A 72,089-nucleotide genomic window follows, 5' to 3' on the forward strand; every position below is an offset into this window, starting at 1 on the left:
TCATTTACGAAAAACAAGGTAAAATTTAAAATTGGAAAATTTCAATCATGAGTACTTCAGGAAAGAAAAATGAAAGGTAGTTACACACACACACACACACACACACACACACAAATGTGCTTCAATTAAAAATTAACTGGATATAACAGGAGAGGGGAAGCTGAGGGCTTGTTTTAATTCCACAAGGTGCTGAGAATAAAATGAGTCAAAAATGTTAGTCTGGGTGCTGTAATCTATTGTGGAACCATTAACTTTCTTTCTGAAAAGGTATAAGATTCTGTAAAAGCCAGAGAGTCAAGTATTCAGGTCATAGTACTGATAAAACAGGATGTAGCTTTATTATGATGCTGTATTTGATAATTCTGATGTACTTTCTAGAAGTGCCCTGACCAGTAAAAGGATGAGTGTTATTTATGTTATCACTGGACAGTATGTATCTAACCAAGGTGCATTCATATGGCTTTATATCTCTATGTCACTAGTTCCTTCTGCCCTTTGAAAGCATATTCCCACAGATACAATATGAGTTGTCAATGTATTATGTTCGCATCCATGCCCTTCCACTTCAGTTCCGCAAAGCTGCTATTACTTGGCTCCAGTCTACATATACATTTCTCTTGTCAATATCCTCCTTGATGCAGGTACTCTCAAGATGCAACATCTCCTATCCTTTCAGTTACTAAACTTCACATATGCTTTACATTCAAGCGTATTAAGAAAATAAACAAAGAATAATCTATGATCCTTAACTGCAGGAGAACCAATCCTTGTTGCTTCATAAAACTCTTTTCTGAGATCCTAGTTATTTACATATATTACAGTAAAATTTCAGTCTGCACTTTATTTCTCTCCAAACTCAAAATGTTTTAAGCAGTTGGAGACTTTCTTTTAATTGAGCAATTTGTCAAATACTATTGGTCATCTTGCTTAGTCTATTGTTAGGAATCCAGAAAACTTCGTGGAATTGAATCTAAAAAATAGTACAATGTTTAGTAGTCTAATATTAACCAGGATGGAAATAACTAAATTATCTTGTTTTGCTGCTATAAATATAGACAAAATCTTGCCTATGGAATAGTGTTTTTCCTGACACAAGAAATGTTGTGCCCATATGAGACATAGGCTATGATTATATTGAAAACTGGTGCCCTGTCAGAAAACAGATTTCACCATTTAAAGGAGCACTATTTAAATAATATTACAGCTCTCCTACAAAATAAATCCTTAGCAACAAAAGATGTTACTAATGTGGATTTGAATAGCAGAACTTCAAAACAGTGAACAGTATGAATGAGAACATCTGTTTGTATCATTTAGTCCATGAACTGAAACACAACACAGCAGTCTTCCTTATTAGAACAAATTGTGCAAAGCAAAAGATCACACTGTAGTTGATTGTCAAAACTTCTATACCCCAGATATCTTTTTACCTTCAAACAATATACTATCACAATTCTGAGGAACACCAAGCAAAATCAAGGAAAATAAATATACTTTGAAACTGGAGGAGATGAGTCTAAATTTAGGACATGAAAACACACAATTCCACTGATTGATTTTTGTGTGAAATCGTACAAAGACAAAGCTACAGCTGGCTGTACCTTCACTGTATAAAACATTCTGAAACTTAATAGTAATATCTACACAGACATTTCCTGCAACTCAGTTTTATTGATTCTTCTTTGTTTAGAGTGGTTGCTATTGAATTGTGTGTGGTTTGGCTGAAAATGGGCTAAAAGTGATTTTTCAAGATCCGTATATTATTGCCAGCCGCAGTCCCTACATAGCCAGACTCTAGATCTAATTTAGGAAGCATAAAATTGACTTCTGAGAGGATAGTTAATGATCTTGTGCCTCTGTGAATGTCCAATTTATAAGCTGTTCACTGAGCAAATGAGATATATGTATTTTTTCTCAAATGTTTGTAACCTGAAAGCTTGACCAATTCTGTTTGGACCATTTCATATTAGTTTTTGGTACCAGTATAGCTAGGGATACAGAAATGATGAAATTGATTCTCATTCATATTCATAGTTTTAAATTCACTTAACTTTAATAGTTCAGATAGCCCTTTCTGAAATCTCATACACTGGCATTTGCTCTTGCAAAACATGGGAAAATCAGGCTATTATTCTAAGATAGAAGTTGTAAAGACGTTTACAAAAGATTTTTAATACTAACTATTGGTATAATTTTATTGAAGATTTATAACAATTATTGTCAGAGAATTTTGGAAAATGGAAGACATAATTTTCATTCAAATTTTGTTCAAGGGATTCTTAAGATTTTAAAACACACAACTCTTTTAACTGAAACATCTTATCCAATTTTATAAGTATTAATTAATTGATACTTGATTCTGTGGCCATATCACTATAATAGTACATGTATTATTTGTTGCCATTTGTGTAACATATATATGGCCACAAAGAGCTCTTTATCATTTGTCTATGTCAGAGGTCACCACTCTCCCAGGATATGAGACAGTGCTAAGAGACTTTTACATTATTACATGAGGGGATGGGAATTATGCAAATGGAATAAGTGGATATTTGATAGATACTGATGAACATTTCACAAAACAAAGAACAGTTTCTCATATTGAAGAAGTTTCTATTTTAAATGGACTTCTGGGCTCACAGTGAGAAATCCTGCTATACACCATTCTTTACTCAATCCCAACAGTTTCCTCCTACTCTAGTACTTCTGATTTCTTTTATGAGACCGCTATCCTGCTCACACTGCTCTTCCCCACTGCTTTCAAGATTGCATAGCTTTCCAGGTCAAAGGAATGCCAGTGGGTAGCCTAGAGTCCCTTCTCCACTACAGTGACGAAGTGTTTACGGTTGACATGGGGTGATTGTCCAGCTATCTGAAATGTCTTAGAAGTCATTCTTAGGAATAGACATAAGAATGACTTTTTATCTTCCTTATAACTTCCAATTTTGAAACTTTTGGGAAAATTTTTGAATTGGATGCACACAATTACTACATGATGAATATGATGTAATAAGTCAGAAGGGTTTTATATAATACTAAAATTTTATTTTCATTACGTTTCAATACTAGTTGTAATTAAGTCACGACCATGGAACTGATAAAGCGTTACAACACATAGCTCTTACATTTAATGTAAAAATACATTTAAGTGTCAAGTAAATTCATTTTCAAGCCTGGTAGTTAAACCTATATACCTAATAATTTAACAAAAAAACCAAATTACCTAACATCAACAATCCCCATTCAATGCATTAAGATTTAAAGTATGAATAATCACCATTACTATCACTTTTGCAATTAATTACGTAAACATTACTGTTAGCTAGCATTGTATTTGTACTTTAAAACATTGCTATGCGTTTCTATTATTATAACTACATCTACCATTCTATAAGGAACAAGGGATGTATATTTTGTGTAATTTTTTCTTACCAATAGCTTGCAGAATATTAAAATGCTTACTCTTTTTTAAATTTTTCTCTTCAAGTTAGATATTTCTGTATCCTATTTATAAACCCAAGCTATCATTGTCTTTTCTCAAATATTGCTCTTAGACAAGTCTTATTCAGTTTTTCGCTCTTGTTTCTCTCCTATCTCACTATCAGCTATCACTATCCCTTGAGCATCCAAAGCGATACTGCATCTTAACTTTTAGGAAAACATTCCCCAACTTTCCCCATTACTAAAACCCCTTTATGTTCTTTCACAGAGTCAAATACTACTGTGGTCAAATTTATGAATTATCTCTTCTAAATGTTGTCATTTCCACACAGACATTGTCTTTATGATCTTACTGTTCTGCAAGCACTTTTGACTGAAAGCCTACTCATAATCAATAGCATAATCTTTGCATGGATATCAATTACATCTTGGAATTTTTAACCTTATCTGCTCCCTGAGATATTCTACTCTTGTTTAAGAGCTAATGATCAATTACCTATCATTTTAATTACAATTAATTTATAAAAATACACTAATATTGCTCTTTATATGACATGTAGCAACAGCGCACTGTTGAATTAAGATAAACTATCACTCTGTATATAAACAATTGGACTTGGCTGAAAATGATCCATTGTTTAGTCTAGCTATATTTAAATTTTTTCAAACATCAAGTGCCCCTTTGCTATGTTATAATAATATTTAGTAGCACATCTTTCCCTAATAATGAATCTCATTATGCTTTGGGTGGTATATTTCAGTTTTTTTAACAGCCATTTCCCTCTATTATTGTCTCAAAATCTCACTAGCCCAATACTTCCACTATTAGTATACTTTCTTCTTTCCTCTGGATTTTATTCAGGGAAATAGAGAGGCCTAAAAATATATATACTCAATCTTGTCATTACACTAAAACAATAGAAGATTTGATTGTGATTGTGTTATCCAGGTCAATTGAAGAAAAAAATAAATATCAATGATCTTGTGCAGTTTTGAGTTCTGTGTACTGCAACACCAACCTGTCAAGTAAAACATTACAACTGGAATCAAAATTAAATAACTGTTATTGAGGTAAATAACTGCCTTCTGAATGAATTTGTGGTTTGCTTTATGGCTGAGAATTCAGGCCTTAAATGTTAAACCAGGACAAAAGTCATGTCTTTGGATGCCATACTTTCTTCAACAGAAGCTGCAATGATTGTGTAGTTAATTGACATATCTGCAAATTGCTTTGTAAATATTTATAAATACCCCTTGAGTACTTCTATTAACAGTCTTGGTAATAGAAACTTCTTTTTGTCCTAGATGGTGATTGATAAAGTGATTAATAACAGGTCAGGATTATGAAAATATGTGATTGCTAAATGATACATCTGTATTATCCCTTTAAGGTTTAGGGAACTTTGTGAAAGAATGTCCAGCAATATTATAGGGACAAATAGTTAGAGAAATTGTCTATGAATTTCTATCTCCTGGACACTGTGCTGGCAGTTAATGGAGGCTGAGTAAAGGCAATAATTTTCTTAGAAAGGGGTTCAAAAATGCATAGGTGGCAAAGCACCATGAAAAAGACAATCTATAAAGCAGAGGTGGAACTCAAAAAAATAGAAGACTAATATCCTTTGAGAACTGAGATTTTAAGGGTACTTGAGAGGGTTTCTCCTCTAAATTAGGTTTCTTTTTTGATTAAGAAAATACAGAGTACACTTGGTCTACAAGTCTTGAATTAACACATGCTTTTCTGGTGTTGAATTTGTTTAACAGGTCACAGTCAGGATAAAAGGCAGCCAGGTCTTTGTCTGGAAGGGTCAGAAAGAAGCCAGCCATCATGGAAGTTCACCACTTTTATTATCTTGTCAAGTTCCCACTCCCTAGGTGACTTTTTTTTTTTTTTGGTTTTACGAGACAGGGTTTCTCTGTATTGTTTTAGAGGCTGTCGGTCCATGCCGGCCTCGAAATCAGAGATCTGCCTGCCTCTGCCTCCCGAGTGCTGGGATTAAAGGCATGCGCCACCACCGCCTGGCCCTAGGTGATTTTCTACTAGGTAATTTATCTAACTACTAGCCTCATTTCTTTCACTTGTGGTCACCCTAACTGTTGTAAGGGATTTGGAGGCACATATCTGTTTGATGCAGAAGGGTCATCACTTAAAAGGCATCTGAGGAAGGTATAAAATAAAACTCAACAGATGGAAAAGATGATCAAATGTCCATCGTTTTCTTTAGAGTTCTAATTGATGGTAAATTGCCTGCACAAAAACAACAATCTCATGCAGACAAATCATTGTGTATAACACACAAACGTTAGACATGAAAGTCAGAATGAGACCTATTGGGGAAAAGGTTTTCAACAGAAATAGGAGAAACTATGAAATGGTAATTTGGATGGGTGTAACAAGCATTCTTCCCATCAATCTAGTCCCAGAGCTGCATCAATGCCAGATAACACATGGAGACTCTGTTAATTACAATGCTGTCAGCCAATGTCCAGGGATTCTTATTGGGTAGTTGTGCCTTAAGTATTAACACATAACTACACACACACACACACACACACACACACACACACACACACACACACACATATATATACATATATATATATATATATATTAACAGGGCGACTCTCCACCCTTGCCTACATTTCCCAGAATCCTCCTTTGCGGTGCCCATGATACAAACAAGTCCAAGGTATTAGGAAAAGAAAAAAACAAGACTTCCAGCTGTTTGTACTAAGAAAATGCACATGTGCTGCCTTTATTGCCAGGAGTGTGTGTGTGTGTATGTGTGTGTGTGTGTCTTTATTTCAAGTGCTAAGAGGTCACTCTCTTGCAGGTGGAAGCAGTCTTATATATAGGCTTACAGCACAGTGGAAAATCCCCAGGTGGAAGAGAGCCTGTTTTCCTCCTTCTAGATGTTAATGTCAGTGGGACAATGCGGAGGCAGTAAGCCAGGACTAGAAAACAGGATGCACCTGTGGCTATCGGCTGAAAAACAACTCAGAGATCCTGTGGGGGCTAGGGACCTACATCTCCCCCTTCTTTATATATAAATTAGCACCTGTCTCAGGTGACTAGGACGCTAATGCCAACCTTGCCTGTCAATGGTGAAATCACCCAGATGGCATGACCCTCCTGTCTTAGGTTGGCTGGCATCCCCTTAGTCTCACCTGTCATTGGCTGCCTAATATTTCTGTAGGCTCAACTGCAGTTCAGCTGAGGGATTCTCTGGGCTAGTCTAGTGCTGAGGCACCTTAACCAAATGAAGCATATGATAATAAGTCCTATGGAACAGAGATGGGGACCCGGCCCATTCTTTGATTAAATGACCTGCCATCTGGCATTCCGTAAGGATGATCTCTCCAGAGGATGGAGTAACCTGGGTCTCATTCATCCTAATAATTTCATTGGCCAATTGATGAGTATAAACTTTGGCTTGGGTAATACAAATGTGTGCCAGGATAAGCAAACAGGTTTAAAGATGTAAAATTCCTACCTGGACTAAGTTATTTTAGGAGCTCTGAGTGCTGAGAGCCTCTGTTGCTTGCCATGTCAGTTTATCCACAGTGCTGCCTTGTTGCAGACTGTGAGATGGCAGTCCCAGATACATTGGCTGTTGTAGCAGCAACAGCAATAGTTACAATCACCCCAGCAGTGATGCCAAAGTCTTTTTTGCTGCATTAGGGCAAGTTGCATTTCTCCAGAAGAATACACTGGCATAGGTGCAATTCCAGGAACACGAACTACCAAGGCTGATATTTCAAGTGGTCATGTCCTGTTCAAATACTGAAAAGGGGCTTTTGCCACTCATCATGGTCCATACCAGTGTACAATTATTTTAAATGGGTCCTTGTTTCCTCAATGGGGAAAACTGTCAAAATGAATTCTGTTGTTGCAAGTTGTGTCAAGGGTAAACTGCTAATCTTCCAGTTCTTTGTTGGCTTCAGGATTAAAACTCACAGGTCTGGAAAGTTGATGTAGCAGGCCTGTTGAGAAACATGAAATCTCGAACCGACTGTTTCCTTTCTTTCTCAGGCTGTAGATTCAACGACATCAAGGGTAAGAAACAATGGCTCAGGGGATCTTGCTAGAACTGGCTTGGGCAGGATCCCACAGTCTCAGGTCCTATTTTTCTCTGCTCCATGCATCCTGTGAGAAAACACAAACATGCCCTCGACCCCAAATTAGGGTAGAATTGGGTCTTCTCCACTATCTATGCATGGATGCCTCCATTTGACCTTATCAAAAAGTGGCTCAAGTTCCACCATGGCAAAATCTGTCTGCAACAGATTGCTAACTGGCATCCACATTTAAAAATTTAAAAATGAGCCGGGCGGTGGTGGCACACGCCTTTAATCCCAGCACTCAGGAGGCAGAGGCAGGCAGATCTCTGTGAGTTCCAGGCCTGGCTGGACCGACAGCCTCTAAAACAATACAGAGAAACCCTGTCTCGTAAAACCAAAAAAAAAATTAAAAATGAGGAGTGCATGATTTAATGAATCATGAGGGGACTGGGGACCTTACTCCCCCTTTTTTATTTTTTGAAATTTTGCTTGAACTGTTTGCTAATCTATAGAATCTTCCATACAGATTTCTTTGTCTCTCAGGCCATGGTGTAGGCTTTTGCTATTTTTCCACTGACTGGCTCTGAGGACTCAAATGGTCAACCTTTCCTGTAAAGACATTGACTGGCTTGATGATCTTTTTGGCTATATCTAAAGCAATTTAGGTAATTTCTTAACTATATATGAAGCAAACAAAATATCCTTTTAATCATATTCAAGGCAATTTAAGCAGTTCACCCTCACGCATTCACAATCACATTTCATACATACCAGTGTGGCTACAACATACATTCAGAACATACATAGATCTTTCAGTCATCCTTTTTTCCTAGGTCTTGATTATTTTGATGAAATGAAATTTTCTTACCTGAAATCTCTTGTGACAGAAGGGCTCCAGCCAATCCTTGAATTAAAACAAAAGGTTGAAAAGTCCTGTGTGACCCTCATCATCCCTCCATTTGAGAAGTTCTGAGCTACACTCAGGGGCTATAGCTGTACCCACTCCTTTTAATTCTGTAGATGCAGGGTGTAGAAGCCAGGCTTTTTGTCAAAAGTTTTTGAGAGATGATTCACAAAATGTATCAATAGCCAACCCTGTATAAATGAAAAAAAATTATAAACAATATTCGGGAATGTGGGCATCATTGTTTACAAACTACTTCCTGCTATTAAGGGGCACTGAAAAACCATGGGGATCATGACAAAAAAAAGAAAAAGAAACCTGTTGAGGTCCTCATTTTTGTGGTCCTCAAGGCTGCATTATCTCAGCTGTTTTAGATGTTGGATCACCTGGGCCACTGCTTCAGGTGGTTTTGCTCCATCAAACCATACTAGTCTGGAAGGAACCCACAACTTTTTATTTTCTGTGGAAACAAAAGCAGAAATTCTTTTCCCAAGTAACCTGTCCTTATATTTAAATTTAGAAATCAAAGCATTTTCAATATATATAAGTTGGATTAATTCAGCACCATTGATAATCAAATGTCTTTTAGCAGTTACTGTTCCTTCCTTAGCAATTAAACAATTCAAAGACAACACAACAGAACACAGTATCCAGACTCTCCACTTACTTTCCATTCCATATAAATTTATCTTCTCCTTTTCTTTCACTTAATACCGGCACCTCATTTCCTAACTTACCAATTTTCAGTTCACCCAATTTCAAACCATCCTACAACCGAGGATGATGCCTCAGGCTAAAGCTTGAAGATTTACTCAATCCACCCTCCAACTGAGGGCGGTCTCTCAGATTCCCTTTTCGTTCCTGACCTTGATGTTGGGAGAAGGCCTAGAGATTTAACCTGGTACCCCTAACTTGGTACCCATCTCTAATATACCCTCATAGCCTTACTTGTTGGCCAGCCTTCGAGGGTCATCTCTCAGTTCCCCTTTACTTTCCTGACCTCAGTGGAACAGCCAAAAGGTTGGAGATTAAGTCAATACACCCTTCAACTGAAGGTGATCTCTCAGTTTCCCCTTACTTTGTCAAATTCAGTGGATCAGATGAGGCTGGAGACTAGTTCAATACACCATCTCCTTAGAAGGTAGTCTCTCAGGCAAAAGCCTAGAGATTTGACCATTCAATTTTACTGTTAGAAATTGAGGTACCTGTTTTTAAATCTTTTCTTTCTGGAGTCTCTCCTCTCCTAGTCTTCTTTCTGGCTGATCTTTCCCAGTCTTTCCAAGTCCCTCTGGATCTCGGTGGGACCTCAGATTGTGGCACCTGTGTGCCACAAGCAAGTCCAAGGAAAAGAAAGACAAGACGTCCAGCTGTTTGTAATAACAGAATTCACGTGCTGCCTTTATTGCCAGGAGAGTGTGTGTGTGTTGTGTGTGTGTGTGTGTGTGTGTGTGTGTGTGTGTGTGTGTGTCTATTGAAAGTGCTAAGAGGTCTCTCTTGTAGGGAGGAGGCAGTTTTTTTATTTTATTACTTTAATTTTTAAATAGCTTGCTTCACATGTCAATCTCAGTTCCTCTCCCTCCCCTCCTCCTGCACACTGCCCACAATCTCCCCCCAGCCTCCCACCATATCCCCACTTCCTTCCACATAGGATATATCCAGAGGCTGTCCTTTCTATCAGGGAAAGGTCCAGGCATTACCCTAAGAGTCCAGGCTGAGAGAGCATCCTGCTTTGTGCTATGGACACATGAGTCTGTTTGTATGCCAGGGATAAATAGATTATCCCATAGATTACCCAGGGTCCTATAGATTACCCAGGACTTCTACTGACTCTCACACTCAGGGGTTCTGGATCAGTCCCATGCTGGCCTCCCAGCTGTCGGTCTGGGGTCCAACAGCTCCCCGTTGTGCAAATCAGCAGTGTCTACTGGTTTTGCCTGCCCATTCTTTGCCAATTTGCTCATTGTTCCTCTTCTCTCTCTGTCAATGGGTTCTGTGGGTTCAGTTCAGTATTTAATTGTGGATGTTTGCCTCTGCTTCCATAAGTCACTGGATGAAGGTCCTAGGATGGCATATAAGGTAGATTTCAAGTTCATTATCACAAACGGGCATTTAAGGTAGTATCTCCACTATTGCTTAGCTTTCCAGTTGGTGTTATTCTTTCAGATCGCTAGAGGTCTCACTAGTGCCAGATCTCTCTTAAAACCTATGACTCCCTCTATTATAGTATTTCTCATCCTGTTCTCCCCCTATTCTAACCACACTCAACCTTCCTGTTCCCACATGACCTACTCTCTCTTCCTATTCAACCCCTCTCTTCTTCCCAGCTCCCACTCCCCCACAGCCCTTGCTGTGTTCTCAATCTGTTCAGGAGATCTTGCTTCATTCCTCTCTCTGGGGTACCATGCATATCTCTCTTAGGTTCTTTCCTGTTTTCCAGACTCTCTGTCAGTGGCATAGTAGACTGGCACTCCCCTGATCCATGTCTAAAATCCATATATGAGTGAATACATACCATGTTTGTCTTTTTGTGACTGGGTTACCTCACTCAGGATGGTTTCTTCTAGTGCCATCCATTTACCTGCGAATTTCAAGGTTCCATTGTTTTTTTTTTCTGCTGAGTAATACTCCATTGTGTAAATGTACCACATTTTCTCTATCCACTCTTCAGTTGAAGGGCATCTAGGTTGCCTCCAGGATCTGGCTGTTACAAACAATGCTGCAATGAACATAGTGGAACAAATGTCCTTGTTGTTTGAATTTGCATCTTTTGGATATATGCCTAAGAGGGGAATTGCTGGGCCCTGTGGTAGACTGATTCCCATTTTTTCTGAGGAATCTCCATACTGATTTCCAAAGTTGGCACTCCCACCAGCAATGGAGGAGTGTTGCCCTCTCTCAACATCCTCTCCAGCATAAATTGTCTTTGGTGTTTTTGATTTTAGCCATTATGACAGGAGTGAGATGGTGTCTCCGAGTTGTTGTGATTTGCATTTCCCTGATGATTATGGATGTTGAGTGCTTTCTTAAGTGTCTCTCATCCATTTTAGACTCATCTATTGAGAATTCTCTATTTAGTTCTCTTTGCCCCACTTTTCAAATTTTGGAGATAAGCCCTCTGTCAGATGTGGGGTTATTGAATATCCTTTCCCATTCTGTGGGTTGCCTTTTTGTCTTGTTGACTATGTCCTTTGCCTTACAGAAGCTTTTCAGTTTCAGGAGGTCCCATTTGTTAATCGTTGATCTCGGTGTCTGTGCTACTGGTGTTATGTTCAGGAAGCTGTCTCCTGTACCAATTTGTTGAAGAGAATCTCCCACTTTCTCTTCTAAGAGTTTCAGTGTGGTTGGATTTATGTTAAGGTCTTTTTTGTAAAGGGAAGCCTTTTTCTTGAGAGAAACCTTCCCGCCAACCTGGTTCTAGAGCCGCATCAGTCCCAAATAAAAACATAGGAGGCTATATTCATTATGAAGCTGTTGGCCTTACTTGTTTCTTACTGGCTAGCTCTGACTGAAGTAATTACCCCATAATTGTTAATCTAAGTATGTCTCTTACTGGAGAAGTTTCCGGGCTTCCTACCCTATGGCATTACATCTCCACTCTCTGAGTTTCTCCTTCTCAGAGTCCTCCTGGACTCCTAGTCCCACCTATCCTGGTTCCCTATTGGCCAACAATGCTTTATTGACATATACACAGGACTTCCCCCATCATCTCCTCTTTTCTGTCTAAACAAAAAGAAAGGTTTTAACTTTAACATAGTCAAATTATATATAACAGAACAGTTATCAAGTAAGAACACAGTTACAATATTTTGTCTATCAACATTTAGCAATATTTAAAGAAAATATCATCTATCCCATTCTTGTGAGTCCAAAGTCCTATATGTAGCTTATCTCTTATCATAAATAAGGAATACTATAATTATCTGTCTTCAACTCCATCAAAGACCACAGAAGGATAATACATAAACACTAGGATTGACAGAGACATCTTACTGCCTGGACAGTCACCCGAAGTTCCTCTGTAACATTGGGGCATCCATCTTCAGCCCATAGGCCACAATGTGTCCAGAAGATTTCTCAGCAAAGCAGGAAATTTCAAACTGTCCATCTGCATTGTCAGTCTGTCAGTCATTTTTCTTTGTCCTGTAGAAAGTCTCTTAGACTCTTCCATGAAGCAGGAACCCTGTAAGACTGAGTTCAGCAGTCACTTTCCTGTGGGTCCTGCGTGTCCAATTTATACAGCAACAGTCAAACAGTCTAGGCAAGGGCAGTTTCTTGCCCAAATGGCTAATCTTGCCATGTTGAAAGCAAACTCCATAATAAGTTTCTTCGATGCCCATCTTCCTCTCAGACATAATTGGTGCTGCCAGGAGCAGACATTTTTCATTGTCAATAAAAACCCTAACCCACTTTAAATGCCATTTTCTGAAGGTCTTTGAAAGGTTTGAAGACTGTCTATGTCAAATATATCTCTGTATATCTAGAAAACCTACCTAACCTAACTATAAGTTCTAACTATTATAAGTAACTATCTATAGTCTGTATTGAATTATGCATTATGTTTTAAAAGATCAACATAAGCACAAAACTTAATGAAGAGGAGAAATATGCACATCACAAAATTGACCTTGAATTTGTATCAATAAATGAAAAACCATACCCATGCCATAATTCCCCTACTTACCATTAAAAAGAGATTGGTTGTGATCATTAACCAATTATAAACAATCCCATTTAAATGAAAACAATGTTTTATAAACAAGACGGGAATTAGGACGTCGCTCATTCCAAACTGCTTTGTGCTGGAAGGGGGCGCTGTTTATACCATGAGGATCATGGCAAAACTCAGAAACCTGTATAAGTCCTTATTTTCGTGGTCTGTAAAGCTCCATCATCTTAGCTGTCCCAGTTGTTGGAATACCTGGCCCACTGCTTCCGGGGGTCTTGGTTCATCAAACCACAGAAGCCTGGAAGGAATCCTCAGCTTTTCATTTTCTGTAGAAGCATAAATAAAAACTCCTTTCCCAAGTAACATATCCTTATACTTAGAATTTGAAGTCAAGGCATTTTCAAAAGACATAAATTGAATTAATTTAGCAACATTTATAATCAAGTGTATTTTAGCAGTTGTTCCTTCCTGAGCAATCAAAAAACTGAAAAACACAATAGCGTACAGTATCCATACTCTGTGTATTTTTCATCTTTACGTGGCATATTTATTTATCTATTATTTTTATTGCTCTATTTTTTTTACTTTTATTTATTTTTCTCCTAGTCAGGGTTTCTCTTTGGGAATCTGCCTGCCTCTGCCTCTGCCTCTGCAGCAAATCTTACCGGTATGTGCCACCACAGCCACCTTCTCTATTTTTATTTGCCACTATGCCGTTTTTCTTTTTCTCTCTCCATCTTACATATATTTTTAAACACACTGTAAACCTTTAGAGGTTTTGTTCATCCAAGTCTGACTTGACTGTAAATCTGTATGTTTTTCTGGCCACGTGTCTTATCTGTTAAAACTGTGGCTGTTTAAACTGCCGTTTTTTTCCAAGATGGTGGGCGTAAGCGTGACTCCTGCTGCCGGCTTGGAGATGAGGTCACTGCTACTTCCAGCTGTAAGTACAACTTTTAAATCATTAGCAAATCCTCTTAAAAGAACCTTATCTCCTCTGATCTTGGATGCTAAGCAGGGTTGGGCCTGGTTAGTACTTGTATGGGAGCAGTCTTATATATAGGCTTACAGCACAGTGGAAAAACCCCAGGTGGATGAGAGCCTGTTTTCCTCCTGCTAGATGTTGATGTCAGTGAGGCAATGCAGGGACAGTAAGCCAGGACTAGAAAACAGGATGTAACTATGGCTATCAGCTGACAAACAACTCAGAGACCCTGTTGGGCTAGGGTGCAATACTCCTTGAATCCTAGTCCCACCTATCTTGCATTCCTATTAGCCAACACTGCTTTATTTATCAACCAATAAGACAAATATATACACAGTAGGAATTCCCCATCAGATAGTTATTGTTAATTTACAACATGAAATTGTTAAAGGAACAGCATAAAAATCAAAGAAAGAAAAGGATAACAACAACTATGTTTTATTTAATGTTCTATTGCTATGAACAGAAATGATGTTCAGGACAACTCTTTTCTTTTAAGTTAAATTAAAAACCATCTTATTTTACATACCAATCTTAGTTCCTCCTATCTTTCCAAGGTCCACACCAATCACCAATATAACCCTTTATCCATTCCCTAAGGAAGATTAAAGCCTCCCATAGGGGAATCATCGAAGTCTATCACCAATATTTATCCCTAGTTCACAGAATTTGGGTGTCCATTCCCTATGGAGAGATACATTCTTAGCCTAGAACCATGGGGAAGCACCTAGGCCCTGTCCCAAATTATTTGACAGGGCAACTCTTCTTTCCCCCTTTTTAAATTTTAATTAGATACAAGCTTATTTTACATGTCAATCCCATTTCCCTTTCCCTCCACTTCCCCCCGGCCCCCATGGTCCCCTATCCTATCCACTTTCTGCTCCCAGGGAAGGTGCTGCCTTCCACTGGGGATCTTTAAAGTCTGTCATATCTCTTGCAGCAGGCCCTAGACCTGCCCCCATATGTCAGGGCTGAGAGATTATTCCTCTATGTGGAGTGGCCTCTGAAACCCATTCCTGTATTAGGGATAAATACTGATCCACTATCAGTGACCCCATAGATTACCCAAGCCTCCAAGCTGACACCCTTGTTCTTGGGTTCTGGAACTGTCTTATGATAGTTTTCAAGCTATCAGTCTAGGGTCCATGAGCAATCCCTTGTTCAGGTCAGCTGTTTCTGTGGGTTTCTCCATCCTGGTCTTGACCCCTTTACTTATCACTCCTCCCTCTCTGCAATTGGATTCCAGAGCAGCTCGTTGTTTAGCTATGGGTGTGTTTTCTGCTTCTATCATCTACTGGATAAAGGCTCTAGGATGGCATATAAGGTAGTCAACAATCTCATTATCTGAGAAGGGCATTTAAGGTAGCCTCTTAACTATTGCTTAGATTATTAGTTGGGGTCAACCTTGTAGATCTCTGGGATATTCCCTAATGCCCAATTTCTCTTTAAACCTATAATGGCTCCCTCTATTATGGTGTCTCTTTTCTTGTTCTCTTCTATTAAAGGAAACATTTAATTGGAGCTTGCTTATACTTTTAAAGGTTTTGAATATTATCTTCATTTCAGGAATTATTGCAATGTGCTGGCAGACATGTCTCTGGAGAGGTAGCTGAGAGCATCATGAAGAAAAAGAGACAAATGGGCCTGGCTTAAGCATTTGAAAACCCAAAATCAACTCCAGTGACATACTTCCTCCAACAGAAATGTAACTACCTCCTAATTATCTATTACTGCCACTTTCTAATGGTCAAATATTCAAAACTGTGATCTTATGGGATGAATGTTTATATAAACTACCACAAGGAAAAGTTATTGGAAATTTAAACAGACATCCTAAACACACAACTTTAATGTGTGCATTTTGTTAAAAATATTCTTTTATGAAGTTCAGGTCATATAAATTCACTGATTTATTTATTTATTTTAACTCCACATATTTCATTTATTTATTTATTTTTGTTTGTTTGTTTTTCAAGATGGCTTCTCTTTGTAGCCTGTCATGGCACTCACTCTGGAGACCAGGCAGGTCTGGAATTCAAAGATTTGCCTGCCTCTGCCTCCTGAGCACTGGAATTAAATGCATGTGCCACCACGGCCCAACTCATATTTCACTTCTAAATCCATAATTTCACAAAAACAACTCTAAATCTGTGTAAATTTTCTTTCATGTTACCACATATCGCCTCTCAGTGTTTTTGGTTGCTGTAACACTGTCTTGACTATTGTTTCAAGCTTGCAGTATTGATTCTGCCAAGATAGAATTTACCAAGTTAAAGAAGCAATTTAAAAATTGCTGTGTAATTATTCAAATAGTTTCATGCATATAGCAAATGAGATCTTTGAAATAAAAGTTGAGTGTGCCCATTTAACGTAGCTCACTTTGTGTCTTCTAATCCCAGATAAAGTTTGGTCAAATTAAATTCCATTCAGGTTTTCTAGGTGTCATTTTCTGACATATTTCTCATTCTGCAAACATACCACTACTAATTTCTGTTATATACTTAACTATTTTTCAACTTAGGAAGCCCTTTATGGTACCCTGTCTAAATAAACCCCTACTCAATACATTTACAGATACTTTTTACAACATCTAAGTTTCATACCATCTGGTACATTTACATATTTATTTTTATGGTTGTTTACATCTATATGTATTTATCACATTAGCTATAAGCTCCATGAATGATGAATTAGGTATATTTCATTACACTGTGTAAAAGTCTCATTTAGTTAATCCAATTTAGTCCAAAATTCCAATTTAGTTGGTATCGATTTTAAATTTCAATACACATACACACAAATAGTATAATGAAAAAAAACTGGTACTCGTATGCTTCATGGGATAAAAATATCTGTCTTATTAGATACACATTATGAAATATCATATTTTGAAAACCCAGTCACATCTGGTAGAACTTCAATGACAATAACACAATTAGGGATCTTTGTGGTAGCAAATTAAATCTTGCTACCTGACTTGTTCCTTAGTCACACTTCTCATCATCAGTCAGTCAAGTAGGGATGTTTGCTACCTCTTTTAGATTCTATTTTTCATTTCTTATTTGTGTAACATATCCAAGTGAATCTTCAGGTTAATAATACTCTTCTGACTCATCACAAATGAAAGCTTATTAGCTCCAGCAGGGTAATTTTCCAATATACTTAGTGAATCATAACTACACAACTAGTAATTAAACCTTTTATAGATAAGAAAATATAAGGAGAGGTAAAGTGATTTATTCAAGATAATCTTGTACTATAGTAATTATAGTATCAGTGATGGCTAAGTGAACATAAATACTTGTAGAGTGACTTAACCATCTTTAAATTGTACTTGATATTTGATTTTTAGGCTTCCATGAGTGATATTTTACTTTGAATCAAGACATTAGTCTAAGCATATGTTATTAGAATAAAAGAAGTGAAGAGCTTTTCCCTGTTAAACTGAGTTAAAGTATTGCAAATTTTATTGATCAGTTACTCTTTATTACATATTTGTATGCCCCCATGCTATGGAATACTCTAGAGAATGCTAAGCCAATAAAATTTAGTTTTACTTATTTGAAAGGTTTTCTGTTTTTACTCTGCCAGAAAGTTATTAATAAATAAAAGTTCAGGTTTCAAATAAAAAAGAGTTAAAGAGCAAATTAATTAAATAATCATCCCTAGATCTATCTGCAATGGTAAAGTATAAGTAAAAGTCAGACATATTACCACTTATCCAGGCCTAATATTTTATCTTCTGACACCACTTTGTCCCTCAATTTCTTAGCTTTCTGAGAGCTGTCAGCACTGCATGGGATACAGTCCTCTGCGAATGTCTAATAATGGTAGTAAGAAATAGACAGACCCATTAACTGGTAACATTAGGAGATACCATTTTTTCTAAGCACTTACTGACATGTTTCTATAAGAATGTGTAGCCTTCCACAAAGTAAGACTAACACTGATAAATTATTTGAAATATTTTCACAAATAAATGTAAAATATTTATAAAATGGATTGATAAGGCAGCTATATTTTTGTTCCTACTAGCTTTGTACCCTGAATTTCCCACCTTATTTTCTGTCAGTACATTCTTCTCATTGTATAGCATTTCAAAATCATCTAAATATTCTGAGCTTAGTGGTCCAGGCTTCTACTACTAGGTATTTATGATGATAAGGAAGGATGACATAAATGTTGGTAAGGCTACATAGTAAGTTCAGGGAAAGTATGGAATTTTACACTACATATTCAAATATAAATTAAAAGAGATCTATCTAAGGGATACAGTGATTGCTTTCTATGCATATAAGCTACTTTAAAGTCAATTCCCAGTATTACCCCATCCATTCCTCAAGCCTCATTCAAAATATGTCATTTCCTGTATACGTTTTCTCCTCTTATACATGTGGTTAGATAGAATTGCATGAAAACTCCTTCTAAAGCTATAAAATTAGGTGTTTTTTTGAGCAAAGGCAAGTATTATCATGTGCTAAAACAACTATCCAGAGTATGCCATTGCAGTATTTGAGGCTGAATGTCATATTGAGATTTAGAAAATGCTCAAATGAAGAGTATGTCAAAACATCCCAGTCTCACATATTATTGTATAACCGTGGATTCCTATTGACCTCCTTTCAATAGCATCTGACAAGAAAAGACAATACACAGGGAATGGGATGGATTATATAAATGCTATAGACTTTTAGTCTCTCTTTTACAATTGTAAACGTGAGTATCCCCTTGAGATAAAGAATTTCTCTTCACTAGCCAACAAAACACTTCATAAAATAATCTATAACTGTGTAACAAAGGGTTTCCAATTTTGGACATCAATTTAAGAATTTCTTTCAAAGATGTTGAAAATGACAGTCATGCATATTTGGCAATTAAGTCATTATTGTGAAATTAAATGATATTTAACTCAAAATCCATTAACTTGCTATTTACTAGGAAGAAATGAAAACAGACAAGTCAAGTAAAACTTGTCAGAGTAAAGTTTGATATCCAGAATCCAGTGTGCAATATACATAAAACCTATAGTGAGCAATAAGTAATTGTTTAATAATTTTTCTTTTCCCTTATCTCTATATGTATTTAAATATGGAGTGCAACTGTATGTGTGTTCATATAGCATACAGTTGTGTTTTTGCATGTGTGCATGTACATATGCTTATGTGTGTGTATGTGTGTGTACTTGTCCCATTGGAGATATTTAGATACACAATTAGATGCCATTCACCTTCTTTTAGGAAGTAGATAGTATTTTTAAATAATATGTACTTATCACTTGGCTAGCTAGATTGGCAGTGTGAAATAGGACTCTGTCTGTTTCTGCTTTGCCAGAAAGAGAATTATAATTGTATACCACCATGCCAAGGATTTTTACCTTGATTATCAGGAGTAACATCAAGTACTCATTCACACATTGCAAGCTATTAACCTACTAAGGTATGTCCACAGCCTGATGTTTTTCAATTGAATATATCTTATGCTATGATTTTGTCATAGAAAAATCACAACAAAGGGGTACATCAGATGTTAGCAGGTGATAGATATATTTATTACTTTGATTTTGGTTGTGAAATATACATCAGTTTTCTAACTTACACTCATTATTCCTCAATAAAGAAATGGGTAATACATGAGTCCCAGGAAGAAGAGAGGATGATAGAGTACACAGAGCTAGCTTTTCTTCCAGGAATATATGGTTCAACCTCTCAATATGAATGTAGTAGAGGTTCTTTGTGCTTGTTTGATGTATTTTTTTCATTTATTAATGTAATTATTTTTTACATAAGTTATACTATCTTGTTCAGTTTTACTTCATAAGAGAAATGTTCTTGCTTCACAAGAATGGATATTTTTCTTTCTTTCTGGTTCACACTAATGTCTTTTTTCTTCAGAGATTTTTATCACATAGAGATTGTAATTGGGTTTCTCTATTCAATATTTTTCAGCTGCTTAAAATAAAAATCTTTAACAAAGCATTAACATGTTGAGGTAACTATTCTTAGTTGTCAATTTGACTACATCTAGAATTAACTAAAACCCTGAAAACTGAGGGACACATTTGTCAGGGATTTTTGCTTAACTTGAAATTAGAGATCCACTTCTAATCCACAGTTTTGAGGTGAGCAGACACTCTTTTAATCTGGATGTTTTGATGATGGAAGTCACACCTCTAATATGGGCAACACCTTCTGGAATGCTATATAAGGACAAACCTGATGGAAGCTTCTCTGTTTGTCTGCATACTCTCACCATACAACCATGTCCATTCCACTCCTGGCATTGGAGCCTATTTCTTTATAATTCTTATATGCTGAATACCCGATGAAATATCCAGCCTTGTGGACTAAGCAAACATCTACCAGATTATTGGAACTTCCATTCATAGGCAGGGATTGTTGGATTAGCTGGCCCACAAACTGAAACTCACTCTATAAATCATTAATCCATTTTCTCAATTAGATGCATATTCATTCTATAAATTCTGTTACTGTAGAGAACTCTGAACAATATATATGGTTTTCATCTTCTTCTTCTTTGTCCTCAGTTTTTTTTGTAAAAAATTATCAAAAAGATAATGCAGATATAGACTAAAATGGTGAAACACATTATTTGCAATAATGAATTAAATGATGCAATCATAAAACTAAATAAGGAGAAAAATGCATTTATTTCTTTATTTCTAAAATAATCACTGCTTTTCTCTTTTTAAATTGAGTTTTATTTAAATTAGAAACAAACCTGCTTCACATGTCAATCCCAGCTCCCTTCTCCCCCTCCTCCCCTGGTTCTAACCAACCCCCAAAACCCCATTCCATCTCCCATCTACTTCCCAGGGAGGGTGAGACCCTGCATGGGGGATGCCCAAAGTCTGTCAAGTCATTCAGGGCAGGGTCTAGGCTCTCCCCTACATGTCCAAGTTCAGAAAGCATCCCTCCACATGGAATGGGCTACCAAAGTTCACTCATACAACAGGAATAAATCCTGACCTACTACCCTAGGCCCCATAGATTGCCAAGGATTCCTCACTGATACCCACACTCAAGGGGTCTGGATCAGTCCCATGCTGGCCTTTCAGGCATCAGTCTGGGGTCCATGAGCTCCCCCTTGTTCAGGTCAGCTGTTTCTGTGGGTTTCACTCACCCGATGACCCCTTTTCTCATCATTCCTCCCTTTCTGCAACTGGCTTCCAGGTGTTCAGTTCAGTGTTTAGCTGTGGGTGTCTGCCTCTGCTTCCATCAACCACTAGAATGAAGGCTATAGGATGGCATACAAGGTATTAGTGAATTTCATTATTGTCCACTATTGCTTAGATTGCCAGTTGGTGTCATCCTTGTAAATCTCTGGAAATCTCACTAGTGCCAGATCTCTCCTCAAACCTATGATGCCCTCTATTATGATATCTCTCATCCTGCTCTCCTCTATTCTTCCCCTGATTAAACCTTCCTTCTCCTGCATGTTCTCCTCTCCCCATCTCTCCTCCCCTCACTTTTTCCATCTCCCTTTCTGTAGGGAGAGATCTTAAAGTTCTGTGCCAATGACCACACCCACTTTAGTCATGGCTACAGGAACATAAGGACATTGAAATGAAAGGTTGTGCAGGGGAGTTGCATGCTCTCTTTCAGCCTTCTGGTCTGGTCTTGGGAAGCTACTAACTCACCTGGGTTGCAGGTTTCTCTTGACAATCATTCCACAATAAATCATTACCTATGCAGACTACAAAAACCAAGGTCTTTGCCAGGTTTCTGTGTTTTGTCATGATCCCCAGGGTATGAACAGCACCCCCAACTAGGAGGAAGCAGGTTTGAATGACCAACACCAAAATTCCCAAGTATTGTTTATAAATTTTGTTTTCACTTAATTGTGTTTAGTTATAAATGGTTAATGAACACAACCAATCTCATTTTAAAGGTAAAAGGAAATATGATATAGAAATGAATAATTTGTATTGGTATGGATTTTTTATTTATTGAGGTCAGTTTTGTGATATGTATAAGTCTCCTCTTTTTCAGGTTTTGTGTTTGTATAACTCATTTAAAAATGTAATGTATAATTAAATACAGATTATAGTTAGTTACCTGTGCTAACCAGAACTTAGTCAGGTTAATTTGGTTTTCTAGATATACAGAGATGTACTTGAGATGGATAGATATTTTTCAAACCTTCCAAAGACCTACAGAATATAAGATTTAGGGTTTTTCATGATAAAGAGACACAACTACTCCAGACACACCAGTTACATCTGAGAGGAAGATGGGCATTGAAGAAACCCGTTATAGAGTTTCCTTTCAACATGGTAAGATTAGCCATCTGTGCAAGAAACTGCTCTTGTCTGCACCTTTTGACTGTTGATTTATAAACTGAACATTCAGGACCCGCAAGAAAGAGACTGCTGAACTTACAAAAAAGATGGGACAGTCCTACAGGGTTCATGTTTCTTGGAAGAGTCTGCCAGACATTCTACAGGGCACAGAAAAATGACTGACACACTGCCAATGCAAATGGACAATTTACAATTTCCTGATTTGCTAAGTCTGCCAGACACACTGTGGCCTATGGGCTGAAGATGGATGCCCCAATGTTACAGAGAAACTTCAGGTGACTGTACAGGTATCAAGCTGTCTCTCTCAATTCTTTGGTATGCATATTATCCCTCTGTGTTCTTTTATGGAGTTAAAAGCAGATCATTGTAGTTATAGTTTTTCTTAGTTATGATAAAAAATAAGCTATATATAAGATTTTAGATTCACACAGATAGGATAGATGATAAAATACTTTCTTTAACTCTTACTAAATGTTAATGTACTAAATATTATATTTATAGTTCTTCCTTAATAACTGCCTTGCTATTTTTTTTTACTAAGTTAAAGTTAAAACCTTTCTTTTATTTAGACAGAAAAGAGGAGATGATAGGGGACGTCCTTCTATGTATATGTTGTCCTATTGGTTGATAAATAAAGCACTGTTAGGGACAGCATGAGTCAACCTGGACAGGAGATCCCAGAGAGGCCAAGTGGAAAGAAGTCAGCACCCACAGGAGCCATAGCTCACCTCTGACCTGAGTGGAGCAGGAGTAGACTGGCACTCTCAGCAGGCTCTTAGTTAATTGGTCCTCCAGGGCAAGTTGACCTGGCTGCAGTCCCCAGACCAGGAGATCCCATAGAGGGCAAGCAAAAGTATTCACATGAATGTTAACAATAAAAATAACCTGTGATTTTTCTTAACAATTGGTAATTTTCCTTTGTATAACCAAAATTATTGATTGAACTCTTCACAAAATTATATTGCATCTCCTCATTCATCAAGTACACAAAATATGGGGAAAAGAGGGACAAATTATGCGTAATGTTGTGTTTTATTTTGCACATTCATGTTGAGTCCCATCTGAATATTTTATATTTAATTAATTAAAAATAATTATATTTAACAACCACCAACAAAGCCTGTAAAAGTGATTATGTGGAAAAGGAGACTAATGTAGTTGCAAATAAATTTGCATAGAAATGGAAACAAACATTCTTAGTACAGCCAATGACAGATATTCATTTATTTTACAGCATTCACATTACTGGATTTACCCATGTATAAAGTGTTGATATGTTAAAATCCCTTCCTTGTGTGTTTCTTTTTAAAGAGGAGTTCAGCAACTCTAGCTATTTACAAGTTGAAGGACAAAAGCTATGTTGTGGAAGATGCTATACCTCTAGTTGTTATTCCTCATTTGTGTACTATGAATTGGTATTAATCTTTATCATTTGTAAGTAATAGACACCCCTGTTGTTTTCCAGACATAAATCTTCTAAAATTTCTCAAAATATAGTTATGATTGTTTTCTTGTTGTATTTTTCATTCACAATGCCCAGAGCAAACATTTGTCTACTTGATTAAGGGCATAAATTCAAGAACAGAACAAGCTAAGATTTTAGGAACCTGGCTTTCCATGTCAGAGCCAAAATCTGTAGGGATAAGTGGTTCAAAAATCAATAACATGTGACAAACAGAAGAGAAAATACCAATAAGTAACTACTTCATTCAAAGAAAAGTAATCCTACACTACACTTCAGATGGTAATTCAGATGATTCATTGTATTCTATAGCATATTAGCAGAAGCCTATTGTTTCAGTGTGTTGTCTAAATAATACTCTAAATAAGTTATTTTGGTTGCTTCTTCAAACTCATGCACTTATTCAATAAACAATTTGCCTATGGCTAATGAGGCATGTGGCAAGTCCTATGAATGCTGAAAGCATGAAGCTATTACTGTGATAGTTATGTTTGAAAATATAGCTCTACACATGTGATGAAAATTACTCATATTTTCTATGAAAACTTATTTCAGTAAAATAATTCCAAAACAGGGAAATGATTTCACATGAAATATAATGATATTTATCTATTGTCTACATGTTAGATACTTAATTTTCATCCTAAGCTACAGAATCTGAAAATACTATTCATGTGTTCATAAGTCCAAATTAAAGAGGCTAGTCAACATGACAAGGTTTGGTATTGATGTATCATGAGATACTATATCTTGCAATATACATTGTCTTCAAATTTTTAAAATATTAATTAATATATTTTCACTGCATTATTTTGTTACTCCATATGCACAAGCCTAGAGTTCAACTTGGCAGATGGCAACAAATTTATGACCAGAATCTTGGTTAAAAATTTCTTGAATTCCTCATATTAGATTTTTGGTTACTAACACTACTTAAAAAACAATGGGGAGGATTTTCTCAAAAGTAGAACAATAGTTAGTCAGCTAAATATACAAACTGAATATCAAATCCAAGCCACACATTTTATTCTCTTACAAAAGAACTTAATGATATTCAAACAAAAATAATGTTGAAGAATACTGTACCCTGGATTATTTTAATACTCACTATTACACAAAATTAATAATTTTATGGAATACAGAATAAGTGAGCTGGACAAAGACACTAAAATATCTTCTGTAACAATGTAATGTTTAATCTCTTTCAAAACAACATTACATTTCACATTTAATATTGAAAGGGAAGAGACAGATGAGGAGCATTTAAAGTAGATAAAGAGAAAGGCTTAATTGTTCAGGCAAATACACCCATAACACATATTAGTGCTGGCAGGATGTTTTCACATAAATGTGTAAGATATAGTACAAAATATATGGAAAATTTCATAGACATGCTTGAGATGACAGTGTGATAGTTCCTATCTATGTTCCATCACTATTTTTTGAAGAAGTCAAGAAATTATTCCATATTCTTTTATAAAGCAATCCAACATAATAGTATCCAGAAATTAATTCAAATTATAACCTTTTACATTCATATAATTCTGTTTATGCATATGGGACTGAAAAAGAATTACAACTGTGCTTAAACAATCAACAGTTAAATAAAGCTAAATAAAAGAGATTTTAATTTTCTATTTCTTAAGACAGAATATTCTCAGATGCAAACAGTTTATGGCATACACAGAAAGAAATTCAAATAGTATATAATTTAAAGAAACAATTTTGATTTGTATCTTAAGTGTGCTTAACTATTTATTATTCTATTTCAAAATAAGAGCAACATCATAAATAATCCAGACAACCAAATGAATGAAAATAAGCATGGAAAAGTTATAGAAAGTATCAATGTAGTGAATTTTATCTTGCAATATCCTAGAAAACAGATAAAAGTAATAGAGTCTATTTAAAGAGATTATAAAATTTTACAATTTAACTAAAACATTAAAGGATGACACTTAATCATATTTCTCAATCATTGCAAACCGTGTAAGTTATATAAAGTTTATAATCCTTTAGAACATTTTAAAACAATTTCATTTTGCAAAGTGGATGTCACACATGACATTGATACATTCAATTTAAAATATTATTTTCATCTCTGTTATATCACAGGAAAAACTTTGTGGCAAAGTAGACAACCTGTACAAATGTTGAGTTTTTTATCAAAACTTACACATAAACTTTTTTTTTTTAAAAATTAGTGCTGAGCCTTTTCTTGTAGCTGTGTCTAGATGTTCACTTATATGTTATTCATATGTATGTATGAGTGCTTGTGCATATGACTATGAAAGGTTTACAAGTGAGAAAACTTTTATGATTGCTGTTGGTTAACTAGTTAGTATGTTTTTCCCTTGGAAATTCTCTCTCTCCAGTCTCAGCATTCCAAAGATGCTTATAGTTCTTTGCATATAATTGAAGCCTGTGAACCTTCTCTGTCCATGTTAGAATAGTGTTCACAGATTGGTGTAACCCTCACCCCTTGTCAATAAGAGTTCTCTTTGTAATAGTAAGAAACCATCAAAGAAAAACTACAACTTATCAAACTTCAAAAAATTCAGAGTTGTTAAGCCCTGTCCCAACTGATAAAATTACAGCACAGTTCCTGTGCCTAAAGCTAAAATGATTATTTCAGGAAGATGCACAGAAGATTAAAAGAGTCAAAGACATAGGCAGTTTTCTGTAAGAAAAGTAGCTTTCCTTATATATCAGGCCCAGAGTAGGTAGAACATACTCTGATGGATGACCAGTACTGATTGTACTCAATGGGTCTAAAACACAAATATTTGGGTGGATATGGAATTGTAGATTATTCTTAGAAGAGTTGGCTGAGTGGAGTAATTATGACCAAAATGGAATGTATGAAATTGTTAAATAATTATCGAAAATTCTGTATAGCAAGATAAACATATAGGAACTGAACACAAGAATAATTGAAGAAAGATGAAGAAATTTTTAAATATTATGTTTATTTATATTGTGCTAACACAATTGTTTTGACTTAGATTATTTTGTGGACTCAGTTGTTCAGATTGAGACTTCATAACAATTATATTTTTATGGCACAATTATAAAGCAATATAAATTTCAAAATGATTAAATTGAGAAATTGTTTATAATTATTACTTGGTTTAGATTATAAACACAATAACCTTACACTTGAGACTTATATGTTGTGTAAGGGCGATAAGATAATCTCTCAATGTCACAAAATGTCAACTAAGAAATGAGAGTGGAAAGTTATTTTAGGATATTTTTCCCTCAGTATAGAATGATTTTCTGTTGTCAAAGTATGAAATTCAAATCTTGAGAGGAAGAATTGGAATGCTTACCAGTTGTCAATATTACAAAAGGTAAAAAAAAACCACAACAAAAAAACACCCTAGGCAGCACACTAAGAATAGGTCCTGTGACAGAGCTGAAAATGCATAACATGGATATATCAAAATACATTGTGTGTCAGTTTGAAATTCTTAATAAAAATAAAATATTTAGAAAATGATACCTAGGTGCTATGAACTTTGACTCCAATAGATGAATAAATGCATAGAACTAAATCTACAATGTCTGTTATTTTTGAGAGTTCAATGGGAATGGAAGAAGACAGCATCACGTCAGTGAAAGATTATTAATTGTCATTATAAGAGGTGGTATACCTGTTAATTGTCCCATTGAACAAGCCACAATGTGGAAACCTTAAATTGGAACTGCAGAACAGAATATCTTGACAGGCAAACAGAGCAGGTAGTTCGTGGCTCTTGGAAATTTCCTTGTATCAGCTTGATGAGAGATGTCATCCCTGTATTTATATGAAGCCATGTTCTTCTAAGGTATGACAAAACTCATAAAGCAGTGTACCCACTGAGTTTTTAATCATACAGAGTGTAAGACTAGACCACTGTTATAAATGTCATTGGTTGTTTTGGCTTAAATATACCTCAAGGATACAGGAATATTAATCACATATATAGTTGAAAGATGATTTATTATCAATTGTATATTTAAGTGAAATAATAGAAATAGCATATTAAATCAATTAGTAAATAAACTTGTCTCTCATCAATAATATTAGAGTTTTAGTAAAATACATTATATAAAATAACAGTAAACAAAATGTATAACATCTGACATATATTTGAGTTCCAATATTTCACAATAAATATTTTCTACAAAGAAAATTATTGCATGCAGAGAGTAGAATTATATATTAATGGGGAAAGGTTTGTGTTTATAATGCTTTGTGTTTTGTTGAGTGTGAGTGTTTGATTTGCATTTGCTCCTTAGTAATGCAGAAATGCGTGTGTTGGAACTTACAGAATATAGGTATTCCTACCTGATTTTGTTAATTCTAAAGGTACTACATAATTGTATGATAGTATTATGATCTCATTATATCATCTGAACTGATATAAAATAACTGACAGAGGAAGTTAAAACTGTAGTATTGTTCTGAATTAGATAAATCTTAGAAATGAACAATGGTTTGCAAGATTTGAGGGAGCCAGTTTGATGGAAAATTTTGTTGTTTGAATACAAAACATATCTGTGTGTCATTCAGTTTTGGAATGATTATCACAATCATAATATTGACTGGTTTGTAATTTTCATATATCATGATAATAATAGTATTTTAAATAACTATGGTACTGCACATATGTGTGGAAGATGGATATTCTCATTAAGTGATTTAAATATATATATATTTGGAGAAAACAAGAAAAAGTGTGTCAAGGTAGGAGAATTACAAACTCTGAATTTAGGAAGAGGAAAGCTTGCAGCCATAAATGCATACCATCTTATATTTTAAACATTAGGTTTTGAGAATGTTGCTAATGTTTCCTCTGGGAACATTTTTGATGCAGACTCTCAGAGTTTCTCCATTCAGACAGATTTCTTCCAAAATTACATTTCTGTAACAGAGCATTAACAATCAGCCCCATGATAATACATCGCATTGAGAGTCATGCAGTGCATCCACTAAGGACATGAGTTTTGGAGATACACCACTGGATTTACTTCTTACATGTGATTTATTGCTTAAGTGCCCAGTCTACTTTGATTATTTTGACCCAGAGAAGGACCATTGGTTATTCAGAGCATATTTAAATTTGAAGCCTGGGTGACAGGGCAAGGGATGCAAGGGAAAGGAAAAGAGAGAAGGGAGTAGGGAAAATGTAAAATTCAATATAAAAAAGGGTAAAATATTTGGAAATAATAATGTGAACTGCTTAGCATATCAACTGCTCCATATAAGATAAGATCCAGTAGTTACTGGATTAGATAGTAGATTTATATTTATAATTAGAAACTAATTTGTTGCTTATCCCAGAAATAAGTTCAAATTATTTATGGATAAAGACAACTTTCTTTTTTTTTTCAAGAAAGCTTCACTTTATTCTTACCCCGGCTGGTTATATGCCCTAACACCAGAGGCGGGGGTAGGGGGTGAGGAAGAGGTGGTTAGTCATTGGGAAGGTCAAGGTCAGGTTGGTCCCTTCTCTGCAGACTTTCTTATGTGTGTTTCTGGTTTAGAAATGAGGTGGCATGTACCATGTTACTAATATGTACCATGTTACTTTTCTATAAAATAGAAAATAATGGTCGAATTAAACATAAAATATACTATTAAAGAATTTGTACATATAAGAAATGAATTGCAGGAAAGTGAAGAAAAGAGGCAAATAATATAGAGGTTCACTTTTATGCCAGCTTTACAGGATATCACAGACAAATGTTTCATAGGCACACTTGGTTTGCCATGTAGGTGAAATGTGGGTTTATATGCATACAAAAATAAAATTAAATACATAAGAAAAGACCAATGTTTTCATTATATATATGAATTTATTGATTTTCTTTCTTCTGCCTCCATGGTGTTAGTTTTATTACCTGACCAGACTTAAGTGCTGATGGTTTGAATGACTTTATTAAATGCTTGTATAAAATCTTAATGCAAAGTATCTTGCTTGTTTTATGACATGATTACTATTTTTGTTTTTGTTTTTAAAATCTGCTTATGCAAATTTTATGTAAGATATTCATTGCAAAATTTCAGCCTTAGAAAGATTATACTGTCAGAGAACTTAAAAATTCTTATAACGTATTTCTATTATTATATTAACACGATGTTACCACAGCTTCCAAATGTTATTATTTGTGTCAAAGAAAATGGTGAGGCCTTAATAAAGTAGAAATAATACTAATCTATTTGTAGTTAATTGTGTAAATTCCCTAAAAGGAGTCGCTTAGCTTTTACACTAATGTGCCATGATAACTAGGTTACAAGATATGAGACCACAGAAAGAAAATATTCCAAGTGTAGAAGTGAACTATTGTCATTATCCAAGAATATTGATTTTCCGTTAAGGAAAACTAAAATGGTGATTCCAAAACACCATCAGCATTTGCCAAAGTTACTTAGTAATTAATGTAAAGAAAATAATGGTTCAGTACTTGGAAAATGGAGTCTGTAATATTGGAGTGTTTTGGGGAATGGCATAATTACAGCAGCCTTCATCTGAATTAATATAGTGTTTTTAAAATTGCAATGAAGGCTGTCTTACATAGATTGTGAATTACATCAGACTTTCTGAGAAACGATAGATCAGTAATCTCCCAACATTATTGTTTTAGGTTTATGAAGTTTTATATTTTTTCTTCATATTCTAAGGACCTAATTGATGAGGACAAAAATGTAATTAACACAAGTACATTAATTGTAAGAGCAGTGGAAAATTACAGTTTATAAAAGAAGATATATTGTTTCTGCCAAATCATAGGATTTTAAAAGAATAAACCCAGATTTCAAAGAAAACCATCAAACTTTCCCAGGAATGCAGCAATGCTTGGCAGTTAATTTTAAATGCCATCCTAAGTAGTAGGGAATCAATGAGAAACGGTGCCCTCATTTGATCTTTGTTTTCATGGTGTCCATTTTTCAAAACTTTGCTTATTTTATGTTTATTTTACTTTCAAATCAATATGTTTACATTGATTGTGTGATCTTTGTGTTACAAAACCTCTTTCCTTTCAACACTACAGTGCATATCAAGTATAATTTTTTTCCTTACATTTTCTGTAAAATTGCTCATTGGATAAAAGTAAAAAAGACAAAACTTTAACAACTGTAAAGCAAATAAAGTTGGCAAAATGGAATTCTAATGATATTTTGTGGAGATAATGAAATATTGTAAATATAAAATTACAAAAACATGGGTTTATATGATTTTCATTTAATCATAAGTGGTAATTAATACGTTTATACATTTTGTTTTCTAAAATGTTTATTTTCACTTTCCTGAAAATGTTGTGCTATATGTAGTACTTGATTTCTATCATCTCTGCCTTAATGGTAAAGTAGCATTAAGTTCATGTGCCTGGGCAGATGACTTCATGTCTCTCTTACTGTTATTCTGTGTACCTGCTTGCTGTTGTGTGGACTCACTTTTATGAAAAAGTTTCTCTTCCTGGTGGAGGATATTATCTTTTAAAGTTAATTTTTGGATTTGGTATTATTCAGAAATTATCCCCCAAGCTATAACACTAGCAAGATTTTATTTACATAACAAAGCCTACACTAGCAAGAAATAGGTGTTACAAGATCCCACACTTAGAACAGGCACCTTGCTAGAGAATAAGGTCATATACAAAACATAGATGTACATTTGAACTATTTTAAAGAACTGGCAGTAGGAACATGGGTAAGTACTGAGAAAGAAAAGAAGAATATTAGAGTTCAAATGATATCTTTGCCAAAATAGTAAAATGGAGTGTATCCCAAGTTATAGAATTGATTTATCCACACACAGAAGTGTATTTGTAGCAGCAGCTTGAAGGATGCAGCAGTTTTAAATGAATGAGTATCCTTAGATAATGATTGATTGTGATGTCTTAGCTTTAATTTTATTTCCAAGGTTCCTATATGGAGTAGGTGAGTTCAGATATTCTGTCATTCTTTCTTGTCTCACAAACAAATACGTTTAATTCTTAGTGCACTATAATAAGTGATGAAAGCTGAGTGATTCTGTCATATTCCACAGTAACAAGCATGCAGAGTTTAGTAATAAAATACTCAAATGTAGTGTCAATGATACTTTATCTGATTGTATATCTGCCCTTGAATTTGCAGATAGATTCATCAAAGAATTGCAAATACCTTGAATGAAGTTTATGACATAAAAGGCAAAAAAATCAGAGAAAATATATAATTGAAGCCAAATTGATTTCCATTTTTCACACTAACATACAGTCGTGATTGTAGCAATGACACCATTATCTGAAAAAGACATCCCAAGTGTCTGATGTACAAACAAAAAGCTTTTCTTAATAACAAGACTACAGATTTTCTCCAAATTCTCAAATATTTTATTTTGTTCCCCAAAAAATGTTGTGTTACATCTGTTGAGACACAGCATCTTAATTTGCATTCACAGGTGATGATTCTTTCTTCATTCTGATCTGTTCATTTGACTGGGTCATTTTTTTTACCATTTTCATCCATCCTGATGATGCTGACATTCAGGCAAATGGACCTTACCAAGTATTATCACGTGTGCTAATATGTCACAGTCTGTGAATTTTAAAGAGTGCTTCTGTCTCAGAACTTTATCATACTTTTTCTTTCTTATACCCCAAATACACAAAGTAACTTTTGGACTATTGTATTCTAATCCCTGTGACAGTATGGAATTAAACAAACCTTACAGCTGGGTAGTAGAAGAAATAAAAACCCTTTTCTTGTCACATCTACTTTATGTGTTGAAAGGCCCCTTTTTCTGGTGGTCACCAAAATATATCATTGATTCTAATATTGTGTATACTGAATAGTACATTACAATTAAAGGAATTGATGTTCATGTGAGAAGCTGGATCTTAGTTCAACACATACCAAAGAAAGCGTGGCAATTGATGGCCACAAACAAGAAATAATGTTCATTTAACTGCACCACAGGTCACTCAAATATAATTTCACAACCACTTACATTTGTATCCAATTGATTACTCCTGTGTTCACCATAAAATTCACTTGAAAGTTCATAATGCTTCCATTTCTAATATATTCATTTATTCATTTACAAATACAAGGATTTCACAGTTTTTGAAAACCTCCAAAGAAAAGATTCTGCAGTTTGGTGTGATAAAAATAGAACAATCACATAGCACTTAAACAGAAACCAGCAACAGTGTACTAGAACTGTCTTCTACTCAGAAAGACAACAAACACTCAAATTGTGTATGCTTAAGGTATGCCAGACAGAGTAAGTTTCACTTTGGCAATTTTCAGGAGCAGTGCCTTTTGTGACGTGTGTGTGTGTGTGTGTGTGTGTGTAATCCACAAAACAGAGATATTTTAAGCATTTTTTCTTGCTTTTTTAACTCTCTGGTGAATATTTGGATATACATGAGTAAAAATGGAGGGAATCACCAGATATTGAGCAAGTTCTCTCAGGTTGTTAGGAAGAAAATGGCCCCATTATGGAGTGGTACTATTAGGAGCTATGGCTTTGTTGGACTATGTGTAGTCTTGTTGAAAGAAAGTGTGTCACCATCTCTGCCTGCTTGCTGCCATGCTACACCCCATGATGATACTGGACTAAATCTTTGAAGCTATAAACTAGCAACAATTAAATGTTTTCTTGTATAAGACTTGCCTTGGTCATGGTGACTCTTCACATCAATAGAAATCCAAACTAAGAAACTTTCCAAAAATGTTGTGTAACTGAGATAACTATATGTGTCCTTCCATGAGTTGAGTTGTAAATCCCAATTGTTTCAGTGCTACCGTATAAACATACTATAGATAAATAGGGCATCAAAATTAAGAATATGAAGTATATTTAAAAAAACTTTTTTGGGTATTGTTTTATTTTTACTACGAATATCATTAAAGGTTATTTAAAGTTATTGTTTGGGATAAACTTACTAAACACAGAAATATTAATATAAATAAAAATAATTAAAATAGGACTTTGGGTTATTAGCAAAAATACTTACCTATTTGTTAATGAGATAGTGTGAGTATTTACGATGTAATCACTGAAGTTACTGTGAGGCTTATTTTTCTAGTATATTACTTTAAGATGTGGTACCAGAATTTACCCTGGTTTTCTTTATTAAAAGTTTATTATAAAGAGCTTGCAAACAAGAAAACCTCACAATAAAATTAATCAAATCCAAACTCTATCAAACCCAATGAAGCACCAAATCTTCATAAGTAGGTATGGTGACTTTAAACAAGTCAGTTGTGTTTTATTGTCTCACTGAGTGCTTGCTGATTTTCCCCCAAGAGTAGATGATTAGGTGTGTGAGTGTATGCACATGAGTACAGCAGCCTGTAAAAGAGGTAAAGGTGCCCTACACCCAGAATGTCAAGTTACAGGAACATGAGAACTGCCCAACATATATACTGGAACCACACAAATGTACACACACACACACACACACACACACACACACACATGCACGCACGCACGCACACACACACACATGCATGAACATGCACATGGGTACAAGCAAATGTATCTAATATATATTAATAATAACAATAAAATGAGTGAATAATTTAAAAAGTTTTTAAATAACTGTAATGACAATCTTTTGAGTTACTTTAGAAGACACATTGAATGGAGCATAGTTGGAGCAGTGTACTATCCATTCCCCAAGAGTTCTCAGTTACCAGCATCATTGGTTACTCAAAAATGTCATACTTTAAGGAAGACTGAGATTCTAGATTTTAAAATTTTCAGCATATGAGTAATTAGTTTCCTGAGAATTTTATTTTTTAATTTTCCACACAGTAAATTTCTTGAAAGGAAATTGAACAATAAAAATACACAAAACAATAGCCTAAAATGCATCTTTCTCAATTGATAAATAGCATATTTCTTGTATAACAGTGTAATGATATTAGTATCAATAAAATCTTGATAAAAATAGACTTTTATTTCAATTTAAAAATAGTTTTTATTCTCATTTATTACAGTAATGTTATAATAAAATCAAGCTGAAATTATGTGGCCCAATTAATGTTATTGATATTTTAAGATAGTACCACTAACAATTGTAGCAACATTGCTAATAGTTGTCAATAATAGCATATTGCTTACCATTGTCCAACAGTATTCTTGAACTATATTAGAAACTATTTTTTTAATAACAAAAATTAGGAAAACAAATAAATAAAGCATTTTTACTGAAAGCAAAAACAAGAAAGAAATATAATTAAAGAATAAATGGAACTTCCTGAAATTGAGAAGCTTCTGTAAGGCAAAGGACCCAGTCAATGAGACAAAAAGGCAGTCCAAGGAATGGGAAAAGATACTCACTCACTCCAAATCTGACAGAGGGCTGATCTCCAAAATTTACAAAGAGCTCAAGAAGCAAGTCTCCAAAACACCTAAGGATCCAATTAAAAAGTGGGGTACAGAGCTAGATACAGAATTCTCAATAGAGGAGTCTAAAATGGCTGAGAGACACTTAAGAAAGTGTTCAGCATCTGTAGCCATTAAGGAATTGCAAATGAAAAAAACTTTAAGACACCATCTCACTTCTGTTAGAATGGCTAAAATCAAAATATCAATGACACTGTATGCTGGAGAGGATGTTGAGAAAGGGGTAGAAGAGGAGGTGAGATGAGGGTATGGGGGAACAGGAAGTTTGAGTCAGGGGAAGAATAGAGGAGAGCAGGATGAGAGATACCATAATAGAGAGAGCCATTACAGGTTTGAGGAGAGATCTGGCACTAATGAGATTTCCAGAGATCTATAAGGATGACACCAACTGGTAATCTAAGCAATAGTGGAGAGGCTACCTTAAATGTTCTTCCCTAATAATGAGATTGATTGCTAACTTATATGCTATCCTAGAGCCTTCATCCAGTGATTGATGGAAGCAGAGGCAGACACCCACAGCTAAACACTGAATTGAACTCTTGGAACCCAGTTGCAGAGAGGGAGGAATGAGGAGCAAAGTAGTCAAAACTGGGCTGGTGAAACCCACAGAGACAGCTGACCTGAACATGGGTGAGCTCTTGAACCCCAGACTGATGGCTGACAGGCCAGCATGGGACTTATCCAGACTCCCTAAATTTGGTGTCAGCGAGGAGGCCTCAGCAATCTTTGTGGCCTTTTGTAGTAGATCGGTATTTATCCTTGGCATACAAATGGACTTTGTGAGCCCATCCCACATCAAGGGATGCTATCTCTTCCTGGACACATGGACACTGAGGATAATAACAGCACACCAGACCTGACATGGGTCCATGAGATTTTTCAGGGAACATTAACTAAAGAAACCAGGTGTCTTACTTGTGAAAGTATAAGCAGCAAAGATGAAGATTTTTTAGACCTTTCTGTTGATGTGAAACAATACACATCAATTACTCACTGCTTAAGAGGTAACACAGAAACTCTGTGCAGTGGATATAAATACTACTGTAAAGAGTGCCGAAGCAAACAGGAAGCACATGAATTGATGAAAGTGAAGAAACTACCTATGATTCTGGCTCTACGCCTGAAAAAGTTTAAGTATATGGACCAGCTTCATCGATACACAAAGCTTTCTTACCGGGTGGTTTTTCCATTAGAACTTCGTCTGATTAACACTTGAGGAGATGCAACCAACCCTGACAGGATGGACGATCTTGTGGCTGTCGTGGTTCACTTCGGAAGTGGTCCCAATCGAGGCCATTATATTGCAATAGTTAAGAGTCATGGTTTTTGTTTGTTGTTTGATGACGACATTGTGGAAAAAAGTAGATGCACAAGCTATTGAGGAATTCTACGGGTTGACGTCTGGTATCTCCAAGAACTCAGAATCTGGGTACATCCTTTTCTATCAGTCTCGGAACTGAAGGGAGCCACGGTGGAGGAGAGAAGCATCTGCATGCTTCTCTGGTTGTTTTGGAAAAGATCAAGCTGATGTTCAAGAAGAGAGAGAGATGCCGGACGCTCAGGGCAGTAGCACACTTTGCATACAATAAAACAAAGACTGTGGGTTAACAAGCCCTTCCCATCACAGTAGTTGAATTTTTTGCTCAGGAATCATGCTGTTTGTTCAGTTCCACACAAGTGAGATAGCAGCTCCTCTTGTAAAGCAGCTGCCCGCTACCGACACACATTTTAATTGCACCAATGGTGATTTGAGTTTCTTGGGAGGACGGCGGTAGACTTAGAATGTGCTAGGGAGATGGAGCGTGCTGCTGTGTGCACACGGGATGCTTCCATTGCAGATGGGAGCGGTTAAGTGGTCTTTTCAGACATACTAGAAAGTACCTTTGGGCCCAACACTCGCAGTTACCTTCCTGACACACAGAGCTAGCATACATGGGGACAGTGTCAGGAAGTCAAGGATACTCTGCTTCTCTGGAGAAGCATGTGATAATGTACAGTGTATGTACACGGAGGGAACAGTTGGTCAGTAGTGGCTTCTTGGCTCCCCAAGAGGAAAGACTGGCTTTCCTTATTTATTTCATTAAACTGGTGGCGCCCAAGCATCACTGGAGTCCCTCTGAGTCTGTCAGCAGATCTGAGCATATCTCACTAGCTTGTCAGCAGAAGTAGTCCTGTTGTTTGTTTTTAAGGTAAACTGAAAATTCTAGCTGAAATCACTGAGATAATCAAGAGGTGATGGCAATGGATGGGTAGAGACTGTCAGGAGGAACTACCCATGACTGAACGTTTGCTCTTTGTTGTTGGGGAAGTCCTGTTATTTGCCTGTGCATTTGTCAATAAATTACTGCTGGCCAATAGGAATCTAGATAGGTGGGGCTAGGAGTCCAGGAGGATTCTGGGAAGGAGAAAGACTAGAGAGTCAACATGTGACACCATGGGGGTAGGACGCCGGGAACTATTCTCCGGTAAGAAACATACTTAGACTGAGCCCAGGCGGCTGGCGGGGGATAAACCAAAGTGGCTAGCAGGAAAAAGCTTCTCTTAACAAAATGGTGTCAGAAGTGGGATGATGAATTTCCATGCAGAATGACAAAAGCTTTAAAGGAATTTTAGAAACATAAGAACGGCGAGAAGCACAGATTTTTGGTAGCAGCATTTTTCTCAGGTGTGCTCTGTTTTGCTATCGACAAGCCGAGATTCACGTGGCTCGTTTACCGGAGTCTTCCTGACTCAGCATAAAAAGAAAAAAAAACAGCAAGGTTGTTTTAAGAGACTCTGCTACCGATTGAAAGGGGTGTACGTACAGCTGGAAGTGGCAGCTTTTGCTGGAGGTCAGCATGGACTGAGGCGGTAAGATGGAGTCACGCTTATGCCCGCCATCTTGAAACGGCAGTTTAAAACAGCCGCGGTTTTACAGATAAGACACGTGGCCAGAAAAACATAAAGATTTACAGTAAAGTCAGACTTGGATAAAGAAAAACTTCTAAAGGTTTACAGTGTGTTTAAAAATATATGTGAGATTGAGAGAGAAACTGAAACAACAAAGTGGTAAATAAATACAAAAGCCGGCGTTGTGGTGGCGCACGCCGGTAGGATTGCTCCAGAGGCAGAGGCAGGCAGGTTTCCAAAGAGAAACCCTGTCTCAGAGAAAAATAAATAAAAGTAAAATAAATAAAGTAATAATAGATAAATAAATAAGCCACGTAAAGATGGAAAATACACAGAGAGTCTGGATACTGTACGCTATTGTGTTTTTCAGTTTTTTGCTTGCTCAGGAAGGAACTGCTACTAAAGTACACTTGATTATAAATGCTGCTAAATTAATCCAACTTCTATCTTTTGAAAATGCCTTGACTTCAAAATTTAAGTATAAGGACATGTTACTTGGAAAAGGCGAATTTGCTTATGTTTCTACAGAAAATGAAAAGCTGAGAATTCCTTCCAGGCTTCTGTGGTTTCACGAACCAAGACCCCCGGAAGCAGTGGACCAGGTGTTCCAACGACTGAGACAGCTAAGATGATACAGCCTTATAGACCCCGAAAATACGGACTTATACAGGTTTCTGAGTTTTGTCATGATCCCCATGGTGTGAACAGCGCCCCCTTCCAGCAGGAAGCAGTTTGGAATGAGCGACGTCCTAATTCCCATCTTGTTTACAAATCTTTGTTTTCATTTAAATGGGATTGTTTATAATTGGCTAATGATCACAGCCAATCTTTTTTAATGGTAAAAAAGGGAATTAGGGTATGGGTATTGTTTTTCATTTATTGATACAAATTCAAAGTCAATTTTGTGATAAGTATATTTCTCCTCTTGACTAAGTATTGTACTTATACTGTTCTTTTAAAATGTAATGCATAATTAAATACAGACAATAGATAGTTACTTATAATAGTTAGAATTTATAGTTAGGTAAGTTAGGTTTTCTAGATATACAGAAATATATTTGAGATAGATAGGCAGTCTTCAAACCTTTCAAAGACCTTCAGAAATTGGCATTTAAAAATGGTTTAGGGTTTTTCTTGACAATGAGAAATGTCTGCTCCTGGCAGCACTAATTACGTCTGAGAGGAAGATGGGCATTGAAGAAACTTGTTATGGAGTTTGCTTTCAACATGGCAAGATTAGCCATTTGGGCAAGAAACTCCTCTTGCCTGTACTGCTTGACTGTTGTTGTATAAACTGGACAAGCAGGACCCACAGGAAAGTGACTGCTGAACTCAGTCTTACAGGGTTCCTGCTTCATGAAAGAGTCTACGAGACTTTCTGCAGGACAAAGAAAAATGACTGTTTGAAATTTCCTGCTTTGCTGAGAAATCTTCTGGACACATTGTGGCCCAACGTTACAGAGGAACTTCGGGTGACTGTCCAGGCAGTAAGATATCTCTGCTAATCCTAGTGTTTATATATTATCCTTCTGTGGTCTTTGATGGAGTTGAAAACAGATAGTTATAATTATAGTTTTCCTTAGTTATGATAAAAGATAAGCTACATATAGGACTTTGGACTCACAAGGATGGGATGGATGATATTTTCTTTAAATCTTGCTAAAATATTGTAACTATGTTCTTACTTGATAACTGTTCTGTCATATACAATTTGACTATGTTAAAATTAAGACCTTTCCTTTGTTTAAACAGAAAAGAGGAGATGTTGGGGAAGTCCTGTTATTTGCCTGTGCATTTGTCAATAAATTACTGCTGGCCAATAGGAATCTAGATAGGTGGGACTAGGAGTCCAGGAGGATTCTGGGAAGGAGAAAGACAAGAGAGTCAACATGTGACGCCATGGGGATAGGACGCCGGGAACTATTCTCCGGTAAGAAACATACTTAGACTGAGCCCAGGCGGCTGGCAGGAAAAAGCTTCTCTTAACACTTTGTCATAGTTTGTCCCTTGCCTTTTTAAGCTTTAATTTCAGTAAAGTAGAAATCTGTTGCTAGAATGATAAAGGGAACCCCAGTATGATGCCAGCACAGTGTTGACCAGAACCCACCCAAGTTGCCCACAGTTGTGTTTATTTTGGATCCCCTTTTAGCCTTGGGAAGGACTCCTAGATCATCAGAACCCCAGCATCCAGGAAGCAGCTAGAGCCGTTTGAAGGTTATATTTAGGTGAAGTAGACCAGTAATCTAGAAAAGAAGCCCCTCCCCTCCTGGCCTTCCTCACCCCTTTATAATGGTGTTCAGAAGCTTGTGACACAGGTCAGGGAATTTCCTGTATGTCCGAGCATCAAGTGGTATGGCAGTGGCTGAATGTAACTTGCAGAAAGCAATTGAAGACTATAGTCAAAGTCATAGCAGCCAGGCTCTGGGTAGTTCGTTACATGGCATTCTTCATGCATTGGCGTGGCCTGTTGATGAGCCCCTAATCTTCTAAAGTTATTTTACTCAAACTGTTGACTGAGAAGCAAACAGCAAAAACAAGCGTTTTTGTGCTGCAATTATTAACATTTATTTTCTGTACCTTTGAGCTCAGGAAATGACTTTTATCTGTTTGTCCCATAAGCAGATTCGTAATAGGGCCCCTTAGCTAATCGGGCTTCGTAGACAAATGTGCTGGGAGAACAAGATGACCTTTTGACAAACTCATTTTCTAGTTTCTGCAGTCTTCCCCTGGCTGGGGCTTGTGATCTGCCAGCATTGCACAGAGAACACAATCAGGGGCATGGCGGAGTCAGAGCTGCGAGTGTGCATCATGAGGGCTTAAACCAAACTGTGTTGGAATTCAGAACTGTGTTGTTTTGTGGCTTTGTGTTCCACGAAAAGGCATAAAGTATGGCTGAGCCCTCCAGGCTGCCTTGTGCAGTGCTGTGTTGTCTACTTGTACAGTTCTCTGACTTTAAAACATACATAGGAAAAAGCCTAATTAAGTTCCGGATTGCCACAAGTTCTAGCAAGGGCGCTGAGCTCCCAGGCTCCTGGCAGTCAGCCACGCCCTGTTCAGGTCTGCTCTGACAGTCAGCAGGGAAAGGACTACTGACTGTTGGCTCTAACTCTACTTTTTATTCTTAGTGAAGAGGGATCTAAGTAAACATTTTGAATTTTATCAGAAACTCAATAAACTTTAAAAACATACAGGGTTTGGGTTGGTGAATAGGTGAAAAAGGTGACCCGCCCAGCATGCATTTTGAGGTGATTGTTCTTTGCCTGTGAGTATAAGGGCAGATTCAAGTTGTGAACAAAGCTAGTTGATGCGTAATTATGTACATGTTTGCTGGGGCAGCTGTCCCAAGTTTTGTATATTAGAACAGAAGTTTCTATTAGAAGCTTCTATGAATTAGAAGCTTCAGTCTCCTTCTTGTAAATGGGAGTAATACCTAGCTCACAGGGTTGTTGTGAGGATTAATTAGAGAGAATGTCTGTAAAGCATTTAAGGTTCTTGAAGAAGGCGCTATATAAATACAAGATAATATCTATTTTTTAAAAAAGTTGGAAATTGGTCCTCTTACAGCTATGGGTGAAGTTGTCAAACACCTCAGAGTCAAGCATTCAGTGGAAGCTTGTCAACTGAGGCAAATTGCAAAGGTAATGATTCTCTTTGGATGTTGGTGTAAAGAGAAGCCTTCCCGCCAGCCTGGTTCCAGAGCCGCATCAGTCCCAAGTAAACACACAGGAGGTTATATTAATTATGACGCTGTTGGCCTTGCTTGTTTCTTACTGGCTAGCTCTGACTTAAGTAATTACCCCATAATTGTTAATCTAAGTATTTCTCTTACCGGAGAACTTTCTGCGCTTCCTACCACATGGCGTTACATCTTGACTTCCGTGTTTCTCCTTCCCAGAGTCCTCCTGGACTCCTAGTCCCACCTGTCTTGATTCCCTATTGGCCAGCAGTGCTTTATTGACATATACACAGGACTTCCCCAACATGTTGGTATCATAAACTTACTGAAATTATCATATTAAAATACATAGCTTGAGGATTTTATTACTGTTAACAATGTGCTTTGACCAAATCTACTTTCCACTTCTATGCCATTAGTACTCCTACCCCTACATCTACCCACAACTGTCTCTCCTCAACAACATCCAAAATCAATTTACCTTCCCCTTCTCTCAGATGCCATCATTTGACAATGATTCATTAGCTAGGAATGACAAACTTTTAACCTTTCCAAAATTCATGTAAGAATTCTGCTGGCTTAAATTCTAGTACACACAATGCATAAATGCTTCCAAATATTCTTTCTTCCAAAATGTATACATTTTCACACCTTAAAATAGTTCAATTTATCATTGGCAAAAATGTGTTGGTTAATAATGCCTGTAATATTTCTGTGTGGTTAAAATACAGATTTCCACATTTAAAAGAACAATGCTTAATTTGGGACTGTTGCATATTTTTATTAAATTTAAGTGTATGTGGTAACAATAAAAATAAAAGACTGTCAACTTAAGACTAGGAGCTCATAGGGAATTTGAGGAACACTACCTGGAGCTGGGACTGCAAAGAGAAGAAAAAGTGATATAATTCCATTTCTATTAGAAGCATATATAACATTTCAAAAAAGAAGTCAGAATCACTGTAAGTCTATAGCTTTTGGAGTTCAGTGTAATCATTACATCTAAGAAAGGAGCTTAGCAAATCAATGAGATGCAATTGACTTTGAAATGTTCGCATCTGACATTTGTCAACAGAAACAGGTGTATTCTTCAGAACAGCTGTAGCTGCTGGGCTCCAATGAATGAGGGCTCTAGGGTGGCAAATAAATAGTCATGACTCTCATTATCTCTCATTATAGGGGAAGGGTATTTAAGGTAGCCTCTCCACTATTGCTTAGATTGTCAGTTGGTGTCATCCTTGTAGATCTCTGGAAATCTCACTAGTGCCACATCTCTCCTCAAACCTATATTGACTCCCTCTTTTATGGTATCTCTCATCCTGCTCTCCTCTATTCTTCCCTGACTCAAACTTCCTGCTCCCCCATGTCCTCCTCTCCCTTCCTCTACTCCCCTGCCCATTTTCTCAGCTCACTCTCCACTCCCTCTCATGCTCCCAATCCACTTAGGAGATCCTTTCCAGTTCCCATTCTCTGGGGTACCATGCATATACCTTTTAGGTTCTTCCCTGTTTCCCAGACTCTCTGGCGGTGGCATTTATGCTGCCACGCCCCTGTTCCATGTCAAAAATCTGTATATGATGGAGTACATACCATGTTTGTCTTTTTGTGACTGGGTTACCTCACTCAGGTTGGTTTCTTCTAGTGCCATCATTTGCCTGCAAGTTTAGGGATTCCATTGTTTTTTCTTTTATTTTTTCAGGTGAGTAGTGCTCCATTGTGTAAGTAAATGTAAATAAATGTTCCACATTATCTCTATCTACTCTTCAGTTGAGGGGTATCTAGTTTGCTTCCAGGTTCTGTCTATTACAAATAATGCTGCTATGAACATATTGGAACAGATGTCCTTGTTGTGTGAATGTTCATCTTTTGGGAATATGCCTAAGAGTGGAATTTCTGGACCTTGTAAAACAATGGAATTCACTGTGATTCAATATTCTTAATGCTAAACAAATTTGGGAGCAGTATGATGAAAATGTCCAAGATTCCAGTGTATGTATTTATACCATATATTAAATAATAATGCATTTTAATATCTTTTTGATAGTCAACCAAGTTCACTAGTGAAATCCTGAAGAGTTCAAATGTAAAGATGCAAGTTTAAGATTTATCAAGTAAGTACAATATTTAAATCCATATAATTAAATGACATTATGTACGGAGGCACAAATGGAAGAGAAGGGTACTATTACTGTGTCATTTAGAAGTTAACAGAACAGGAATATCCAGAAAAAATATGTCAAAGAGAAATCTCAGAAAAAAAATGACAGACTGAGTCTGTAATTGCTTGATATTTTAAACAACTTTAAAATTTTGCATTTATTTAAAATTCCCCATTTTATTCTACGGCTAATCTGAAAGTGATTCACCATTAAATAATGTGTATAAGCTAAAGCTTTTTCTTTTTGCTTTGAGTGGAATCTGCTAAACATTAAAATGTGCAGTTCCTATTTATCAACATTTTTATTTTGATATGTCAATGTAAGTTTGATGTGTGAAATGGCATCGTATCAATCATTGCATCTCCTAAAAAACCTTTCCACTCTCCTTTGCTATTAAGAGCTAATTAAATTTATTCAGGAAAGAAACCTGTAAAGAGCAATCTTGGTGCGGATTTAGAATCATCTGAGAACAATAAGCTTTTGTTTTAAGTTTTAACCACATCATCACAAACATCCTAAGAGATAGTTTTTAAAGCTTAAAATGCAAATTGCTCCTAGGCTGAGAGCTTATATGCCAAGCAAAATTTCATTAAAGTAGGGGTTTATAAGTGTTGACAAGTCCTTAACTATGGTGATGCTAAAAACATTACTATTATAAGAACACTTCAGAAGCTGTTAGAGCTCCCAAGTTTCCCCTTTGGTGTTCACTTAGTAGAGGAAAACACAAATACATAACCACAGAGTGGAAGATGTGTTGTTTATCAGATGGAAAGATTGCTGAAGATTTTGAAATCACTTTGGGATATTGTAAGAATTCATAAAATAGAAGAATTTCCATATACTTGGGGGGAAGGGAAAATAGTATAATAATAATGAATTTCCTAGGACCCTGCTGGACTGCATAAACATTATGTGGTTTTATTAAAAGTGAACATCTGGCAATTTAATGTCCCCCCATACTGAGATATAGTACAAAATTAAGGACTCTTCTGGTTTCCTGTTAGGAGGTTAATTTAGTAATTGTAAGCACAAGCACATAGAGGAAATGCTGAGAAAAGTAGATCATTGAATGGCACATTATTTTTAGTCTTCCAGTAATCATGGTACAACTCACTTGGTTCATTTAAAAAAAAATAAAAACTGCCGTAACTCTTAGGTTCTGGAAGAAAGTCTAATGATGAACATGCCATTATCAAAATCTGAAACATTTTCCTGTTCCACCATTGAGCCAAAAATTCCAAGGTAGAGAATTCTTAGAGCAATAATCAAGAGACTTCTTGAAACCAATGAACTTTCGTATCTTATTCTAGTTTCAAAATTAAGGAAGTGTAACATTATGGGCAAATCATATTTCATGGTTCATAGTTAGTTTGATCTTACACAATGTTTTTTATTTGCCTTTATTAACTAAAATGTTTTATACAGTGTATTTTGAAATACTCTGTTTCTTTTCCATAGCTTCTCCCAGATTTTCCTAACCTCCCCACCAACCCAATTTCATGTTCTTTCTTTTGGTCCTTCATATTTTATCTCTCTCTCTCTCTCTCTCTCTCTCTCTCTCTCTCTCTCTCTCTCTCTCTCTCTCTCTCTCTCTCTCTCTTTGTCTGTATCTCTTTCTTTCATTAAGTAAATAAACACAGACTAACAAAGAAATAGCAAACATTCTTTATGTCTTTAAAGCCCTTGAGTTTATAACTATGTTGTATTCTTGGTGTGTGAATTGTCACTGAAATCTTGCTGGTAACCCAGGTATCTTTTAACTGAATATTTGCAGAAACACTTTTTTTGAGCATGATATCTCCAAGCATGGTGAAAATTTCATACAAAATCAGAGGACATCGAGGAATAAAGTTTTGAGATATGGAAACAGTTTTGCTCTCTCCCCAGTATATTTCAACAACTCCCTCTCTATCAGCTCCTTCTATGCAGACAAACATATTCAGGCCCTCACAGAACTTCCCATAATAATATATGAACAAAAAAAATAATTTCTGTCTGTATGCCTTTATACCTGTTCTTCTGTATTCCTAGTTTGGCGTCCAAATTTGGGGTCAGTTCATGATGCTTTTATTCATTAATTCATTAGCAGTTCAACAAATAAACACTGAGTGTGTATTCTAGGATGACATATAAGGTAGTTCATGCAATCCTTCCTCCTCCTCTTTGGTGGGATTTCCCTAGCTCCACTTAGTTTTTTGACTATGTGTTTCTGCACCTACTTCCATCTGTTACTGGATGAAGCCCCTCTGATGACAACATAGCTCCAATGTCAAACATGTAGTTGACTTTTTTCCAGTCTGTTCCATTCCATCCTGGTTATCTGAGATTTTCTGCCTCTGGTAACTGAGTGTCCAGGCAGGCATTAGCTGTGTGTTCCCTCTCATGCTTGCACCTGAATTGGACTAGTCATTGGTTGACCAATCCTCCAAGTTCTGTGCCACCATTGCCCTAACTAATCTTAAAGGCAGGACAGAGTGTAGGTTGCCAGTTTTGTGGTTGATTTGATGGACCTGTTCAACTGCTAATGGCCTTGTCTTATTATGGAAGACTACCAGGTCTTGCTACATATCCTCCTTACTGTTAGAATTCCTAGGGTCACTTTTATAGATCCAGGGAGTTTCTACTACACATCCCCACCACCCTAAATGAGCCCCAATTCTACTGATATCATTATTTTAAGAGCTGAGTAATAATTCGCTATGCAATCGTACCACATTTTTAAATCCGTTCTTAGGTTGAGGGGAATCTAAGTTTTTTTCCATTTTCTGACTACTGCTAATAAAGCTGCTATGAACACAGTTAAGCAAGTGTCCTTGTAATAGGATGGAGCATATTTTTGGTATATGCCTAAATTGCATACCTGGGTCTTGAGGTAGATTGATTCCCAATTTTCTGAGATACCGCCATAGGGATTTCTATTGTAGCTGTAGCAGTTTGCAATCCATAAGCAATGGAGGAATGTTGTCTTTGAACTCCATCTCTAGCATGAGCTGTCACTTATTTTTTATGTTAGCCATTCTGATATATGCAAGATGGGATCACGAAGTAGTTTTAATTTGATGTTCCCTGATAGCTAAGGATATTGAACAGTTATCTTAGTGTTTCTAAGGTATTTGAGATGTCTCTGTTGGGAATTCTCTGTTTAGCTCTGTACACCATTTTGTGGGAATATTTTGTTTGTTAATGTCTAGTGTCTTGACTTCTTTATTTTTTTTTGCATATACACATCTTTTGGATGTGGAATTTGTGAAAATCTTTTCCCATGCTGTGGGTTGCTGTTTTTCCTATCAATGGTGTCTGTTGCCTTATAGGAGCTTTTAAGTAAAATGAGGCCACATTTATTAAAGATAGTTGTTAGGGATGTGCATAGATTTTTGGTTCAGTAAGTTGTCTTCTCCGCCAATATATTCAAGGCTATTCCTCCCTTCCTCACTTCCTAGTCTATTAACTTCAGTGCACCTGATTTTATGTTTAGGTTTTTGATCTACTTGGACTTCAGTTTTGTGCATGGGAATAGATATGGATCTTTGTGAATTTTCAGAAATGCTGACATTCAGTTAGACCAGCACCATTGTTGAAAAGGCTTTATTCCATTGTGTATTTATTGCTTCCTTATCAAAGATCAGGTGTCCACAGGTATGTGGGTTTTTATCTGTCTCTCATCTTAATTCCATAGATAAACCTGTCTGAATGTAGGGCAATATCATGTGATTTTTACTACTTCTCAGTAGTAGCGTTTGAAATCAGGGTTTGTGATATATCTTGACATCTTGTTTTATCTATAGTGATTTGTTTTTCCATATGAAGTTTTAAGTATTGTCATTTAAAGATTGATAAAGAATTATCAGGGATGGGCATTTAAAGTAGTCTCTCCACTATTGCTTAGTTTGCCAGTTGGTGTCATCCTTGTAGATTGCTAAAGATTTCATTGGTGCCAGATCTCTCTTCAAATCCATAATGACTCCCTCTATTATGTCAGTGGGCTTTGTCTCTGACTCTTACTTTCCTCCTACCTGGTTGCCTTGCTAAGCCTTACAGTATCATGTTTGGCTATGTTTCATTTAGGAGAATATCCTTGGGAGGCTTGCTCTCTTTTGTTTTTCTTAAAGTTGTGACCCCGGTCAAGCCAACCACACTCCATTGAATTTCACAAATCAAAGAATATATGGATAGCATAAATTGTACTTCATGGGTTAATAATAAATGGACAGATACTGGAGTGGATACGGAAAGAGAAGCTATCTGAAAGAAGTGGAGAGTAAATATGATCCAAACACAACACAAAATTCTTAAATAGCTCCTTTTCAAAGAGTAGATTTCAAAGAGAGGAAAGCAATCCAGAATGGAGTAAAAGTTTAGAAACTCCTGGTTGTTGTGCAAAGAAGAATTGGCTTTAATGTTTGTTTGGCATATTCTACACAACCATATATTATTTCCATGAGATGGGATACTTTGTGTGTTCTCTCTTGCACATTGCCTTTGGGGTGGAGGGTCTTAAACCTTCTTCTGTATACGAGATCTTCTCATGCTTTATATAGATAGGCCTACACAACGTACCCTTTGTCCCACTTTACCACTTCATTGGACAGCTAAGTGAGGATTTCTAGGACTAAGTATGTATATAAAAGTGTAATTTTCTTGTTTTATAATAAATTTCATAGAAGTCATATAAATGTTGGATCAGACACAGAGATTTGTAATCTGCTTTGTAATAGATTCAAGTTCATAAGTCTCACAAATACTGAGGAACCAGCAATTTTTATTTCTTTTGTGTACACAATTCTGTGCTCAATGTGCTCAAGTTTGAGAACATGAATAGTAGTTCTTTCTGCATGTCAGATATGCAATCACTTTTCCATAACTCATCTATGGGCTTAAATAGTGCTGCCAAGTTCTCATTACCCTCAGCTTTACAATCAGTGCTGAGGTGACTCAAGTTTATCATATTTGAGTCATCTTATTCATGGATGTGGTGAGGGAGTTACTTAAGGAACCCCCACCTTTCAAATGTACACATATAACAACAAATTTTATTTACCACAGCATTTTAAAATGTTAAAATCAAGCTAGGTTTAATTTTTCTCAGCTCTATAACCTAAAATTGAAGGATATATTAAAACTGATACATAGCTCATCAAATTATGACTCAGAACAAACTGTTCTCACACCTGTCTTTTTGAAATAATAATTATGAAGTCAGTGAAATATTCAAAAATATTATGCAAATTAACTATATATTGTTCATCCTGAGTAACCCAGTAATGACATTTCAGTTTTCCAGCATATAGGATCAGGATATTGATTTGACATTATGCGATTGGCACAATCATAGACATTAACTAGATTTGTATGACTTGCACACACATTAATTTATGATCACTGTGTATAGATGCATATTGAGATCATCTATGATATTTTACTGCTTATGTAGATTTGCATAATAATGCTACAAAGAGTCAAGACCAGACCTACATGACATCAAGAAGAATCCTTTGTCTTTCAGATTAGTTCTTGAATTTTCTTCTATGAAAACCCTATGCAATAACCACAACTGATGCCTGGGTCCTCTGAACAGTCTCTTGTATGAGTTTTCTTAAGATGACCAGTTAATCCCTGTTAAGGAGAATTTATGAACGTGGTATCTTTCCAGAAGTCAGGACTCAAGTAGCTGTAGGTCTTAGAAATGGCATAGAAGGTAGCCTTACCAAAGTTGCCCAGTGTGGCAGTGTGGTCCCTGACTGATGTGTAGCATCAGCTGCCATTTCTTGTTCATATGACCAAAGAGTATACCATTGCCTCTAGGACTAGGGATAAGGGACAACAATCAAGAGACACAATAGCCTGTAATCTTACATGGAACAATATGGGGCTTATAAATCTTGTTCCCACAGTAGCCTCTCTATATAGGGAGTGTCAATAGCTAGGTTGAGATTATTGTCACTTAGATCACAGTGGCTGCCACCTTGAATCGGTTAACACCAAGACCATTATCACTATTACTGTTCCTGACAGTGACAACAGTCTTGAACCTACTCCACTGGCTAGCAACCTTATGTACTGGCTTGATTTTTAGAACCTCTTCCTTTAGGGATGATTCCACAAAAAAGTCAATAATCGTCACTGGGTGTCTTCTTAAAGAAGTAAGAATATTACTGTGTGATGGTATTCATTATCAGAATTTATCTTTTTGAAACTAATGAAAAAACACATCTATTTATCATCTCCTCAACTTTGTCAGCCTTTAGGCAGTATATATGTTTGATTATATCTGTGAAATATTTCTTCAAAATGTATTTAATCTCAAGAATTTCATGTATTTAGTTTATTCTGATCACACTTTCCATTCTCTACTTTTTCATCACCATCTGCCAACCCAAGACTTCTCTTTACGACTATATTAATCAGAGTTTTCTAACAGAATAGAATTTAGCAGAGTGTCCTACAGATTCTCACCACGCAAGTATATAACAATGGCTGTTTCCTGGCAGGAAGGCCAAAGATATGATATTTGGCCAATGCCAAAAAACTGGATGTCTGAGTTTTAAAATCAGTCTGTATTAGAATTCTGTAGGAAGTGGGTTTTGTTCCAGCATAGAAATGATTCAACCTCAGTAGATGAACATGCCAGTGAAAGTGCAGGAATTAAGGCAAAAAGCAACGGCTTTATTTTTCAATTTCCTTTAATATAGGCTTCCACCAGAAGGTGGAGCCCACATTTAAGATTGGTCTTCTAACTTCAAATTATGCATCAAAGAAACCCCTCACAGCTGTGCCCAGCTGGTTGAGGTTTAGTACTATAGATGTAATCAAGTTCTCATCAAAATTTGCCCATTGCAAGTCCACTCTTGTCAATCTGACATACAACCACATGTCTTTATGGCATTCGTGTTTCTAAGTGAAAAACGTTAACCATGTTGTGTAGAGCAGTCTTTGTCCTGCAACTGTAAAAGGGCTTCTTAGCTGGTCTAGTGTCAGGGCCCATAAAGAGGTGTTGTTTCATCTTTCCTCAAGATCAGAGAGGTCAAAACTATCTTTAGACCTACAAGACTAAGCTTGGCTGCTGCAATGTATTTTGGCCTTTGTAGCAGATGTCTTTATCTAAATAACAGACTTGGGCTCAGATGTGTTAACTCTTGACCCTGAAGGCAGGATGGCAAGTATGGCTATAAAATACCTACAGGATTAAGGGAAGTAAGTCTATTTGCTTCTTATACATGATAATAGAAGTCTTCTGCAATTATCACCACTTTAGGTTGGGTACTTGAGGATGTTGAAGAATAAATTAAGGGATTTCAGTAAGGACTGGATTAGGCCCTCAAGTTATCCTGTCTCCAGCTTTTCTCTTAAGGTCTTTAGCTAGCCTTTCTCAATCCACACTCCCCTTCTCAGGTATGAACCATGCTCTAGTTGGCTGGCTCACACTGCAGACATCCAAGCATAGCTTCCCTCAGTCTAGACAATAAAAAGCTGGAGTCAGATATAGAGGGAGATCAGAGAGAAGGAGCAAGCCACAATGAACCTTAACTCCTTAGCATCTCAGCAAACAAAAAAGTGATTTCCCGTTTCTCACTGCTTATATCCTGTTTCTGACCATCTTTCTCACTTCTTGTCTGTCTGTACACACCTCAAGACCTCTATGGTTAGCTAGTGGCAATCTCCATTCTCTGACCCTCATACAGGTTTTATTTCTACAAGCAATATATCACCACACCCAACCATCTTTTAAACCACAACACAGAGACAATATTAATTATGGCAGCTCAACCAATAATTTAGGCTTATTTCTAACTAGCTCTTATGGCTTAAATTAATCAATTTCTATTAATTTGTTTTCTGCCACATGTTTTTATTACCTCATCTCCATAGCGCTCATACTACTTCCTCTTCATTTCATGGTGTCTCCTTGTTGTTGTTAATTTGTTTAAAGTTAGAGGTAATGAGACAGGAACCATTAGTCAACAGCACAACTTGGAGTTTATTGGTAGAGAGGAAAAGGAGGCAGGTGAGAAAGAACCAACGAGAATGGAGCAGAGAGAGAGAGAGAGAGGAAGAGATGGCCCTGGAGCTTAAAAAGGGGAAGCTGTGCATGCACATTGGGTCCTGTAGTGATGTAGCCATGTCACTGTACATGCCCCACCTGTGGTCAGGTGGGCAGGGTCAGTGTAATGCCTGAGTGCCTACACTTGTGACTCCACCTTCTTGTCTCCGCATCATCTCTGCCCCCCAAATCTTGCCTAGCTGTTGGACATTCAGCTTTTTATTGAAACAAAACAAATGACAAGTCATCATAGTTAACACAAAGATTACTCTACATTTGCCCCCTTTTGTCTAAATAGAAATAAAAAGGTAAAACTGTAACATAATAAAACTATATACAATAAGAACAATTAAAATCATTGGATAGAAATTGCATGTCTACTGTTTAATCCATTTGTATTTGGAATATTTGGGGAAAATACTCCATTATTTATTCTATCTTGGTGACTCTAAAGCTCTGTACCAAATTTACCTTCTATCATTACAAAGAAAAACTGAAACTGTAGCTACCTAGTCTTCAACTCCATCGAAGACTTCAGAAAGATATAATATTGCATGAGTAAACAGGAAGTTTACTTATGCCTAAAGAGGGTGACATGCACTTCTTTAACTTTCTAAAATAGTTTTACCCACTGGGGAACCAAGTATTTAAATATATGAACCTCCAGTCACCATTCTCAAACAAACTAACAAAAAGAATCTGCTTAGTTAATTATTTCTGCCCCACTAAGTTTCTTTAGGGCTGATCACATGGCAACATGTGTGGTCCTGTCAACTCAAATACTCATGAACTACTACACTGCTGTTGACAATGACTAGTTTTCTGGAGCAGCCTCAGATAGCGTTTTTCTCTCAGTATAATATCGAATATCTTTGAAATCCATATTAGTTCTTATATTTCATTAGGTTGCTTCATCATTGGTAACTATGTCTATATGCATGGATATTATGCTATATAAATTAACCATCTATAGAGGAAAACTGTGATTTTTCCATTTACCATTGGAATACTATTAGATTGAATTAGTGTGCACATAAATTTTCAGTTTTCCAAGATAAAAGCCCAAGAATGAGATCACTTTGTCATAAATGTGCATTTAATTTTTATTGTAAATGACGTTTCCCCAACAAGGAGCAGCAGCATTTTACATCCCCAATATCATTAGATGAGGAATATGTTTTCCCCATATTTCCTTTAACTCATTTTATTGTCATATTATATTTTAGTTTTAGACATTGGAAGAGTAATTTTCTCTCATCAACTCATTAAATTATGTTGGAAATTGGTATTAAAATAGTCTTATTTTGCTAATCTCTGTTTTTTTAATTTATAGGATGAGAGATTCTGTGTGTGTGTGTGTGTGTGAGAGAGAGAGAGAGAGAGATATGTAGACTGAATATATACGAAGATTATCCTTAACATCATTTTTTATACCATGACAATTTGACAGTTTACATAGCACTTCTATTTTATGGCTCACACCAGTATATTCACTGTGTCAAGTAGAATTACAGGAAATCCAGAAACTACTTATTTTACACTAGTGTATGGGGAAATCTCAGTGCAAACATTGTGATTCTGTGTTATTTTACAAAAGACACTGCTGAAAACACAGATAACTTACGTGGAGCTGTCCTTGAGAAAATTCTCCATGGATTCCAATGGGTATTGGTGTCATGGGCCAGACAGTTTAAGGTAATAGACACTATTTGATAAGCCAAGATGAGTGAATATGCTGTCTTCTATATGAATCTCTTTGTAGGCATTTATTTTGCTTTACTCCTATATTCAGGTAGATGTAATAAGTCTATTTTATCACTAATGTTTTGTAGTCTGTAGGGATTTTTCCTTGAACTGCCAGCTTACAAAAACTATATGAAGACTTGTTATTAATTATCAAAGCTCATCCTACAGTCAGAACAGATACCTAAATCAACCCATTTCAATTCATGCCCTGACATGTGGCTTTTTACCTCACTTTCATCTTGCACCTCCCTCATTTTCTCTGTGTTTTTCCTTGTCACCCTCCTAAGTCCTCCAAGAACATTATGAATAATTCTGATCAGCCAATTGCTAACTGTTCTTTTATTCAAGGTTGCTTTATTGGCACAGTGGATTTGCTGTATGGACAATTCTTTGTTGATGTTTCTCTCATTTTTCTAATAGTAAAAATTTTCTCTTTGATGATGTAAACCTCCATAAAATAAGAACAATTATTACGTAAAAATTGCATTCACAATATCCACCCCATTAATATTTGGCAAATTCAGAGAAAATACTCTATATTATATCTTACCTTGATGAGACCAAAGTTATATGCCTAATTTAAGTTCTTTCATAACTAAGGAAAACTGTAGCTACAATTGTCTAATCTTCAACCTGTCAGAGACCAAGGAAGGATATAATGTTACCTGAGTAAACAGAAATTACAGAGCAACTAACTTCCAAAACAACAACAACAACAAAATAACACAGATAAGTGGATGCCTGAAGAGTCACTACAAGGCTCATTTGGCTCCATGTAAACTATTTTTCAGATCCCATGTTTGCATATTGCAGCCCACACATTAAGACACCATAAGTAGATGGATTTCTCTTTGGCACACCAGCTCACAGCTAAATACACAGACATATTGTAAAAGTCTGGTCTTGACTCACCAATACCTACAACCTAATCAACCCATCTGTATCAATCCATGCACTGCCCCAAAGATTTTTACCTCTCTTTCATCCTGTACCTCCTGCCTCCTCCCTTTGTCCTCCAATGTCCCCCATCTAAGTCATCCAAGAACTTTATGAATAATCATAGTGAGTCAATCACTGACTCCATCCTTTGATTCAAGGTAATTTAATGGAATATTAGATTGTTTATACAGACAATTCTCCAGCAACAGTGCTTTTTTCCACATGGAGTTCTTCTAGATTTTTCTAGGATGTTGTTTTAAGGATAGTGGTTGGGTTGTAGTCAGGGCCCAGAAGGACCTGGCTTAAACAAAATGAATCAACAAGAGTATTGCTTTTTTACAAAACAAAGCAAAAAAATAAAAAAACATTATTATTTGTAATGTGATCATATTCTAAATTCCTAGGTATAGGGTATAGATGAACATATCACTTTTTTATTTTTCATTTTGAGTTTTATTTAGTTTTTCTTTTAAGATATTTTTAAATTTAAATTGGGAACAAGCTTGCTTCACATGTCTATCCCAGCTCTCTTTCCCTCCCCTCCTCCCTTTCCCTTACACCAGTCCTGCCAGCCCCTCATCCAATCACCACAACTTTAGAGCATGGTGGTCTGGTAAGATACATGGAGTTATTCCAATTTTTTTACACCTGCTGAGGTTTGCTATGTTGCCAAGTATGTGGTCTATTTTTGAGAAGTTTCCATGTGGTGCTGAGAAGGTATATTGTTTTGTGTGTGTGTGTGTGTGTGTGTGTGTGTGTGCGTGTGCGTGTTTGGGTGGAATGTTCCATAGATGTCTGCTAGATCTAATTGGGTCATAATTTCTATTTTTTCTTTTTTTTCTTTGTTAAGTCTCTTTCTGGGAGTCCTGTCTACTGGTGAGAGTGTGGTGTTGAAGTCTTTCATTATAAGTGTGTGAGCTTTTATATGTGATTTGAGTTTTAGTAAGGTTTCTTTTACAAATATGGATGCCTTTGTATTTGGGGCATAGATGTTCAGAATTGAGACTTCATCTTGGTGGATTTCTCCTGTGATGAGTATGAAGTGGCCTCCTTCATCTCTTTTGATTTATTTTAGTTTAAAGTTTAATTTGTTAGCTATTAGCATTGCTATCCCCAATTGTTTCTTGGGTCCATTTAATTGGAAAATCTTTTCCCAACCCTTAACTCTGAGATAATGTCTGCCTTTGAAGCTAAGTTGTGTTTCTTTTATGCAACAGAAGGATGGATTCTGTCTTCGAATCCATTCCATTAGACTGTGTCTTTTTATGGGAAAGTTAGTACCATTAATATTGAGGGATATTGATGATCATTGATTGCTCATTTTTGTTTGCTTTAGAATGGTTGTTGCTGGTGGAATTGTATGTGGATTTCCACTCCTTTTTTCTTTTGACCACTGAGAAAGTGGGATTATCTATTGCCTATGTTTTCTGGTTGTAGTTAACTTCCTTGAGTTGGAGTTTTCCTTCAAGAACTTTCTGTAAGGCTGCGTTAGTGGATATGTTTAGTTCAAGTCTGGTTTTGTCATAAAATATCTGGTTTTCTCTGTCAGTAGTCTATGATTTTTGTTGAATATGTTTTCTGCCCTTTGAGGTGGTTTTCTTCACATTCTTCTATAACTATTCTTAAGTTTGGTCTTTTCCAAGTGTCCCATATTTCCTGGACATTTTGTGTTAGGGATTTGTTGGACTCAAGATTTTCTTTGGTAGATGAATCTATTTCTCCTAATGTATCTTCAGCACTTGAAATTCTCTCTTCCATCTCTCATATTCTTTTGATTATGCTTGCACCTTTAGTACCTGACCATTTACCCAGCTTTTCTATTTCCAGAAATCCTTCAGACTGTGTTTTTTTATCATTTCTATTTCAGATTTCAGCCCTTGCACTGCTTGAATTGTTTCTTGCAATTTTTACTTTGTCTTCCCCTCCATTTCTTGTATTTTTTGGATTGTTTATTCTTCCATCTCTTTAAGGGATTTTCTCATATCCTCTTTGAGGGCCTTTATCATTTTCATGAAGTTGTGTTTAAGGTCATTCTCTTCTGCTTCATTTGCTTTGGAATGTTCGAGTCTTACTGGCATAGACTCTCTAGACTCTGGCTGTGTCATATTTATTTTTCTGTTGCTGAGTGTGTTTTCATATTGTCTCCTTCCCATCACTTCTTGCGGTTGGTTCAGAAGGAACCGCTTCATCTCCTGGAGGGCACGGGATCAGTGTTCTCCTTTTGATTGGTGCAGGAAAGTTCAATGCTCTGGTATCTCTCCTCTTCCTGGTCTCATGGGTGGAGAAATGGACTAGGCTGCTGGTATGCTTTGAGTCCTGCCAGGATGGAAGCCCCAGTGGTATGTCCCAGGCACAGAAGGGTGGCCTGGAAACAGGCCCTAGTTGATTTAGTCCTGTGGATGGAGCAAGAGACTAGGATACTTGGGTGCTTTGGCATCAACCAAGGTGGAAGCCATATACACCAAGCACAGGCAGGCTTCCCGGAAATGGGCCCCTGTTTACCTAGTCCCATGGGTGGAGCAGGAGACTAGGATACTGGGGTGCATTGGCTTCCACCTGGTTGGAAGCTGCAGTGGCAGTCCGCAAGCACAGGCAGGCAGCCTGGAAACATCTATATATTCTTCTTTAATCACAGTAATCTGCTTCCTTTTGAAACATATAAGAATATTTTCTAATTTATTATTTGTCCTAGTTTCTAACTCATTAAGTGATTAATACACTGAGTACTTGGGTTTAATATTAATAAACTTACTAACCTCAGTTCCAACATTCATTTTTCCTGTAGGTTAAAAGAACACAACTGATAGAGGACTATTTCAATATTTGTGTGTGTGTGTGTGTGTGTGTGTGTGTGTTTGTGTGAGTGAAATGTATGTGTGTTTGGTGTATGTGGGGTATGTGTATGTGTGTGTTTAAAAATGATTAAAAATAAATAAGACATGACTTTGCAAGAGAGCATTAAATGAGGGATACACAGTAAGGCTTGAGGTGGGAAGAAGGGGGAAATTTTGTAATTGTATTTTAATCTCAAAAACAGAATAATATTTATAACAGAAAAACTCAGACATTATTAACCCAGAAACAAATATTTTTACACTTGGTTGTTTCCCTATAGGTTAAAGGTTAAGTCTCTATTGATGAAGCAATAACATACTTCAAATATAACATGAAAGATCCTCTGAGCTGAATCTATTTCTGAATGCTTCTTCTCTGAGAACTGGATTCCCTGGTACCAGAAGGTGGTAACAAACCAGCAGGCTTACCCAGCTATGAACCCTGTGTAGCGTAACAATAACCATCATGGCAAGATTATTCTATGAATGCAATTGTAGAAACATACCTTGGCAATAGACAAAAGTTCCCTAATTGGATTTAAGACCTGTTATATTGGAAGTAAATTGTGCCTTGTGCTTGAAATTTAGATAACTAACTACCTAGAATTAGTGAAGTCATGGATCTTAGAGAAGAATATATAACTGCCAATTTACCAACATAGCATAATCACTAACTACATTATAAGTATTTGCTCTTATTTACATTACCCACATAAAATCTCACAAACAAAATTGTCTATGTGTGAACTAAACAATTACAACAACACACCTGCCTAAGTTGGTGGGGGAAAGCCTAGAGGACTCAATAGATATGAAAAGTACTACAGACAGTTAAATAATGATAAGAGTGGGATAAATAATCTTCCCCAGGGAAGAATATAGCAATTGGTTACCCAGTGCCATAAGGCTAGTCCTCAAAACAAGCCTGCAATTAATATGGTATAAAATTAGCAGGTTATTTTTCATATACATTCCTGTTTTAAATATTACACATCTGAGGTGGCCTTAACTTGTGTTAATCATCTTGTTTCTGCACTCTGAGTGCTGGAATGATACAACTATCTATTAACTACTTCTGTGGTAGATGAAAATTACACAAAAAATGTCTATATTTTTACATTAATTTCATGGATTCTGCTTGATAAACTAAAATGATAGCTAAAAATACAATGTCCTTGATTATAATTTCTGAATTTCAAAACACGAACAACTTTATAGAGGCTTAATAAAATCTTCCAGGTTATTTTTCAAAAATTTAAAGTGGTTCAAACACATTTAAAAAGTCAATGCCAAAATATTTTTTCTTTTTTTTTTTTTAATATTTGTTTTTTTTATTAATATTTTTTTTATTTTCCATTTTAAATTTAGATAAGAAACAAGGTTGCTTCACAAGTCAGTACGAGGTCCCTCTCCCTTTCCCTCCCCTCCTCCCGTGCCATCCCCCCCATCCCCCCCCGTTATCCCCTCTTTCCCCCAGGGAGGGTGAGGCCCTCCATGGGGGTGTCCATAGTCTGTCATTTCATATAGGGCAGGGCCTAGACCCTTCCCCAAGAGTTCAGGGTGAGAGTGCACCTCACATTGTTCTATGGGAGTCCAGAGACCGTGTGTATACTTGGGATGGGTACTGATCTGCTGTCCAAGGCTCAATAGATTACCTAGGCCTCCTCACTGACACCCAGATTCAGGGAGTCTTGATCAGTCCCATGCTGGATTCCCAGGCTGATGCCTGGGATTCAAGAGTTAACCTTTGTCTGGTCAGCTGTTTCTGGGGGTTCAACCAGCCCAGTCTTAATCCCTTTGATCATCAGTCCTCCCTCTCTGATACTGGCTTTCTTGAGTTCAGCTCAGTACTTAACCAGCCAGTAAATGAAGTTTCTGTTTCCCAGACACTCTGGCAATAGGATTGTAGGCTGGCACTCCCCAGATCTATGTCTAAAATCCATATATGAGAGAGTACATGCCATGTTTCTCTTTTTGTGACTGGGTTACCTCACTCAGGATGGTTTCTTCTAGTGTCATCCATTTGCCTGCGAATCTCATGATTCCATTATTTTTTTCTGCTGAATAGTACTCCATTGTGTAGATGAACCACATTTTCTCTATCCATTCTTCGGGTGAGGGACATCTAGGTTGCTTCCAAGTTCTGGCTATTACAAATAAAGCTGCTATGAACATAGTGGAACAGACATCTTTGTTATATGAATGGGCATCTTTTGGATATATGCCTAAGAGTGCAGTTGCTGGGTCTTGTGGTAGGTTTATTCCCATTTTTCTGAGGAATCTCCATACTGCTTTCCAAAGTGGCTGAACCAGTTGGCACTCCCACCAGCAATGGAGGAGTGTCCCCCTTTCACCACATCCTCTCCAGCATAAATTGTCATTGGTGTTTTTGATTTTAGCCATTCTGACAGGAGTGAGATGGTATCTCAGAGTTGCTTTGATTTGCATTTCCCGGATGGCTAAGGATGTTGAGCACTTTCTCAAGTGCCTCTCAGCCATTTTAGACTCCTCTATTGAAAACTCTCTATTTAGTTCTGCAGCCCACTTCTTAATTGGGTCCTTTGCTGTTTTGGAGACTTGCTTCTTGAGCTCTTTGTAAATTTTGGAGATCAACCCTCTGTCAGATGTGGGATTAGTGAATATTTTTTCCCATTCTGTGGGCTGCCTTTTTGTCTTGCTGACTGTGTCCTTTGCCTTACAGAAGCTTCTCAGTTTCAGTAGGTCCCATTTATTAATTGTTGATCTCACTGTCTGTGCTACTGGTGTTATGTTCAGGAAGCTGTCTCCTGTACCAATTCTTTCAAGGGTACCACCCACTTTCTCTTCTAAGAGGTTCAGTGTGGCTGGATTTATGTTGAGGTCTTTGATCCATTTGGACTTAAGTTTTGTGCATGGCGATAAACATGGATCGATCCGCATTTTTCTACATGCCAGTCTCCAATTATGCCAGCACCATTTGTTGAAGATGCTTTCTTTATTCCATTGTATATTTTTAGCTTCTTTGTCAAAGATCAGATGTTCGTACGTGTGTGGGTTAATACCCGGATTTTCAATTCGATTCCATTGGTCTGCCTGTCTATTTTTGTGCCAATACCAAGCTGTTTTCAGGACTATAGCTCTATAATAGAGCTTGAGGTCAGGGATAGTGATGCCTCCAGACGTTGCCTTGTTGAACAGGGTTGTTTTGGCTATCCTGGGTCTTTTGTTTTTCCATACAAAATTGATTATTGTTCTTTCAAGGTCTGTGAATAATTGTGCTGGGATTTTAATGGGGATAGCATTGAATCTGTAGATTGCTTTTGGCAGGATTGCCATTTTTACTACATGGATCCTACCTATCCAAGAGCATGGGAGATCTTTCCATTTTCTGAGGGCTTCTTTAATTTCTTTCTTTAAAGATTCAAAGTTCTTACGATACAGGTCTTTCACTTGTTTGGTTAGCGTTACCCCAAGGTATTTTATGTTGTTTGTGGCAATTGTAAAGGGTGATGTTTCTCTGATTTCTCTTTCAGCCCTTTTATCATCTGTATATAGTAGGGCTACTGACTTTCTTGAGTTGATCTTGTAACCTGCCACTTTGCTGAAGGTGTTAATCAGCTGTAAGAGTTCCCTGGTAGAGTTCTTTGGGTCACTGATATAAACTATCATATCGTCTGCAAACAGTGAAAGTTTGACTTCTTCCTTCCCAATTTGTATCCCCTTGATCCCCCTTTGTTGTCGTATGGCTATAGCTAGAACTTCAAGTACCATGTTGAAAAGGTATGGAGAGAGTGGACAGCCTTGTTTTGTTCCTGATTTTAGAGGAATTGCGTTGAGTTTCTGTCCATTTAGTTTGATGTTGGCTGTTGGTTTACTGTATATGGCTTTTATTATGTTTAAGTATGTCCCTGTTATCCCAGATCTCTCCAAGGCCTTTATCATGAAGGGGTGTTGGATTTTGTCAAAGGCTTTTTCAGCATCTAGTGAGATGATCATGTGATTTTTGTTTTTCAGCTTGTTTATATGGTGGATTACGTTGATGGATTTTCGTATGTTGAACCATCCCTGCATCCCTGGGATGAAACCTACTTGATCGTGGTGAATGATTGTTTTGATGTGTTCTTGGATCCGATTTGCCAGTATTTTATTGAGTATTTTTGCATCAATGTTCATGAGGGATATTGGTCTGAAGTTCTCTTTCTTGGTTGTATCTTTGTGTGGCTTGGGGATCAAGGTTATTGAAGCCTCATAGAAAGAGTTTGGCAAAGACCCTTCTGCTTCTATTGTGTGGAACACTTTGAGAAGAATTGGTATAAGCTGTTCTTTGAATTTGTGGTAGAATTCTGCACTGAGGCCATCTGGACCTGGACTTTTTTTGGTTGGGAGACTTTTGATGACAGCTTCTATTTCCATAGGGGTTATAGGTCTATTTAAATTGCTTATCTGTTCTTGATTTAGTTTTGGCAAATGATAGCTGTCCAGGAAGTCATCCATTTCCTTTAAATTTTCGATTTTTGTGGAGTACAGGTTTTCAAAGTATGACCTAATGATTCTCTGGATTTCCTCAGAGTCTGTTGTTATGTCCCCCTTTTCATTTCTGATTTTGTTAATTTGCGTGTTCACTCTCTGCTGTTTGGTAAGTTTGGACAAAGGTTTATCTATCTTGTTGATTTTCTCAAAGAACCAACTCTTCGTTGCATTGATTCTTTGTATTGTTTTCCTGGTTTCTACTTTGTTGATTTCAGCCCTCAATTATATTATTTCCTGGCGTCTACTCCTCCTGGGGGAGTGTGCTTCTTTGTGTTCTAGAGCTTTTAGCTGTGATGTTAATTCTCTGGTATAACTGTTTTCCTGTTTCTTCATGTGAGCACTTAGTGCTATGAACTTCCCCCCATAGCACTGCTTTCAAAGTGTCCCATAGGTTTGGGTATGTTGTGTCTTCATTCTCATTGAATTCGAGGAAGTCTTTAATTTCTTTTTTTATTTCCTCTTTGACCCAGGGATGGTGCAGTTGAGCATTATTCAATTTCCATGAGTTTGTAGGTTTTCTGCAATTTGTGTTGTTGTTGAATTCTAATTTTAAGGCATGGTGGTCTGATAAGATGCATGGAGTTATTCCAATTTTTTTGTAGCTGCTGAGGTTTGATATGTTGCCAAGTATGTGGTCGATTTTTGAGAAGGTTCCATGTGGTGGTGAGAAGAAGGTATATTCTTTTTTATGTGGATGAAATGTTCTATAGATATCTGTTAATCCCAGTTGGGTCATTACTTCTATTAGACCCTTTGCTTCTTTGTTGAGTTCCTGTCTGGTATTCTTGTCTAGTGGTGAGAGTGGTGTGTTGAAATCTCCCACTATAACTGTGTGGGGCTTTAGATGAGATTTAAGTTCTAATAATGTTTCTTTAACGAATGTGGATGCCTTTGTATTGGGGGCATAGATGTTCAGGATAGACACTTCGTCTTGGTGGGTTTCACCTGTGATGAGTATGTAATGACCTCCTTCATCTCTTTTGATTGATTTTATTTTAAAGTCTAGTTTGTTAGATATTAGGATTGCTACCCCTGCTTGTTTCTTGGGTCCATTTGATTGAAAAATTTTTTCCCAACCTTTAACTCTCAAGTAATGTCTGTCTTTGAGGGTGAGGTGTGTTTCTTGTATGCAGCAGAAGGAAGGGTTCTGTCTTCGAATCCATTCTGCTAGTCTGTGTCTTTTTATGGGTGAGTTAAGGCCGTTAATATTGAGGGATATTAATGACCATTGATTGCTCATCCTTCTTCGATTTGCGATGGTTGTTGTTGGTGGAATTATGGGTGGAATTTCGCCCCTTTGTTCTTTTGGCTGTTGGTAGAGAGGGATTCTCTAATGCTTATGTTTTTCTGGTTGTAGTTAGCTTCCTTGGGTTGGAGTTTTCCTTCCAAAATTTTCTGTAGGGCTGGGTTAGTGGACACATATTGGTTGAATCTAGTTTTGTCATGGAATATCTTGTTTTCTCCGTCTATAGTGATTGAGAGCTTTGCCGGGTATAGTAGTCTGGGCTGGCATCCATGGTCTCTTAGTGTAGGTAGAATATCTATCCAGGACCTTCTGGCTTTCAGAGTTTCCATGGAGAAATCAGGTGTAATTCTGATAGGTCTGCCTTTATATGTTACTTGACCTTTTTCCTTAGCTGCTCTTAATATTCTTTCTTTATTCTGTATGTTCGGGGTCTTGATTATTATGTGGCGAGGGGATTTTTTTTGTGGTCCACTCTATTTGGTGTTCTGTAGGCTTCTTGTACCTTCATTGGCATGTCTTTCTTAAGGTTGGGAAAGTTTTCTTCTATGATTTTGTTGAATATGCCTTCTGCCCCTTTGAGGTGGATTTCTTCTCCTTCTTCTATACCTATTATTCTTAGGTTTGGTCGTTTCATGGTGTCCCATAATTCCTGGATGTTTTGTGTTAAGGATTTGTTGGATTTAAGGTTTTCTTTGGTTGATAAATCCATTTCTCCTAATGTATCTTCAACACTTGAGATTCTCTCTTCCATCTCTTCTATTCTGTTGGTAATGCTTGTATTGGTAGTGCCTGACTGTTTGTCCAGCTTTTCTATTTTCTGCCTTTCTTCAGATTGTGTTTTTTTTAGTGTCTCTATTTCAGTTTTCAACCCTTGCAGCGTTTGCATTGCTTCTTGCAATTTTCTGTTTATCTGTTCGTCCGTTTGTTGCCTTTTATGAATTTTTTGGTTTGTTCTTTCTTCCATTTCTTGCATTTTTTGGTTTGCTTTTTGTTCCATTTCTTGGATTTTGTGCTTTGTTTCTTCTTCCATTTCCTGCCTTTTTTGGTTTGTTTCCTCCTCCATTTTTTTCATTTTTTGCTTTGTTTTTTCTACCATTTCTTGCATTTTTTGCTTTGTTTCTTCTTCCATTTCCTGCCTTATTTGGTATGTTTCTTCTTCTAATTCTTGCATTTTTTGCTTTGCTTTTTCTTCCATTTCTTGCATTTTTTGCTTCATTTCTTCTTCCATTTCGTGCCTTTTTTGGTTTGTTTTTTCTTCCAATTCTTGCATTTTTTGGTTTGTTTTTTCTTCCATTTCTTGCATTTTTTGGTTTGTTTTTTCTTCCATTTCTTTGAGGGATTTTCCAATATCCTCTTTTAGGGCCTCTATCATTTTCATGAAAGTGCTTTTAAGGTCGTTCTCTTCTGCTTCCTTCGCGTTGGAATATTGGGGTCTTGCTGGTGTGGAGTCTCTAGAATCTGGCGGTGTCATATTTGTTTTTCTGTTGCTGACTGTGTTTTTGTATTGTCTCTTTCCCATCTCTTCTTTTAGTGGGTGCAGAAAGAGCCCCTTCCTGGTCTGGGGACCAGAGTTCCCTTTGGTGGGTGCTAGTAAGTCCAGTAATCTGGTGGTTCTTCTATGCCTTGTCCATATGCTGGTCCGTGGGTAGAGAAGAAGAACAGGAATCTGGGGCGCTTAGCCTCCTACCTGGTCCCCTGGACCCTATGCTGGGTCCTGTTGTACCTGATCCGGAACAGCTACTCCCCTGGTCTCCCTGGCTCCTGTAGTTTCCTGGTCTCTTTGATGGGAGAGAAGATCTGGAGTCTGGGGTGCTTGGCTCCCGCTGGGATTGGGAGCTCTGTGCAGTTCCCAGGAGATCTGCAGGCTCTGGAACACAGGCCGGGAAGCTGGCCTGTTTCCCTGATGCTCCCGCCGGGATTGGGAGCTCTGTGCAGTTCCCAGGCGATCTGCAGGCTCTGGAACACAGGCCGGGAAGCTGGCCTGTTTACCTGATGATGCCAGAGGGACAGCTACTTCCCTGTACTCCCAGCCTCCTCTCCTTTCCTGGAATCGTTGGTGGGAGAGAAGATCTGGAGTCTGGGGTGCTTGGCTCCCGCCGGGATTGGGAGCTCTGTGCAGTTCCCAGGCGATCTGCAGGCTCTGGAACACAGGCCGGGAAGCTGGCCTGTTTACCTGATGCTCCCGCCGGGATTGGGAGCTCTGTGCAGTTCCCAGGCGATCTGCAGGCTCTGGAACACAGGCCGGGAAGCTGGCCTGTTTACCTGATGCTCCCGCCGGGATTGGGAGCTCTGTCGCCAAAATATTTTTTCAATACATAACTGAGACAAGACTTATTTTGAAAATGTAGCATGAAAAATTTAACATTTCAAATGTCTGTAAATGGAAATTAGTTAAATTACTATAGTTACATAATATAAAAATATACTTTGGTGATTGCCTAATGTCCTTGATATAGTTATTAATGGCACAGAGCAATGTATCATGGTCATTGAATTCTCTTATGCATTCTAAAATGATTAAACATCATTTTTGATCATTATATGTTTCTTAATAAAAATGTGTTTTTGTCCTTTATAAAAATCTTGATAACTCATTAGATAATGATTATAGCTTTTGAAATATCACCTATGTTTTTGTCTCTATATGTTTGAGTGTGTATGTCATGTATATCCAGGCAGGTCTTTGTGCATGTCACACAACTGTGAATGTTTAGAGGTCAGGGAACAATTATGAATGCTAGTCGTCACTCTCAACACTCTTTGAGAGAGGGTTCCTTTGTTGTTTTTCCTGCATTTAATAAACTAGATTACTGACACAAGTTTTAGCCCCTGGATACATGCGGTATCTGAATATTTGAACTTAAGTACTATTTTTATGGCATTTAATCCATTGAGACGACACCTCAAACTTGCACTCTTTATAGTCTTTTCCCAACTTGTTTAAAATAAACCATCTAGTACATGCATAACTTTGTGTTAAAGTGACAAATAATATTCATACATAATTTATCTGCCCCAATTCCGATAATTATGCAAGCAGTGAATGGATTTCTTTCTTTTCTGTTGGTGTTGTCGATTGAACTCAATGCCTTGCACATTTTAAACTACTTAGCTATAGACCTAGTCATTAAGTCACTTCTAGGTTAAATCTAAACCATATCTCCCACAAGAGAACTAAAATAACAAACTTTTTCTTCATGGCATCAAATGAGTGAAATCAAAATATATATTTCACTACAAAACTACTCCACAGAAGATCCTTCTAAATTTGTGAGTTGCCATAGCTACACTCAATAACTTCGATCTAATTCCTTTACAATATGGGAAAGAGTTTTCAAAGTATAAAATAAAGAGGAAACACTATATTTTTATGATTCAATTTTCTAAATCTTTGATGAAAGGGATCCGCCAAAGATATGCACATAGTGTTTTAATTCTGCGTATCAACTATATCAAAAAAAAACCCTGATAAACAGACTATCTTATTTGAAAACAAACAAAAACCCATTTGAAAACCCACTATATTACAACTATGGCCAAACAATGGATCAACACCACAGATAAAGCAAATATCAAGAAGAAGGAGATGCAAAGATTGGCCATGGTTAAGAGCATGCCTTGCCTTGGCAGAGGACCCATGTTTGTTCCCAAGCACACAAGTATTCATATAATATCATCTATAACTCTGTTTTCTATTGCTCCCTCTTTCAAATACCACAGACACCAGGGGGACCTATGCTGCACATTATATTCAGGAAATACTTCAACACATGAAATTAAACAAATAAATCCAGTTTTAAAAGTAAATTTAGGAAACAGTAGATTGTCTCAGATTTATTTTGCCTTGATAAAAATGTCAAGAATTCAACAGAGTGTTAATATTGAACCAAATTCAAAGATGTAATTGGATTATGGCATGTGTTTACCAGAGAAATTGTAAAAAAAAATTAGGGACAAGGGAGGAGGAGTGGAAGAGGGAGCTGGGATTGGCATGTGAAGCATTCATGTTTATAATTTAAATAAAATTTTTAAAAATGTGAACAGAAAAAAATTATGGCACCAAATTTTAACCACTATAAGTATCTGGACTTTCAGTTTCTTTACTCTTTGAGTCTTTGGTCTTTTGCTCTTTTGGGGGGGAAGGGTGCAGATATCACCCAGCTCCCCAATAAATCAAACACATTGAGTCTTATTTCCTATAGATATGCTTGGCCTTAGTTTGGCTTCTTTCTAGCCAGATTTTCTTAAATTATTCCATCTCCCTTTGCTTCTGGGCCTTTAAATTTCTCTTTCTTCTGTATATCTTACTTCTGTCTATCTTACTTTTCCTCTTACTCTATGGATAGCTGGGTAGCTTGTTCAGTGGTCTCCTATCCATGTTCTACCTTGCTCTTCTTGTTGTTCCTCCCCTCAGATTTCTCTTCCTGTTTATTCACTCTGCCTGCTAGCCTGCTCTATCCTTTCTCCTGCCTTGCTATTGACAACTCAGCTCATTACTAGACCACCAGGTATGTTAGAAAAACAAAATCGCAGGTTTACAGAGTTAAACAAACTCAACATAAACAAAAGGAACATTAAACAAATGTTCCACAGTATATACAAGTGCAACACATCTTAAAATATATTCTACAACAAGATTTTTCCTACTGAGTTCCTATTTTATCAATCACACAAAGTTTCCCAAATACCCATCATTTTGAAATATGTACTGTACATCAGCTACTTTGAAGGATAAAGGTGAAAAAGAGACAATAAGATAAAATTAAATTTCAGAAAATAAAATAAGCAGGGTGTATGGAGGAAGCTTGAACATATTCAAATTGAATAAATAAAATTTGAGATAGTTAAGAAAAAAAATTAGTAGATGGAGTCTCATTTTGTGATCATGGACATGACCCTTTTCTGAATTATAATTGTACTTCATTGTTGTTGAGTTTTTTTGTTTGTTTTTGTTTTTGTTGTTGTTTTGAGACAGGATTTCTCTGTGACTTTGGAGGCTGTCCTGGAACTAGCTCTTATATACCAAGCTGGTCACAAACTCACAGTCTTGCCTAAATAAGTATTTCTTATATAATAAACTTTTTGCGTATACTTTTATTTCACTGTCCTTATTTATTGTTTATAAATACAATATATAATGACAGCTATCACCAGAATTCAATTATAAAGTATCTTAAAGGCAATAAAAGTATCTTTCCTGCTTATATCTTCTTTGTTTGCCTTCTTGAGATGGAAATTCTTTCAGCTTCATCATTCTGTGAAGTTCATATTTGTTAATTGTTTGCTTAGTTTTTTTCCATCTAATGTTAGTTTATTACATTTCCATTGGTAATATGTGTAGATATGGACATAGACTACAGGTTTTCTCTATACACATATTAACATATCAGGTTGTTCCATTTTCTATTCATGTTGTAGACAGAGGAGTAACCTGTGGTTTTGAAGATGACAGTATTGCAGATTTCAACCTTGTTATTCTTCAGCTATATGTCCTCCCTGATGCTATCATTTTCACATCTCTAAATCTGACTTACTTTAACTATCCTCAACTAACTGAAAGACTGGGTATTTAGTGTTAGGATTGAATATTTCATGGTAGTTTTGATGGTGGGGTAGAATGATAGCCCAGTAGTTTGGAGTGCTTGTTTCTCTAACAAAGGACCTGAGTCTGTTCTCAGGCCTCAAAACCTTCCTTCAGTGACCCCATCTCCCAGTCATGTGACTACTGTTCTTCAGGCATAACCCAAATATATGGTACACATGCAGCCAAAACACTCATACACATAACAATAAAAAAATTCTAAAAAGGATTTTAAGTGTCTTCATGGTGGTTATTATTTGTTTAATTTCCCTATGGCTTCTGCTACTTCAGTATCATTATACTTATAAAACTATTTGGTCTACATGTTTCAAAATATTTGGATTTATTGGTTTTTATTTTTAGTGAAAATATTTTACTTCCTCTGATTTTTCCTTTAGAGATTGTAATGAAAATTGAATCAGGTATTACTTTTTGGCTACATGTGTGTTTTCCTTTTCTTGTTTTAATTTTGGAGAATTCTGTGTCTATATGTGTAATCTTCTAATGTTTTCTTCTGGAGTATCTAACTTTTAGTTCCATTCAAGGCTTTTGCAATTTAAAGCATTTGCCTTTACTTTTCTGAATTTGAACTGGAACATTTTAAATTCTTTCCAAGTTTGTGATTGTACTGGAAGTTTTAAGCATGAGATCTATTGTGCAAACACATGGGCTCCTCACAACAGACCCCGTTTCTTTTACTTGCTTACCCTGTCTGTGCCTACACTGCCAAAATTCATTCTTAATGTGAAATATTTACAATTCATTTGATTATTTCCTGAAGTTCTCATCTCCACTTCCATTGCATGTTTCTACAAGTTAGATTCCTTATTATTAATGTTTTCCCTTATTAATGAAATGCTAAATTCTTAGTTTTATACCTGTCATATGTGAATTAGCTTCTGATGTCTCTCTCTGTCTCTCTCTGTCTCTGTCTCTGTCTCTGTCTCTCTCTCTCTCTCTCGTGTGTGTGTGTGTGTGTGTGTGTGTGTGTGTGTGTGTTTGTGTGCATTGGAGGAAAACAGTATTTTAGTAGCAGGTTTTATACTAATCTGGCTGGAGTTTGGGAATGCTTAGTTTAAGTGTCTGTGGGTGCCAGCAACTTCACATTTTCTCTAGTGTTCTTGTTTTAATCTCTCCTATCGATTCTGGGCTTCCTTAAGTTCACCTCTGAGAATAGCAGCTTTTTCTCTTGTAAACCACTATTATTATACTTGAGACTTGTTTCTCTGTTGGTAAGATACATGTGGGAGGAAGTATTTTGTAATCTTATGATTAAATCTCAGTCTTCAGAGTCCCTGAGATGTAATGTTCACAAGTGTTTCTCAGCATTTTTCTCCTACTTAGATAAGAGGAGTTCTCCACAGGGCAGAAATTGAAAAAGGATCCTTTCTCCAAGTGGGAGAAAATTCTGCTAAAGGTCTTTTCTTCTGGGTAGCAGACTTTGACTAGAGACAAAACCAACCTCTGCCAAAGCTATGAATTGTCATTCTCAAATATTATTTCTAGTTTTGAAATATAGGATGATATGAAAATTCTACAAAAAGTTTCTGATTCCAATATTAATTTAAGTGATAATTTGATGATTCCTAAATGTTACTGTAACTTCCTGACTCCAAAGACTGCTGTTCTATTGATGGTAAATCACCTGTGTGTTCCTGGAAAATTTTTTCCTCTTGATTTTGTCATCAATGTTTGGAGTGTTTGTGTAATGCTTGAAGACGTTGCTATTTCAGATAAACCAGGGTTAATGATAGTGATGCTTAGCAGGCATATGCTGCACAGACATACATTTAGGCGAAATAGACAAGCATGTGAAATAAAATAAAACATAATAAAATGATAAAATGAATATCTCATACAGAAAGTATTGTAATGATACATTGCATGAGTCTCTCCCATTTACAACTAAAGCTGCCAGCTTTGTAATATTCTGAAAACTATTTTTAAATCATTATATAATGCAGACAAGATCAAGTTGGTTCCATCCTAAAAACGTAAGCATAGTTCAAAATATGTAAACCAGTAGACATAATATCTAACATGAATGCACCCAAAACCAAAATTGTATTATCATCTCTGTATATGAAGTTAAGGCTATCAAAAATTTTCTAATACCTTCATTATAAAGTTCTGTCAAAGGGGTCAAGACCAGGCTGGTAAAACCCATAGATACAGCTGACCTGAACAAAGGAGTGGCTCTTGAGCCCCAGACTGATGGCTGAGAGGCCAACATGGGACTGATCCAGAACCCCTAAATTTGGGTGTCAGTGAGGAGACCTAGGGAATCTATGGATCCTTGGGTAGTAGATCAGTATTTATCCCTTACATACAAATGGACTTTGGGTACTCATCCCGCATTAAGGAATGCTCTCTCAGCCAGAGCACATGGGGGCAGTTGTCTAGGCCCTGTCCTGAATGAAATGGCAGACTCTGGACATCCCCAATGGAGAGCCTCACCCTTGCTGGGGAGCAGTGTTTGGATTGGGTGGGGGATTGGAGGTAGCTATGGTGATGCAGGGGAGGAGGGGACAGAGAGAGACCAGTGGTTGACATGTGAAGCAAGCTTGTTTCTATATTAAATAAAAAAAGATAAAAACATTCTGTTTAGACTATAGAATAAGCATCACAACATAATGAGAGCTTCACATGACGTTTCTGAAATTAGTGTTGTACATAAAATAGAGATTTATACAAGGCCCTAAACCAAAACCAGAAACAGAATAAGATAGTCCATATTATTTAATTTTCCGCTCCACATTTTCCCTCTTAGTTAGAATAAAAGGGAAAGAGAGAGAGAATTAAAAGATACAAATGATAAGTGAACAGGTTAATGTATGCTTATTTATAATTCAGCTTTATATAGAAAAACAAATGATCCAGAATAGCCAAAACAACCCTATACAATAAAGCAACTTCAGGAAGCATCACCATACCTGATTTCAAGCTCTATTACAGAGCTACAGTCCTGAAAACAGCTAGGTATCCGCACAAAAATAGACAGATAGACCAATGGAATAGAATTTAAAACCCATATTTTAACCCACACACCTATGAACACTTGATTTTTGACAAGGAAGCTAAAATTATACACTGAAAAAAGAAAGCATCTTCAACAAACGGTGCTGGCATAACTGGATATTGGCATGCAGAAGACTGCATATAGTTCCATGTCTATTGCCTTGCACAAAACTTAAGTCCAAATGGATCAAAGACCTCAACATAAATCCAACCACACTGAAACA

General features: G+C 36.7%; 1 pseudogene; it reads left to right on the plus strand.

Annotated features, from left to right (window-relative positions):
- The first annotated feature begins 27,403 nt into the window (after window positions 1–27,403).
- Window positions 27,404–36,690, plus strand: LOC101842320 (annotated as a pseudogene).
- The last annotated feature ends 35,399 nt before the right edge of the window (window positions 36,691–72,089 follow it).

The sequence above is a fragment of the Mesocricetus auratus genome, unplaced genomic scaffold (genome assembly GCF_017639785.1).
Source record: "Mesocricetus auratus isolate SY011 unplaced genomic scaffold, BCM_Maur_2.0 Super-Scaffold_2245, whole genome shotgun sequence".
Lineage (NCBI taxonomy): Eukaryota > Metazoa > Chordata > Mammalia > Rodentia > Cricetidae > Mesocricetus > Mesocricetus auratus.